A 69199-nucleotide genomic window follows, 5' to 3' on the forward strand; every position below is an offset into this window, starting at 1 on the left:
GGGGCAGGATCACCTCCCTCGACCTGCTGGTCATGCTTCTTGTGATGCAGCCCAGGACACGGTTGGCTTTCTGGGCTGCAAGCGCACATTGCCAGCTCATGTTGAGCTTCTCATCTATCAATACCCCCAAGTCTTTCTCTTCAGGGCTGCTTTCAATCCATTCCTCACCCAGCCTGTAGTCATGCTTGGGATTGCGCTGACCCACATGCAGGACCTTGCACTTGGCCCTGTTGAACTTCATGCGGTTTGCACGGGCCCACCTCTCCAGCCTGTCCAGGTCCCTCTGGATGGCATCCCTTCCCTCCAGTGTGTCGATCTCACCACACAGCTTGGTGTCATCGGCAAACTTGCTGGGGGATCTTTGGCAGGGGCATGTGGGCACTCACCGTGCAAATCACTTCAGCAAGGATTTTTGTGGGTGCCGTACTGGCAGCTCCACAGTAACAGAACTGAAAAACACAGGACAGAGAGTTAATGCCAAGACAAAAGAGAGGAGATGCTGCAAAGTGGAGAATGCTTTCGCACCTCCGGAAGCCCGTGGCAGCAGAAGGCACCCAAAAGTCACGGCTGTTCACTGCCACAAGCCACTTGCTAAGATGATGGGACTCCCTCTTCCACGGGGTAAAACAGATGGCAAAGCAGAGCGCACAGCGGTTCCAGGCCTCCTCGTAAAGGATGCTGATAATGTGCAAATAATGGATTTTCAAGGTGATATTGAATGATGTTCTTACTATTTGGCAACATTTTGTTTAATTTCATACCTATAATAGATCCTGAAGGTAAGCCTTGGATTGTGTCCTGTCACATGAGTAAACATAATGAATGTGCAATTAAATGAATTAACGAGTAAGGTGATACACCAATGCAGCACTCCTCTCTCATGGTAGACTGCATCCCATTGAAAGCAGTGGGGTTCTCCTAGCTTTCACAGCATAGAGAAGGCAAGCAGACCACCTGTGGTTTCAAGTCAAGGATAAGAGTCTTCTGCCTCTACCCATGGTGGACAAGCACTCTTCAGCAGAGGAGGAGGAGGCTGATCTGCTGAAACCTCTGCACATCTTCTGGCCAGACTGATTCACTGCTTCTCCACACCCCAGGGAATTCCTGTTGGTTTGGCTCATTTCTTCACTTTTCACTTTTATTATGACTCTAAGTTCTTCGAGCAGATCTTGTCTTTTTGCTCTGTGGTTCAACAGCATGCAGAGGAATAACCTCTGGGCATGAGAACAGGCCACGAAAATCCCCAAATGATAGCCTGGGAAAATCCAGAGCTGAAAATGCAGTGTATGCCTTTCTTCAAAGAGTCGGCCCATGGAAGAGATTGGTGCTGCAGATGTGTCTGCTGAAGTTGGTCCAAAACTGCTTCTCGGTGGAGTGGGACTTGTCCCGTGCAAGCTACCAAAAAGCAGTGCATCTTCTGCAGTAGCTCTTCTGCCAAGACCTCAGGGATTCCCCTCCCACTTCCAAAGAAGTGAGAAGTCCCTGCAGCATGACTGATTAACATCAGAGCGTGGAGAGATTTTACAACCCAAACCACCTGACTGAACAAAGCTCCTGTGGTAGGATCAGCCGATATAATATGTCCCAACCACCTGGACCCCGGGTCTGCCCTGAATGAGAAGTCTTTCTGTTCCCATAAACACATGTAGCTTCCCACAGAAGTGACCGGTATTCTTTTAGAGGCAGCTATCTGGACCCAGGGCATCACACAGTAAAAATTACTGGGTGCCTGAAGTACCTCTGAAGCCCTGCAGCGGTCACTAAGGAAGAACGGTACAGTTGTTTGTTCCATAGCACTGCAGCCTCCCTCCTCCGCACCCCTGGCCTTTCCCTGTTTCCCGTCTGGAAAGGTGGAAGGGGATTTCAGTGTATCTATTCAGTCATCAGCTGATGAGCTGCCAACAACTATGTTAATTTTCCCCTGTTGTAATAGGCCGTTTAGGGCCCCAGCCAATGACCAGGGAAGCTGCTGGAAAGAGTCCCGCTGATTTCAATGGCTGTCCAACAACATGCAGCCATATACGCCGAAAATTAAACACAGATCCTCCAAATTCGCTTCACGCAGGCCACAGGACTGTCCTCTGTTACTTGTAATTGTCATTATTATTGTCATTACTGGATTTGAATTAATGCCCGTGAGTGCAGATGGACAGAGATATTTATTGATCAGAAATTCTGTCATTTAACTATGACTTTCTCAGAACTTTACACAAAGGAGAGTGGTTCCAGATGCTGCTCTTTTCCTTTTGCATCCCCACAGCTGCTGACCAGCTATGGTGTCCACAGCGAAATCTGAATTTCTTTTAAGTGAATTGTAAAATCTGTCCAAAAATTCTTTACATACTGCAACAAGAAAATAAAAACCTTAAGCTGAACAGCAGAAACTGGTAAAGCTGCCAAAGGAATGTTAACAAGTTAGCTAAAGACAGGGATCATCAACACTTAAAAAAAAAAAAAGACTGCTCTGTACTTTAAAAAAGAACTCTAATTTCATCTTTTAGCTTTATAGATAACGGTGGGTTTGTGGGAAAGGAAATCATTCCGTCAGCTCTGCATGGATCCCATTAACACTTTTTTAATAAAAGGATCTCAGAATCTATCACCACTTTGATCTCAGTTCAGCAAAGCTAATCTTAGCGTTGGTTTTAACATGGACATTTAATTGTGTTTAATCACTTTCTGCAAAAATCAATTTAGTTGACATGATACTGACCAGGACTGGTCAGCAGAGATAAGGAAGAGCTATGTTCTAGCTACTCCATCCTATTACACTCACCTCTAAGTAGGCAACTAATTAATGTAGTTATCCTCATAACACCCTTGGGAGGAAGGGAAAACTCTACTCTCGGTGGTTGGGTTTTTTCAGATGAAGATCTCAAGAAACAGTAAAATCAAATGAATTCCTCAAGGTCATATAGTAAATCTCTGACAGTGCACAGAATGAACTTCTTGTTTCAAGCTGGCACCCTCACGCTTAAATCAGTTCTTTGCCTAAAATTAAGACATATGTCACTAACTGACCCGATGCTGATCGTGACCTATTTTGGTAGCTGGCTCTTCTTAAACTGCTGGTTTAAACACCGCTCAGTTTTGTATTGAACTTGTCCTACAGAGTATACACTTCATGCCGGTGTTCAATGAATACAAGGTTTTCCACCCAGAGCACAAAAATGAATTTCAGGCATATTTTTCCATGGAGCTTGCTTGGAAAGTTCTGGGATTGCCTTATGGCACTCTTTGTAATTCATGTCATAACTTAGATCTGCATTATTAACCATAACTTTTTATATTTACAGAGCATCCTCCAGCCAAGGATCTCAGTACACTTCCTATCTATTATTAAAACCTTTCAACATTTCTGCAAAGTGAATTTGACATAATTTAGGAGATGGAAAAACTGGGACATGGAGAGGAAAAAGGCCAAAAATTTAAAATGAAGCTATTTGAAGATTTTTCTGTTATTTTCCTTGGGGAAAAAAATCATTTGTATATATGTTTAAAAATTTTCAGACTTGACAAAAGTAATAAAATTGTTCAGCCAGTTGTGACCATCATAGATGTGCCTAGAGATGATACTGCCTGATACAGTCTACAGCAATTCTCAAAACAGCAATGAAAATATTACCTATTTCTTGTTTTATTAACATAGACTGTACGTGAAATTATCTGTGGCACACGCTTATTCTTACTCTAAAGAAAATCATACATATTTGATTTTCTTAATAGCCAACAAAACCTTGTCAAAGGTGAATTGTGCCAGTTCTCCTTTCTAGCTATGAAGTATGTTTGCTGTGTTTAATTGGCCATTAGTGCCTCCTTACTCCTGTCAAGAATAATCCGCAATTGGCTGAATAGCAGCAGAGAAGAACTGTACCAGAGTCACTTGAAGAGGTTCGTATCTTCAGGACAACGTTGCTTTCAGACCAGCTGTGTCAGCTGGAGTCACTGGCGGATTCCCTCGGAATGCTTCAGCATGGGTCTGCAGATCATCCAGTGAACACTGATCAACGTCCCAGGTACAGGTTGGAGGTTTGGTTGTTTCGGTTTGTAAGAAAATCGGATTTTTCCTACTTTGTGATTCAAGTTTGTGGTGTGGAGTGCAATAAAGGATGGTTTATTTTGCAGGCGCTCAAAGCTTTTTCAAGAAGAGAAAGAAAACTAGCATTCTTTACTTCCAAGTAAAATCAGAGAGACATTTAATATGCTTTATGTCATCTAAAATACAAAAAAATGTTGGGATATTCTCTGATAAGCACTCTGGTGTAAGTAAAAAAAATAAATCTGGCTTCAACTTTACTGCAAACATACTGAACTGCCAAACAGACTAAGCGTTGCAGATGAGTTGTGGCATTGCAATTACATGCTGCGTTTATGCCACCTACAGGCATTAATACCAGCTTTTCAAAAGGTTTGCCTGCCAGGCTTCCTGTCTACTTCATCTTTTTTGGACTGGTGTGAGAAGACTCGATAGCAGTCAGCCCTGACCCTCGACCCATAAAAACATCCTGTTCAGTTTATTAAAAATTAACACAAGTATTTAATTAATCTGATCCACTAACTGAACTCGCCTCTTTCCTATCACTTAGATACTGTGACTATGAAGCAGTGAGGATACTGAAATTAACTTTATCAAATGCCTTTTGTAATGAGTGGCAAGTGTTACAGCAAACCCAGAAACAGCCTACAGCCTCCACTGAAACCCAGGAGCTTTGGGGGTGATATACAGACAGACCTCCCAGCAGCATGTATTCCCATGCCCAAAATAAGCAATGCAATTATTTGGGGGGATTTAGGTAATGAGTTTTAGGAGCCTTTTTTAGGCAAAATAAAAAAAAAAAAAAAATCTCATGGATGCTTTTATGAAGGCAAGCAATGGGAATGGAAGTTTTCAGTAGGACGTCACATCTCCAGTACAGTCTCACGCTGTCTTGGGGAAGAGGCTGTTTTCAAAGCCGGGGGGCTGTGCCACCCAGAGAACCACTGTCCAGGTCCCCCCACAGCCAGGCTGTCTCACAGCTTTCCTGAGAATCGACTCCACTGGCGCTGTTCACATCCCCAGGCCACAGACGATCACAGGCCATGGTCATGCAACTGCCATCTCTAGCCTCCTTGGAGCTTAATTTCCTGAGAATTAAGTCAGAACACACACACGATAATTAAAATAAGTTCTCTCATCCTTCTTCCCTCACCCCAAGGGACATTTTAGAGTATATACTATTTACCAGATGCAGAAGAGTCTGTTTTTCAATAGAGACACTTGCTTCCACTTTAAATAACTCAGCAGATGTTACTGTTTTGCCATAATTTCTGTGCTTTTCCTACATTCAGCCTGCTATGGATAGTGCCAGGGGGATCCCTTTTTGCATTCAAGCCTCTTGGGCTGCCTGGAAGCTCTCAGTCCAGAAGGAGCTTGGGCAAGCCCTCGTGGTACTGTGCTAACAGCCAGTCTCAGGGTGGCAGGTCTGGTTTTTGGATGGCTGAGAGATGTGCCACAGACTGGGAGAGAAGGGGCAGCTCTGATGCTGTGAAGGTTTGGGCCACTGCTTTGTCAGCTGAGAAATAATACTACGAGGTTTCAGCAGAGTACCTGGCTAAATCAGAGGTGAGTTTGTTGCAGGGGGAGCATGGTGGGCTTGCTTGATGTAGGTGCCTGGAGATGTGCAGGACTCCAGTCAGACTGGGGCTGGATTTCTTTCCCGGAGGTGTGAAAGATTAAATTCTCCTGCATCCTGAATCCAGACAGCTGCTCGGATCACTGTTAGCCTCCTCAATCCTGCCTTTAACGAACAACAAGCATATTAAGGCTTTCACTCACCTACAGAACTGTCATAGCAAACAGGGCAACCTCTTCCACTTTTATTTACAAGTCGGATGTTCACCTCATCTCTCAGCTCATTCAAGCTCAGTGCAACCTCAGAGCTTCTCACTTGCTAAGGACACCACCCAAAAAGATAGGAAGGGCACAGACAGACAGGTCTTTCCACTCCTCAGCAAACACTGGCTGCCACAGACCCTTGCCAAGGCACTTCTTGCCTGCAGGTTTGCTTACACCTGGAAAGAGCACTAACTGCTTTGGTTAAGAGAAGGAGAAGTTCTGTGTGTCCATCCTGACGTGTTCATGACATCACAACAACTGGAAAATAACCGTGAATGCGCTTAGTTGTGTAGATGTTAGCAGTAAGGCCGCAAGAACTTGTTGAGGCACAGATTGCACATACTGGTCTGTTGTCATAAATGGTGCAACTGGTATTAGGATTTGGGGAAAAGCACAGGAAAACTGTTCTTGGATGGTTTTTGTACTAGGGGGATGTAGTGACAGGACAAGGGGGAATGGGTTTAAACTGAAGGAGGGGAGATTTAGATTGGATATTAGGAAGAAATTCTTCCCTGTGAGAGTGGTGAGGCACTGGCACAGGTTGCCCAGAGAAGCTGTGGATGCCCCTGGATCCCTGGAAGTGTTCAAGGCTGGGTTAGATGGGGCTTTGGGCAACCTGGTCTAGTGGAGGGTGTCCCTGCCCATGGCAGGGGTTGGAACTAGATGGGCTTTGAGGTCCCTTCCAACCCAAACCAGTCTGTGATTCTATGATTCTTCTCTTTTCATTTCTCCAGAGGAGGCAGAAAGGAGCTACAATTTGGACACATTTCAAAGCTATTGTTTTCCATTGTACAAGTTTCATCTTTATCAACACTGCGATCACTATCAGAGCACAGAGTGCTGGCAATTGGAGCTCCAGCCTTTGGTCAGACTTCGGCCAGCTCACTTACTGAAAGGAAGATTGTCCTGTGACTTAGGAAACGCAGGATCAGTGTTGGGACACAAAAATCCTTTTGAGACCCCAGGTAACTCCTTTCACCTCCATGTGATCTGGATTCATTCTTTTAACCCTTCAACATATATACAAAGCAAGGGTAAGGACAATCTTTACTTCAGAACGATGCAGTGAGATGGCACTGCATGGCATTTAGACTCGCGATGGAAATGAGGGGCAGCTCTGGCCAGGATGAAGTGAGTTCTATGTGAATTATGTTAAATTCCCCCAGGATTGATTAAAATAATTTCCCTTCCCCCCCCCCCCCGTGATAGTGTCAAGACGGATTTCTCCAACAGAAGTGCAACATAACGAGACACCGAGCTTTGCTTCGTCGTTGGTTATGCCTGGTGAGATTATGTAAAATCAGCACTTCAGCTTGACTGCCTAATAACTACAGCACTTGCATAAAAAAATATTTACACCGCCTCCATGTGCTTCATTGCCTGCAATTAAACCATGAGAAATGCCGCTGACATAAAACACACACGCCCCAGCACATGCGTGACGTAGATTCGTTCTCTTTTCTCCATTTAAATCTCTATTTTCTTAACAGCTGGGTCTTCTGGGGTTAATTAAACTCCAGCCCGCGCCTGACCAACTCCCCTCAGCGGCCGGCCACCGCCGGCCCGCCCGCGCCTCGCGCACCGACTCTGCTCTGTTACCATGCTTGATGACGTCCCTCTCTCGATTTTTCTCATTGGCTACCCCGCCGATGACGGCCATTCCAAGTGCTCCTCTCCGTGATTGGTTTGTGTGAGAGCGCCGCGAGGGTTCTGATTGGCGGCCGGGGAGAAGAGGGGAACGGGATTGGTCGGGGGGAGCGCAGTGCATTGTGGGGCGGCTGACGCGCGTGGAGCGGCAGGGGCTCATGGCGGCCATCGGTGTCCACCTGGGTGCTACCTGTGCCTGCGCCGCCGTCTATAAGGTGAGGGGCTGAGGGGCTGCTCTGCCCGCCGTGTTCGGGGCGGCCCTTGCCGGGAGGCGGAGGCAGGCGCGGGCCGGCCGGCCGGGGTCATCTCTGTTACTTCACTGCGCTGCGGGGTTACGCAGCGAGTGACGCCCTGAGGGGCGGCTGACGGGTGGTGCCTCTGTCTGCAGGATGGCCGCGCCGACGTGGTCGCTAACGACGCCGGGGACAGGGTCACTCCTGCGGTCGTCGCTTTCTCGGAAAGCGAGGAGGTGAGGCTTCCTTCTGCGGTGGCGGTTTGGAGAGGAGGGGGGCTCTGCTTGTTGCGCACTAATTATTTTTCTTGTTTTTCTTGACTTTCCGTTCAGGTTGTGGGGTTAGCTGCAAAGCAAAGTAGAATAAGGAATATCTCAAACACTGTAGTGAAAGTAAAGCAGATCCTTGGGCGAAGGTAAGAGAACAGGTGTGAAAGGGAAGGTGAGAAGTTCGGGTTTCCCCCTTAAAGCTGGACAGTGAAATGTAGTGTCAGCACTGATACCGAAGGCCCTTTAATCTAGTGTAAAGGTAACCTGGCATTGACAGGAAGATATGTCAGATCTTAAATTTCTTAACTAAAATGTCTTCTTGTTACCTTGATGTTTTCCTGTGGCTAAAATCCACTGTGGTTTTATTTGCATGAAACTTTGTATTGCGTTTATTACAACAGTGAAACACATTGACGTAATGCGTGTTGTGGCTTTTCAGTTAGACCTGTGTTGATTGGTGCTGGCAGTTACAGTGACGCTAGAACTAAACTTCCTGGTTTAGGTCTAACATCAGAGATGCGATGAAACTTTTCAGTGATGACCTAGCTGTGTGGTACAGCTGTTCCACCGAAAGGAGCTGACAAGATGATGTCTATTCTGATGTACTTATCAGCACTATTCAGATGTGTAACTTTACATAGTTAGTAGAGTATTAGGGGTAGTCAGCTTATTGCTGTCACCCTATTTCAGTCGATACAACAAAAGTGCTACTAAAATATTTTATAATGATTTTTTGGGATAGCAGGTTAAAACAGTGTGTTGGCTTTTGTTTTCCCTTTTCACTAACTGGTTGCTATTTTTTCTATGATTAGTGAAAGAGGATTGAAAGATACCAGCAGTCAGAACTGTTGGTTTTTCTTCTCCTCTGTGAATGTATCTGTAGAGTGGAAACAGGAATTTTAGTTGAAGTGTAGCTCCATATGCTGTGGACATTATAAGGAATATCAGCAGGATGAATTTGTGCAGTTACCCTTGAGCATATGATTTATTTTGTGATTTTCAATTTGTCTCCACAGCTCTGGTGACCCACAGGCAGAGAAATACATTGCAGAAAGCAAATGTTCGGTGAGTATGATCTCGGGGTTTTTGTTGTTCTGAGACTAATTTGTATCACTTTATACTGTTGTTCTTGGCATTGTTTGTACCACACCATGTTTATGTTCTGTAGCGATCAGCTCTCATTATATACGGTCCATTTGCTGCCATAGAGAATGTTTCTCATTTTGTAAAGTAGAGAACTTCACCGTGTTCTGAGATGTGCCATTGCAATATAGTCTAACAGAAAAGGGATGATTCTTACTTCTTTGGGTAATATCATTATTGTGTTTCTTAGTGCTGGTAGAAGATGCCAAGGTTACTGCACCTTGTGATAAAAATGCTTAACTACTTGTTTTAATCTCAGTATCTAATTTGGGTACTACTGTGCTTGTTACTAGAAACCTTTTTGCAAAACAATAGAAAAATTATCCTGGAAAGCACATTTATAAAGAAGGAACAAGAGGGTTTTTTGCTGATTTTTGACTGTTCATATTGACATGCTTATATAAATAGTTGTTACTCTTTCTTACAGAATGTAAACAGGCAAGTACTTTTCTTCTAAACATTGCTTTTGTACTAAGGAAAACTTGTTAAGTGAAAAAGAAAGTCTAGAGTCTTTAAGTTCGTCTGAATGTCACCGTCATGTCTGTTGGATAATACAAGGGGGTTTTGTGATATTTGATATGCATCATGGAAGTATTTATTCCCTTGTAATACTAACGCAGAAAGTATTTACACAGTCCAATGCTTTTTACTTTGAACAGAAACTAAATTAAACATTACTCTTTGTTAATAAACAAATTACATATGTAACAAGGATATGTTGACTTTGCTTACAGATAATTGAGAAGAATGGAAAACTTCAATATGAAATAGATAATAAACTTATTAACCCAGAAGATGTGGCAAAACTGATATTCAGTAAAATGAAAGGTATGTAATAAGTAAAATCATAACCTATTTTAGCTTTATAAGCTGTTCTCATATTTTTAAGATGTGGTATATTGATTTTTTTGCTTTTAATCAACATGTTCTGCCTATGTTTATAAACAGAAACTGCTCAGTCTGCATTGGGTTCAGATGTAAATGACGTTGTTATCACTGTACCATTTGATTTTGAAGAGAATCAGAAAAATGCCCTTGGGTAAGAGGATTAAGATTTTTCTGTTATTTAACGTGCCTAAAGCAGACCAGCTGGCAGGTCAGCAATGGGAGTTCTTCTGCTGGACTTCAGCTTGTGACTATCAGTCAAGACATTGAGATGTTATTTGAATTGGGAAAATAGGAAAGCAGGAGATTAAATCCTGACTTTAGCAACTTTTCATGGAATTCACTGTTGTAACAGAAATTAAATTCTGAACCAGTTGAAGGAATTTTGGTGTCACCAAGGATAGAATGTTGTTTCAGGTGTGTTACTTTTAGCAGATATTCAGTGTCCCCTCTGAAATGTAAATAGTTTCTCAGCCCTCTTCCGTAATTTCCCATCCCTTCGTACAACAGTACTCGCCAAAGCAAATGGCATTATATGACTTTATTGAGGACTGTTTTATCAGAGAGCAGATACAGAATACACAGTAGTATTCTACTTGGAAGTTCTTCTTGGAAGCGTAGCTGTAAAAGTTCCTCCATATGAAAACATAAATAGACTTAAAGCTGTACACAACTGGCAGCATCTATTTCTACTTTCTGGTATGCAGAAGCCCTTATGTTGAACTGTCATGAAATATGTAAAGCACACTTAAAGTTGGTCATTACATTAGTGAACTGGGTACTTGCAGTACATGTAATGAAACATTCTACTGCTTTGGCATACAAGTTTCAAAATAACTTCAAAGTGGAGGAGACGACTAGCAGGGTGGTCCTAGGGTTACTGAAGTAAAGAAAATGTTAGAAGTGAAGTGCAGTAACTTGATTTGGGAGTAAAATCGATTTTCCTAGCATGATACCTGGTGAGATAATGTACCAAGAACTTGCAGTGCCACGCCTGAAGAGAAATTACCAAGTTTGATTGAGGGTGGTATTTTTCATCTTGTAGCTAAGGCATTTTTTGCCAGTTTTTATGGGATACGTAGACTGTTATGTCAGTGTTTTCTTTGACAATAAGCACACAGCAGATCCAGCTACCTGAAGAACACAGTAGCAACTGAACTTCCTGATACCTTTCCTTTCCAGTCATTTTGCTTCGTTAGTACCATGCTGTAACCAAGTTCTGAATTGGTGGCATATGTGGTTCAGATGAAATCTTAATAGCGTGTGTGACTATAGTGAAATCATTGAAGTAAAATGAAATGCTGTTATGCCTTATCACAGGGAAGCAGCTGCAGCTGCTGGATTTAATGTTATGAGATTAATTCATGAGCCGTCTGCAGCTCTCCTGGCTTATGGAATTGGCCAAGATTCACCCACTGGGAAAAGGTAAAATCCTAATATTTTACTACTTAAATTTAAGCTGCTGTACTTAAGATTTCTCAGGATTTAAGTGCTGTGTTGCCTTAGCAGTCAATACAAAATTAATGATTTGAGGCTTGTTTTTCTTTTTTCTCTCAATAAAGCCAATAACAATTTAGAAGTTGTAAATCCATAGTTTTAAATCCCTTTGCTCTGTTTTTTATTTTTTTTTTAGAATTGTCTTTAAAGATTTGTCCCCGGCTTCTGTCTTGCTCTTTGAGTCGATTGGCTTGAGGAAGAATGCATCCCTTCTCAAACAGATTTTGGCGTAGCTGTTTAATTATGGGGGAGAGGTTCATTTTACATGTGCTAGAAGAACTAAAGCAGAGTTCTTGGGTTCAGTAGGTGCATTGGGTTTCCTTTATGAATATTCAGATAATTCACAAGATTTTCAAAATAGCAAAGATTGCTGTCAGGGCCAACAGATGTCTTGTCTTTTTTCTTCTTGGTTGGTATTTTTCAGCCTTCTCATGTAATTCTTGAGTGTGATGTTCAATTCTCAGTTGTGTTGTAGCAAAAATGTTGGCTACTCTCACTGTATGAAGTAGACCAATTTTTTCTTCAGGGAACATTGTCAGGTAGTCAGTGATACTAAGATGCATTAAATACAAATACCCAAATCAAAACCTCTTGACAAAACTGATTAAAACCTGCAATACATTATATAGTGATCATCTTTTTAGGAAGCGTGTCAAAGTAAACATAATTCTAGATACTTTCCTTTTTTTGGCAGCAATGTGTTGGTTTATAAACTTGGTGGAACATCGCTTTCTATCACAGTCATCGAAGTAAACAGTGGAATATATCGTGTACTTGCTACAAACACAGATGATAGCATTGGTGGAGTTTGCTTCACAGAAGCTCTGGCACAGCACCTAGCTTCTGAATTTCAGAGGTAGGTTTTAAATTCTAAGCATGTTGCTGTTAGGACAGGAACTTCATTATCTGATGCTTTTTTTAAAATAAAAAAATAAAAAAATTCATATTAGGTTGTCAGATCAGGCAGACTGTGAGTGAAATGGCTCAAATGAAGATATTAGAGGAAAGTCTGTTGTTGGGGGCCAAGGAGGAAGACTGGGAAATACTTGGATTTGAGTAGATGTTGCCTGAAGTCAGTGTTGAACTATAAGGGCTCAGCTATGAACTGTTCTGTGTTTTGAGTGATGTACTTGACTACAGGCTGCTTACATCTTTAAGCTTTTGGGGTGTCAGGGAATTCACCTGTGTGGGTTTTGTTTGTTTTTCTTGTTGGTATGAAGGACCATGGCAGGGTTTGGGTCATCAGACTGAAGTCTGTATGGCATGTCATCCTGTGATGAATGAAAATGAGCAAATGTATTACCTACCATTAGCTCTAGTGATCTTGAGGTGGTCAGTTGTGTGCTATTGCAGAAGGGGACTTTTTGAACGAAACGTACTATTTTGTTGGCGAGTCTCATGTTTGATTTTCTATTTCTTAATCTGTGGTTAAAATTGGTTAACTTGCAGACCTTTTTTTGCAGTCACTTACAGAATTTGTTCAGCTGAGAAACTGTTCAGAAAGACTTAAATCTGTATGATACACCCAAATGCCTGAGTTCAGGGTGCCTCTACACAGTGTTCTTTAGTTGAAATTGAAATAGGCACTTTTATTCTTCGAGTTTTCAATAGAGGCATTGTAGATAATACTAAAATGTCTACAGAAAAAAAAGTTCAATAGCTTTAACCTGGTTTTCCTCAATGCTTGCCTTTCTAAACTAATATTTCTTGTATTTTTTTAATGTAGGTTTTGTAAACATGATATTAGAGGAAATCCCAGAGCCATGATGAAGTTAATGAACAGTGCTGATGTTGCAAAGCACTCATTATCAACCCTGGGAAGTGCAAACTGTTTTGTTGATTCATTGTATGATGGATTGGATTTTGATTGTAATGTGTCCAGGTAAAGCAAATCTTGAAGCTACTGCTTTTATATAAAACTGTGCTTGAAATAACTCTAGCTGGTATTTAGGATGTTCGGTAAGCTTTGATTTTTGGTGGCATTAATTTTAGAAACGGAAGTAAGATAGACCAACTTGTTTTGTTTCATATTGCTGGTTCTGTTATGATGCCATCTGTAGTAGTTACAGTAGTAACACTAACAAAGTTGCCCTAATTGTTAGAAAATAAAGTGCAAAAAGGAACAGGGAGACCCATCTTTGGAATCAGGTTGTTGATGAAAGGGGAATAGATACTGTAATTGCTCAAGGTGGGAGGAGGTTTCTCTCTATTACTGTTTCTTGTTGGTGGCTTTTCCTTAAAGAAAAGGCAGCTTTTAGACTATTTCATCTAAATGAGCTCCAGAATGATAGGAGTCGTGGAAGTCTTGGTGTTGTCTCTATTTGATAGCTGAAATAAAGATGTTTTCTGTTTGTACTGCTGTGTCCCACTCTAAGTCTTTTCTCTCTTGGGACAATCTCTTACTGAGATGTTTAGCTAATTTTGATTGCTCTTCCAGGCAGCAGTAGCTGTAGCAAAATGAAATACTCTTCAATTCCAGAACTCTGCCTCCACTGCTGCAGCAGTTGGATCTGGTAAAATAAGGCACAGTATGTTTGCAAGTGTGAGAAGCAGTGCTTTATAACTTGTTTTGGACAAGGATGCTAGTCCTCTGGACTAATGTTGCAGAATTTGACTTGCTCTGTTTGTACAGAGTAACACTTCCTCTTCAGGCTTAAAGAGCCCAAAGCAAGCACAAATTTGTTTTTCAATTTGCTTAACCCACTCCCTGTGTGCAAATCAGGACGCAGCTTGATTTGCCTTTGAAAATTTGAGGCACATTTGAGTCTTTGTGTCTCCATTTTAAGGATGATGAAGCAGTTACAGGATTTTTGCTTTTTTTTTTTTTTTACACTTATGAGTCAGGACAACAATACTGTTTTTTCTCTAGAGTACACTGAAGAAGAACAAATGTGCATTCCCTGTAGATGTTAATGATGGAATCAACAGCACAGATATTTTCACCGCAACAAAAAAAATCACTTGAAGATTAATAACTGGGAAATAAGATTTTTATTTTTTTAACAAATCAGTTAGTACCAGGTATAGCTAGAGAACAAGTCTGTTCTAAAAATGATTGTTCTTCCATTTCAGGTATTGGTCTCTAATGGATGAGAACACTTCTTGAATTTTTATTTTGTTTTTTTATTTCTAGGGCCAGGTTTGAACTTATCTGTTCTTCGCTTTTTAGTAAATGTGTAGAAGCAATTAAAAAGCTCTTACAGCAAGTTGGATTTACAGCAGATGATATTAATAAGGTAATAATAGAAATCACTTGTACATAATATGCTTTATAATGCCATAAGAAGAATATTTGAGGCCTGTTTTCCTTGCTGAGATTATTTCATAATGTGTCCAAGCTTTTTTTGGCTCAGATCCAGCAATGTAGACTCAAGATCTTTAGAACTCCGATCTTTGCTTTTATTTCAGTTACTCGAAGGTAAGTATAAGCTATAGTCAGAGTCAACAATGTGTTTTTACTGCTACATATTGAGTAAATGGTAGAGGATTTGTCTCCGTTTGGTGTGTTTGTGTAACTCTTGGTAGAACCGAGGAGTACCTTCTTTTCAGTTTAGTATATAGACTTTCTTCTGCCCTCACTGATCTTTGTGTGGGGTTTGCTGATGCTTCTGGAAAAAAGCCTGAGTGTCATTTTGTCTTATGATTTGAACAAATCTACTTGCTGCCTGTGTTCCTCCTTGTTAGCTTAAAAAACTTAAAAACACATTAGATGCCAAAACAGAGTGTTTTAATGCCCAAGATGGTGAGTAAAGTAGCAAACATTCACTTCATTCAAATGTCTTGCTTTGGTATGAGAAAGTAACTTCATCTCAGCTCCTGTGCACCTGTGTGTGGCAAATAGCGCTGCATTTATTGCTGGTGGAATTGGCACATAAATTCTGCAGGAAAAGTTAGCTGATGCTTTTAATGATACTTGATGCTATTTCAGACTCTTCATTAGTGTTGCTGTGTCACACCTGAGTTTCACTGGTTGGGTAATGAAGTATCCTAGGCCATTGTTCAGAGAAAGTCTTGTTTTCTGTTGGCGGCACTTTTTAAGTGGCCCAATGTGTTGTCCTCTCAGGCCTTAATGCTTGGGGCAGATACAATTTAAATGTAAAAAAAAAAAATGAACCTAACTTAGAACTCAAAAGTTATGCTTTCCATGAAGAAAAGTGAGGATTAGCTTTGTTTGCAGATCTGGTTGACCTCAACAAAGTTACTGTAATAATAAAAGGGTTTTAAGGGTTTTTTTTTCTTGCAAAAGATACTGATCTAGTATCATTTAATGTCTCTGTTAACACGGATGATGGGGTAGCATGTGCTCTCAGCAAGTCTGCAGACAGTACCAAAACGAGGGGAGCAATCAATACCACTAGGTCTAGGCTGCTATTCGGAGGGTTGAAAAAGAACATTATGAAGATCAACGAAGGCAAATGCAGAGTCTGGCATCTAGGATGGAATAATTCAATGCAGCAGGATGGACTGGGGATTGCTAGAAAACAGCTTTGCAGGAAAAGATGTAGAGGTTGTAATAGATGGTGAGTTTAATAGCGGTCAGCAGTGTGCCTCTGCAGTGAAGGCAGCCAATCAGCTGTAATAGCGAGGGTGTAGCCACGGGTGTAGGAAAGCACTTGTTTCCCTCTGTATCTGGACACTCTGTCCAAGCGCCAAAATCTCTTAATTCTGGACTTCACAGGAGACAAAAGGTACTGACCTACTGGAGGCAGTCCTGTCGGAGAGCTACTCAGATGGTTTGGTTCTGGAGCAAATGGTGTACAGAGAGAGGCCAGGAGAGATGGGTTTGCTCCTCTGTAGGAAGAGAAGGCTCAAGGGTGACCAGTGCTGCCTGTAGTTACTGAATAGAAAGGCATACGTGAGACAAAACCTGACAATCCTTCCTGTAGGTGCGTGACAGAAGGTTGAGTGGCAAGCAGCACACGTTGCGACACGGAGAAATTTTAGATAGCAAGAAAAGAATTTGTAGCGTGAAAGTGATCAAACACTGAAACAAGGGCCCGCAGAGCTTGTGGAATCTGTATCCATGGAGATAAAGTCTGAGCAGCCTGTTGTAACTGGGCCTGTTCTGGTCAGGAGCTTGGACGAGATGTCCTCTGGAGGGCCCTTCCAACCTGATGTTATTTTACAATGAATTCCTCTATTTTTCAAATGTTACTTCATCTAGCTGATGCCTATTACAAAAACACTTTTTCAAGATACCATTTCAAACTTGGAAGCTACTTCCTTTAATTTCAAATACAAAAGTTAACAGAATTCAAGCAAAGATGGCATCAATTTTTATCATCTTAGTTGTTGAAATAAACTATTCCAGAGCAGTTTGAATTTCTGTATTTCAGGTGGTGACCTGTCTGTTTTATCTGTCAGAAGAAAGGTTTGAAATCATTAAGGCATGTTTTCCAGGTAGTTCTGTGCGGTGGGTCTGCTCGAATCCCAAAGCTACAGCAGCTGATCAAAGACATTTTCCCAACTGTGGAATTACTGAATTCGATTCCTCCAGATGAGGTTATTCCCATTGGTGCAGCCATAGAGGCAGGAATTCTGCTAGGGAAAGAGAATCCTTTGTTAGAAGAAGAAGCACTTCTTATTGAGTGTTCTGCCAAAGATATTCTTCTTAAGGTAAGGCTAAAATTATTTAACTTAGAAAATTTTAGTGCTGCAATGAACATACAGCAGTACCTCTGCATGATAGATGTTAAAGAAACAGTATTGTTTTATTGTTAGTTCTACAGATTGGGTATAGATCCACAGTAAGTGGTAACTTAGGTTTATTGACAAAAAAATTGACAGGAAAAACTGCTTGATTTTAAGGGGAGATAGATTGTGTCTTTGCGATGCTGTAATAGCTGGACTTTTCCATTTATTTATAGGAATGTCATGGTTTTTTACTTGTTGTGATGGTAAACGTGGCAGAGAGAATGAATCTTGGATTTCTTTTCTCATGGAGCACTGTTGTAACACTTCCAGCTCACTAAAGTACTTAGAGAAAGGCATGAACTCTTTTTTTTCTTTTTAAAGGGAGTAGACGAGTCAGGGGCTGACAAATTCACAGTGCTATTTCCATCAGGGACACCACTACCAGCTCGAAGGCAGCACACCCTGCATGCTCCAGGAAACACTTCTTCTGTATGCCTTGAACTATACGAGTCGTTGGGGCAAAGTCCCATGAATGAAGAAGGTAAATTTGCACAGGTGAGTATATACACATTTACGTGCACTTTTAATATCAACCACTTGGAAATCAAGTGGATCTGAAAAAAGAACTAAACCAATCACACCCCTACCAAAACTTCTTGTTACAAAATTAGAATGATGTGCATCTCTTTGGAAATGGTCTTTAAGCATTCTTCTAGAAATGTGTTATGAAGTATTGAAGCACTTTTTAAAGAAACTGACTTTTCCCTTTTGAATTTCTGAATGGCTGGCTGGGTCTGACATCTGGCACTGCTGTAGTAGGCTCACCTGGGATGAGAGATCGTTACTGGTCATTCCAGTAGTGCACAGATCTCCAGTGGTTTATAAATAAAACTGCTGGAGGTAATGATATAGCCGTTGTATGTACTGCTGATTACTTTTTGATCTTCCTAGACTGGCCAGGATCTTGGTATTAAATACCACGTTGGATTTTTCACAGTGGCAAGATGATGTAATTAAACCCTCACTGATATAAAGATACTATTCAGGAGTCAACCTGTTGAGAGAACACAGCTTGTTTGAAATGATGATAATGTGCTTACCTTGGCTTCAGTGCACTTAAAGCATCAGGGAGGGTGTAGATGTGGCTGAAATGGATGGAATACTTGAGAAAATCGTTATTCCACCTTGGTCCTGCCCAAAGATCTTTAAGGGGATAGGGAAAGGATGTTGCCTAATAATTACAGAACTGATCTGAAGTAAAGGAATGTGCTCAGCTCTTACTGTAGTCTTTGGGGATTGCAGGTACTCCAGCCATCTTGCTGAGAGATCCTGAAACAAAACCACTGAAATGTTAGTGCAAATAGCTAAAAATACACTGATTTGCACTACAGATGAATGAAGTCCATTAGGGTGTTAGGGCTTTGTTGTTGAATTATTAATATGATGCTAAACAGAATGAATCGCACACCTTCACTGTGGTGTCACTGCCATTAAACTGCTGTGCAAAGATTTAGAGAACTTTATAATTTAACATCTTTTTTTTAATAGATTGTACTCCAGGATTTAGATAAAAAGGAGGATGGCCTACATGATATACTAACTGTTCTCACTATGAAAAGGTACGCAAAATGTTTACTGTTCAGCTGTTTAACTTGCTATGTCACACTTCTGACAAGCAGTCTTTTTCTCCTGTTACAGAATGTTTGGTTTTGTATTGAGAAATTTCAGCATGTCATTGCTTACAGGGCTGTGTCCTAGCTGGGGTAAATTCTGTAGGAATGTGTTTTTTATGCAGTACCTTCTATGCTTTCATGCTTTGGTTCCTAAAGAAATAAGACTTAACACAGTTATAGATTATTTTAGCAACTTTTGAACTGTTAATCAGTTTAACCATACCTGAGAGCAGTCGGGATCTCAAATTTCCTGTGGAAGGGGACAGGGATTTCTGTTGAGTGCCCACACTTCTAGGAAAAACTGGAGTCTGTCTTTATGACTTGCTAAGGAACCCATGAAGGACTCCTCATATGCAACATTTGTGATGAAAAGCTGTCTAAATAGTTTATAAAGATACCAGAAGACAGAATTCAAAGTAGTCAAAGCATGTCTGTCTTCTGAGGACTGTCTTGAAGTTCATATTGCTTTTCTAAATATGAAAGTTGTCTAGATGTTGCTGAAAAACTAAATCTCTACTTGCTATTTGAGTTCAAAATACTTCATTTTCTTACGTTAACTATCAGGTGTATTAATGCTTGATTAACAGACTTCACCTGAAACATCTTGTTAGTCATACAGAGACTTGCACTTAGCATTGATAAGAAAAATATCTTAGGGATTATATGTGCAACTGTGTAGTGCAGAAAACCTGCATTATTTTAAAGGAATTTTTAGTGTATTTAGATGAAAAAGATTAGAGAAAGTTCAGTAGAACACATCTGTTTGTGTCTAAATATTATGTGACTTGTACGTCTAGAAGTAGGATTTATTATTTTCTTTAATTCTTGTATTTTGAAAATTAAGGAGATCCATGGTATTTAAAGACTACTACTACTTTCTAAAACTCAAGTTCTCGTGCTTTGAGAAGACATGCTTATCTGTTGGTTGCTGTTACTCAGAGTTCTCAAGACCAATATTTTAATAATATTACTTCATATTCTGTTTACAAACCTGTACTAAATAAACTTAGTTACAATATTTAAACATGTTCCTGAATCTTTTCTACTGTATGTAGAGAAGATCCATGTTTTAATCAGAGCAAGAAGTGCATATCTAAATACTTGAACTGAATTTAATTTCATAAATCCATTTAGTCTATGTTGAAGCATGTTCTTCCCAGGATACTTTGATGCTAATCTTTTTCATCTGCATAAAGAGTATTGCTTATCCTCTCTGGAACATGTAGTAAAATACGAAGTGTTGTGTTGAGATAGTCCTAAATGTACCTTTCTCTTTTATCTAGGGATGGGTCCTTGCATGTTACGTGCACAGATCAAGATACCGGGAAGTTTGAAATCATCACTGTTGAAGTGGCATCATAGTCTCTTTTGAGAGGCAACATTTTTCTAAGCTGATTTTTGTCTCTTATTGGCTTTTCTGCCAAATTGGTGACTCTCTGAGGTGTCTTCAATGATTCTTAGAGGACTGTAATAAACTGAAGTAAAATGTTAATTTGCCACCAAGTCTGTTTGGAGCAGAAAGTGTGGTGCAAAATGTTAATCAAGACATGCAGACAGCAGAGCATTGAATTATCAGCACCTGTTTTAAAAAATGTGAAGGGCAAATTCTCATTCCTGGGGTTCAGCAGCTAAGCGTATTGCATACTCTTAATGATTTTTTCCTTGGACTAATCAGGTTGTGTACCCATTCAACCAGTACATCTGTGGCCTCAGCAGCATAGCATTGGAACAGCGAGAGCTGAGCTGGTGAAAATCCACCAAATTGTACTGGAATCCTGTGTGGTCCTGATACTGCCTGAAACTGGGGGTGATGCCCACTTGTGCTGGCATCTTGAGCAGGACTTTTTTTTTTTCCAGAGTTACTATAAGATGGTTTTGTGGTGTTACCTGAAAAATGTGTGTAAGGGTTATATGTACTTATTTATGTGTTACCGTTAAAATAAATTTTTTTATGGAGATGCTGGCATCCTCCATTCTGTGTGGCACTGGATTTGAAGAGACCTGTGTGTAGTTACTTGTTTTTCTACAGGCTTCCCAAATAGCCTTGTGTTTGCAGAACATGTATTTCAATATTCTTCCCACCTCACAAAAGCAATAGATACTGTATAACATAGACATAAATCTTACTGCATCCCAAACAACTGTCTGTATAGTGTGGCTTACCAGCCTAGACGTAGGCTTTGGACTTGTGATGCTTCCTAGAGTGGATCAAAGTTCTGTCTCCCTTATCCCTGGGTCTTTTATCACTTAAAAATAAGTGAATAGCTTCCTATGGGAAAACCTCTAAAAGAGGTCATGGAAAATCCAAAGTCTGGTTCTTACAGGGCAGCTGAGTCCCATGGCCTTTATAAGCAAATAAAGAGACAATTAAGCACTGCTTAGTGGCCAGACATCTTTAAGGGTTTTTTTTTTTTTGTGTGTGTGTAATAGTGCCAGCTGGGGGGGGGGGGGGCTGGTGTGGGCCTTAGCCCTAACTTGAAACCTGTGTTAATAGGAAACACCTCTTCTGAGAAGTGTGCTGTGATTAGTTCGTAACTTTTTTTAAGTGTCTGAAACTTTTACTTGTGGTTCTTACTTTCAGCTCTGCAGCTGGCAGAGCGCGGTGGGGGGTCCGGTGGAATGCTGCCTGCTGCCTTGAGCCTGCCCCGTCCCAGGCACTGCCACCTTAGCAGCGCTATGAAAGAACAAAGAGAAAGCGTTCTAAGCTTCGCCTCCCTCCCTAACCTTTCTCGCCGCCCTGTTCCTCCCAGGGAGCCTGAGGCGGACCCCGCCTGAGGTAGGTCCCGCCGGCGGCCGTTGCCGCCAAAGCCCTTCGCGTGCCGGGGGAGGCGGAGCCGCCTGCTCGCGCCGGCGCCGCACTCGCCCCTCCGCCCCCTTCCGGAGGGGGGCGGAGCCGCGCGGGCCTCGACACGCGGCTGGCGCCTCGGGCCCCGAGCACCGCCCCCCTCCCCCCCCCCCCCCAAGATGGAGGGCTGGCGAGGAGGTGAGGTAGCGGCGGCAGTGACTCGGGCCGTGGCAGGGCTGGGGACGGGGCCGCCCGCAGCGCCTCGCTCAGGCTTCCCCTCCCTTCTCCTTACGCTGGGTGGGCCGAGAGGGAGGGCGCGGGGAGGCCTCCCGTCCGCTCTCGGCGGTGAGGAGCCGGTGTCCGACTCCTCGCCCGACTCCGCCCGGACCGCTGCCGCCGCCCCCCCCCCCCACCCCTCGCTCTCGGTCACCCGGCCGCAGCGGGGCCCGGCGGCGGGGCAGGGTGGGCTGGGGACCCTGCCCGCTCCTTTGGGGGGGTTCTGCCCGCTGCCCGGGACAGGCTGTGGGCGGGAGGCGGCTGAGGTAAATAGGGAGGTGGGGCGAGGGTAAGGAGCGGCGCTGGGGGGCCCGGGGCGGCCGCGGGAAAGGCGGCCGCCGCCCCCTCCCCGCCTCCCCAAACTTGTGGCGGTGCGCCCCGGAGGTGAGCGAACTCCTGCGGGGCGGCCCTTGCCCGGCCGGGGCGGGGGGGTCTCTGCGCGCTGCCGGCGGGGGCTGAGGCAGGAGAACCCTGCGGTGTCCCGGCCGGCGCCCGGGGGAGGGAGGCACGGCACGGCCCTCGCCGCTTCGCAACTGCCGGCTCCTGCCCCGAACTTCATCCCCCCCACCCCAGCCGTGTTTCCCGGGCTCTGGCAGGGAGCTGGCACTCTTGCCATGCCGCTCTGCGGAGTGTCGCGTCCCTTTAAATCCGCCTGGCTGACAATGCACCCGCGATCCTTCTGGAAGAGCGCCGTGGATCTTTCTTTCCTCGTCCAGTCACCATGGTTGCATCGCAAGTGCTCGATTCCACTTGACTAACTACAGATATTTGGCGGTCGTCTTAAAGAATGGAGGTTTCCTTGTCACCGTAGTTCAGTTATGGGATGCTTTAATTGTAGGAAAATTATTCGGTTCTTAGCATAGCTTTCACCTGTGGAAGTCACTGCCCTCCAAAATGTTTTCTGTTCTTTATAAATGTACATACTGTACAGAATAAAGGCACAGGAAGGGAATCATTGACGTGTTTCACTTTACCCATTAGAGCAGGGTTGAGTTTGAGAGAGACTGTAGTTGTACAAGAGACTCGTGGACTGCTATCGCAAATGATAATGTGGGGACTCTGGGATAAGGCATAATGATTTCAATTTAGCCAAGACATTAAATAGGATTCTTTACTAATTTTCTTATTGTAGCTTGGTATGTGCCATGTCTAGCTTCACTTGAGACCCTCCAAGAATTATGTAGGAAGGAAAATCTCAGCTGTAAATCCATTGGAATCACCAACAGGAATCTAAAGAGTTATGAGGTGGAATATTTGTGTGACTACAAGGTAGACGAGGTAAGAGAAACACAGACCAATTTGATCACTCTTTCAGCTGAAATTTGGAAGTGAGCCAAAAGGTAGTTTTGCTCATAATAAAAAGTGGCAAGCTGTGAGGACAAAGCTCTTGCTAATGTTGAATGAAATATCTTTTAAACTTTGAACTGTAAACAAAGTGGTGTAACGACTGCTTTTGGTATGTTGAAGGAAAGTCTGCTGAAATTACAGAGATGCTAGAATATGAAATGTTTTGCCTTTGCCTGTCTGGAAGTAAAGCAAAATGCTGATGCTTTTAGGTTGTAGCTTGGTATGTATTACAATGCTTCTCCTTTATTTGCAGGTAACAGTCTATATTTCTTCTAGACTGTTGTAGTCTGACAAGTTAGGGCCATGTGGTGCAACTGGATTCCTAACAGCTTGATCGTGCCAGTGAAATTCGGTCTCAGGATTTGGCCTTTTTACAGTTATTTGGCCTTTTTAAAATAAGCACAAAATGTATGCTTCTCGATTATAAATACAATATTATGTATTTTGAATGGAATACTCTCTTGGGACGATGGTTGATACGACAAATAGTAGGTTTTAGAGATTTTTTTCATTAAGTTTAAAATTATTTTTTTGTTCTGTGATACAACTACATTCTGCTTGTGCATACGAGTCATACAACTACTTAGTATAACTTACTTAACAGCCTTAACAAACTAGCCTTCTCCAGGTATAATGTTAGCAATTGGAGTTCATCCCAGCTGTTTATGTCTTTGCCCTTAGAGATGATATGTAAAGTATCCAAAGTTGTGCTATAAGTTAATTTGCAAACAGAAAACTTGATTTATTTTTTTTTCTTTCTCCCCAATTCTAATTGTTATGGGGACATCAAGACCTTCTGCTCTTTAGGCCATTTCTTAAGTCCAGAGCTCTTTTGTGTTTGTCTGTGTACTCTGTGATGTTGGGCTTCAGCAAAATGAAATGTGGCTAAATCTTGTATCTGTTTCTCTATTTCAAGGGTACAGAATACTATCTTGTGAAATGGAAAGGATGGCCAGAATCTTCAAATACTTGGGAGCCTCAGAAAAATCTGAAATGCCCATTGCTTCTTCAAAACTTTCTTAGTGACAAGAATGAATATTTGTCTCGGATGAGAGAAGGCAAAGCACTGAAAGTGAGAAACCATGTTAAAGCTTTGAAACCTGCGGTTGCAGATTACATTGTAAAGAAGGCTAAGCAAAGAATAGCTCTGCAGAGATGGAAAGAAGAACTCAACAGGAAAAAGAATCATAAAGCAATGATTCTGGTAGAAAACACTGTGGATCTTGAAGGCCCTCCTTTAGACTTCTACTACATTAATGAGTATAAACCTGCTCCGGGAATAAACGTAATAAATGGAATAACGACTGGCTGTGAATGCACTGACTGTCCTGCTGAGAAGTGCTGTCCAAAGGAGGCTGGATTTATTTTGGCTTACAATAAACGAAAGAAGTTGAAAATCCAGCCTGGCTTGCCCATCTATGAATGCAATTCATTTTGTAGGTGTGGGCCTGACTGCCCTAATAGGATAGTACAGAAAGGTACGCCGTATTCTCTTTGCATCTTCAGAACTAACAATGGCCGTGGTTGGGGAGTAAAAACCCTCCAGAAAATTAAAACCAACAGTTTTGTGATGGAGTATGTTGGAGAGGTACGTATTTATCTCATATAGATGAATTATTTACAATAAAGGAAATGCTGGAGAAAATCTTGATGAGCTTTGTCAGTTCTAACGCTTCTTGGCTTCTACTATATAATAGATAAGTCTACTTTTGAGTAGAGGAATATGATAAATAGACATTCTAGATGACAGAAAAAAATATGTTGTCCAGAATATTGTCCAATATATTGTCTATTTCAGAGTGATTGTAGAAGGTTGAATGTAAAGAGAATACTTACCCTGTGTGTCGCTAAACAATTATTTTAGTTATGTGCCCTAATAGTATTTCTAAAGACAAGTCCTTCTTTTCTTTCATGGCAGTCATATTCTTCATTCTTTCCTGATCATCTTTATTATTGTAGTTTTGATATTCCCCAGGCACAGTTGTTACCAGACTCCCCACCCAGTCTGTCAGCCCTTTCTGTTTTGTCTGAACTTCTAAGGTAGTATTTCCAAACATATTTATTACTTCTGATTGTCAAGAATAAGACTTGTGGTAGGGACTTCATCTGTTTACTCGATCTCATACTATTTCAAACAGAACTTTCATGTTATAAAATACAGACCTTGAGTACTCTTGAGACACTGTTGCCCTGTGATTGTCTGGTTCAGCCTCTGCTCCATGTCAGGGCTCTTTACACGAGTAGCTCCTGGCAGCCTCTCTGATCCAGTCTGTTGTATTTGTGCCACAAATCTGCCTTGCTACTGAGTTGACTCAAAATAATTCCTCCTGTCCCTTTGTACAAATGTTTATGGCCTTCATCGTATTTCCTCCATGCTTCCGGCCCCAAATCTTCTGACCTCTCACATTCATACTTTTCTTGTAAACGTACAAGAGGTCAGTCACTCAAAATATCTGTGTTGAAACATTAATGCAGGAACACGATTACATAATTTTGTTGCTTAAATGGAAGAGTATTTACCCTTTCACCTGAATGTACTTATTCCCTACTGCTAAGTTCTCAAATCTCATCTGTCAGAAAGATTTGTGAGGTTTTTTGCCCAATTACACTACATTTCATATCTGTCTTGCTGCCAAATTGTGATTTCTTTGCTGAGTCTGCACAACAGAATACATTTAACGTAACAGGCTGCAGATGAAGTTGTTTAAGCTGTTGCTCCTTGCAAAAGTGACTAGTTCTCCTATTCCTTTGGGGAGTTTCTGGATTTCTACCTTGTGCTAGTATGTGCTAGCCTAATTGCATAGATTCAGCTTTGTGAAGTGATGTATCTGTCTAAGTTGTCATGAATAGGATCTTTCATTGCAGTCAAAAATAGCAGGAAGAGATGCTTCTCGGGAACGCAGGAGATGCATGCTGGACTGTAAATGTGACTGCATTGTAAAGACTGATACCTGTTGATCTTCGCCTGGGCAAAGGGAGAAAGTTGCAACTTTATTTTATGTGAAGTAAACAAGGTTATCTGGGTCTAATGAAAAATTGTGGGTATAGAAACTTCAAGTAGAAACAGTTGATTGTCATCATCAAGACTTTCAATAGTGCTGATATTTTTTCCTGAGACAAGGTAGTGCCGTGCATCAGCTGTTGACAAATTGCATCCAGAAAAGCCTCAGTAACTAATTGGTTTAGCTATATGTATGTATTCTTTATTCATTAGAGACAGAATGCTATTTCAACATCAAAAAGCGAATGTAATTTTTTTTTTTACAAAGTAAAGTTCTTTTTCTAACTTGATTGTGATTTTTGTTTTAATTTAGTAGTAGTTAATAATATGATGCAGATTTCTTTTTTTTTTTTTCCCTCTTTTTTAGGTGATTACAAGTGAGGAAGCAGAGAGACGAGGCCAGCTCTATGACAACCAGGGAAATACATACTTGTTTGATTTGGACTATGACTCAGATGAATTTACAGTAGATGCAGCTCGATATGGAAATGTGTCCCACTTTGTGAATCACAGTGTAAGACCTTGTTTTGTATACTAAGAATTTGGAGAATTATCCTAATTGTGCCAGAAATATCTTCTCCTACTGTAAATATTTTCTTACTATATGTACAGTTTTCTGGAGTAGTTTGTTTCATGCCAGCACAGTCCAGTCAGTCAGATGACATAATAAATAGAACAGAATGCATAACTTAGCGTAGGACTACCTACAAAAATTTGGGACCAAGATGCTGCTTGCAGTGGGGGCATTTGGTAGGACTGGGGTTGTCACTGAATCTCTTGGTTCTAGACAACCAAAATAGGGTTGGTTTGGGTGTGTTTGTTTCCAAGTCACTAAAAGACCTAACACATGAGAAGTGCTTAATAAAATTAGTGAAGAATCAAAGACGATAGGAATTGATGCATTATTGTGTAGCAGGGCAGTGGGGTGTTATGCTGAATTTCATCTTTCAAACATTGTTAGAGGAAAAAATGAAATTTTCTGTGCTTTCTTTGGTATTTGTGCCGTGCAGATTACTTTTCCCCTCCTCATACCAAATCTAAACTTGCCAAAGAATTCAGAAGTAAATTTTAAACAGGAAGTTTTGTTAGTGTGTTATTTCCTGTTCAACCGAAGTACTTAAAGCAAGAAGGCTGAACTGCATTTGTAAAGGCTGCTGAACTAAAAGTTACTATTTCTTACTGATGTACTGTTTGTGAGGTATGCAGCCAGTGTTCTACAAATACAGTAAATTCATGTCTTCAGATTTGTGAGCTGATGACGTTTGTATTTCATGTGGGCTTGCGAGGCAGAAGGATGAAGGAAGAGTTTTAGATACAGCCAATTGCCCTTCACTTTCAGAAATGAGAGTGAAGTATTCTTACTCTTCAGTGTAAAGTTAAATGTCTGACTTCACTTCTGATTCTTTAACGTGAGATATATTTTACTGTTAAAGAGCAAAAAAGTGTGCAGAGTTTAACAAACTGTCTCAGTGACTACTGACTTCTGACAATTAATCCAGAAAAAAAAATAAAGTGTTTTCTAGTTCATGCGTAGTGTCCTTGACCCTCCCACTGCCACCCAGCCTGTAGCGGATAATTCAGAAGCTGAGCAGGATAGCAATTGAATATAGAAATTTATTCATAGTATGAAAATATTGTATCTGGCCTGGAAGCAATGCTTAAACCTGAATACAGAATAGTGGGTGTGTGTGACTTGAGATGCTAGGTTGTCTTTTCTTTCAACTGTAATTCTTTTTATGGGTTTTGTAGGTAAATACTAACTTCTGAATGTAGCTTTAATTGCTTTGTTTGTCATCTTTTTTGTTGTCGTCTTTTGAAGGTACCTTTTGTGGTTTTTAATAGGCTGTTGAATATTAGTGTAGTCTGCATACTCTGTAAAGGTTGCCTTCTTGAAAGGACTCGACTCTAAGCTATGAATATTCTCCTTTAATGCTGTTTCAAGAAGGTAATTTGCTGATTTTGGAAGATAACTTAATTTCAGACTTCTGTCACTGAGAGAAGAACCTTTCCTGTAACACTGGTTTACTTAAACACTTCAGTGAAACTTACTGTGTGATTTTTCTTAACAGAAGCTACATTAATTTTTGCCTTACAGTGTGATCCAAACCTTCAGGTCTTCAATGTGTTTATTGATAACCTCGACTTGCGTCTTCCTCGAATAGCGCTGTTTTCTACACGAACCATCAAGGCCGGAGAAGAGCTAACCTTTGACTATCAGATGAAAGGTCTGCAGAATTTTGCACTGTTCTTGTGGGAGGTTTGGGGCAGTGGCGGATCCTGTTGCAGTCTGACTGATGATAGCATCTTAGGTCGGGCACCGCATCTCCCTAACACAGCTCTGTGGATTCTAGAACAGACGGCACTCACTGACATGTAGCGCAGATAGAGCGCACCCAGAAACTTTTGCATGCACCTCTCATGCGTTACCTCCTTCAGTGCCCCTACGCACAGCTAGGGGTTGTGGTTGGAATGTCTGGCAAGGCAAATTATTTTGAAGATTTGTCACAAGAATGGTCAAAAGCTTTCCTTTTTCAAATTGGCATTCCAGGTAAACTACTTTCAAAGTTACCTACTAGTGATAGTTGTAAAGACAGTTGTAGCAGCTGAGTGGTCTAAGGCACTGTAGGTTTGTCTTTGGATTCTGATGTCTGTAGGCCTCAGTTGTGGATGTAGATGCATAGGACAGAAGAAGGCCAGTCCAGAGTTTTTACAGTGAGACCATTATTGACTGGAACAAGCTCTCCAGGGACGTGATGGAGTCCTCATCACTGGAGGTTTTCAAGATGTAGTTGGAGGAGAGGCTGGATAATCTCATCTAAGCTCACTTTCCCACGAAAGGTTGTACCAGGTGATCCTTTGAGATACCTTCCAACTTGGGCTGTTCCATGATTCTTTGATAATTGATCTTCCTTTCAGTGTTCAAGATCAGCTTGAATGGGGCTTTGAGCAACTTGATCTAGTGAAAGATGTCCCTGCCCATGGAAGGGAAGTTGGGCAGGTCTTTAAAAGTCCCTTCCAACCCAAACCATTCTATGACTACTTTGTTTGTTGGTTTTTTTTCCCGGTACAATAGAAAATTCTTGAGGTTTGCTGACAGGGGTGTTGCGTGTGTCAAACTGTGTGTGCAAACCATTTATCCACAACAGCGATGTATTGTTTGCTGCACTATTTAGTTTTCAAAGAAGCATCTCTACACTCCAGAACCGTACCTCATTCTTGTAGAAGCTCCCTTTTAGCACTGACAAATTGATCTTATTAAAATCCTTAAAACTCCTCTTCTTTTGTAGTGTCTGTGACACTAATGGTCAGGCAGGCTGCAGTCTCAGCTGACCGGTGGATGCAGACCTGTGGGTACAAGGCTGAGTTTGTTGAGCTTTGGATTCTGTATGTCTGCTAGGTGTTGTGTAAGTAGTTGTAATGTGGGTGTCAGTAAATTTCAGTATAGCTTCACATACAATTCTTTTAAGAACTGGGGTGTTAGAAGGCTTTTTGAAACCATTTGAATACCTAGCACAGTTTCAGTCTGTCTTTTAAAACTTCCTTATCTGTGTTTATCTGTGTCACAGGTTCCATAGATCTGACTGCAGACTCTGCTGATGGTCTCAGCCCTTCCAAAAAGAGGATCAGAACTGTCTGTAAATGTGGAGCTGTGTGTTGCAGAGGTTATCTCAACTGAGTTCGGGTATCCAAAGTCACAAATACTTTGTTCTCTTTTAAATGTGTTTTAAGAAGACTCTTCTTTCACACATCTATTCAAGTATTCTTACATCTAATGTAAATAAGTACAGTGCAAACAAGGCATTACATTTGTAATTGAAATGGCTTTGCCAAAGAAAGAGATGTAGTGTTTCAGGCAAATACAGAACTGATAATGGGGATTAAAAATCAATTTTTCTAGAACTGTTATTTAGGAAGCAGTAAAATGTACGCTAAGAAAACTCTTTAAAATGTACCTTGATTTGAATATTCGAGTGTGAGCTTGCAGCCATAGGCCTTTTAGGAACTGATTTCAGTGGGATGAAGGAACGTTACAGATTTTCTACTCCTTGAAAAGTCTGGAGGCTTTTGATTTGAATCCTAAATCATAGCTGACAGTTCTTTTGCCTTTTTTGCTGTATAAAGAAAAGCATCAAAAGATTAGCAATAACATTTATGGCACCGGCGTGAAGGATTAAGGACAGCCATCGGACTCTGTCTAAATGAAGGCTCATAGGAACGCAGATTGTAAAATGTCCACTGAACTCCACGCAAGTAAAGCAATTGGTTTTAGCAGATTCTAGATGTAAGATCAAGGTCTCAAATGTTTTTTAGCTGATGTTATGTTATTTAGAAGTTTTACATAGATAAGTTTGTTGTTGTTTTTTTTTTTTTCAATTGTTCTGATTTGTAGTTAGGATGCTATAGGAGGTCTGCAGTTCTACAGAGAATTTGTAAATAATCAGATTATTGGTAGTAACATACGCTGTTTGTTTTCATTGCAGAAATTTGGCAGTCATTGCTGAAACAAATTACTGGCTACAGTTTGGAAATAGATAACAAAAGAATAGGGAGAGCAGCCCATTGTCTAACAGAGCTGATGCATTATGGACATACTCTGTTATCTGTATCAGTTATCTCTTAGGTGCAAAAATACTGGGGGAATTGATTTGTATTCAACTGGTTTTGATTAAGTTTTTACATACTGTGACTTTTTTTATCTAGTGACAGACTCTTAAGATACTAGGCCTGTTTTTTCTTGTTGCAAAAATGTTAACTTCAGTGAAGTTAGACTAGGGGTGAATTTACCCATTTGCTGTAGACATTTGTAAGATGTTCTTGAATGTAAAGGCTGAGAAATGTACTGTTCTTCAGCTGCTTGAGTTGTCTTTTTTTATTTCTTTTTTCCTGATCATCTTAAAGTTGTCTCGATCTATTCGTAATGTATGCTAAGTTTTGCTTGGCTTCAGAAACACTGAAGAGCAGTTGAGGTAGGTTATGAGTGGAGTTACAGCCAAGGTCCATGCTCCAGGGATGATTTAAGTGCTTTATTCTCATGGATTAAAAGCTTGTAAAACTTGCATATTGCTTTACAAATCATGTAAATGTTGATAGGGTCAGGCAGAATAATGTTGCTCCATAAATGGATGCTTCATAAATGGATGCTATGTATCATAGGTCAGCTAGTTACCTTTATAAGGTGCACAGCTGTTGGCTCAGGTGAATGAAGTCGAGTACCCAGCATATAACCGTTTACTTCATTTGTTAGAAAATGCCTTAAATTTCATGTGGATTACTTGCACTCCAAAAAGAGTGTTTCAAAGGATAATACAGGTTGTTTTTTCATTAAGAAGCACAGTTGCATTTGCACTGAAGATCCGGCCCTTCGGCAGAAAGTGACATTTTATATGCTACTGGCCAAAATCAGTTTCATGGTTGGGGTGAAGAGTGTGGGCCATTGAAAGTGCTGTGTAAGTTTTGTAATCTGCAATACAAAGAGATACACGTTGAAATAGAGAGTTTGCTTAGATTAAAAAGTATTTGTCATTACCAGGCTCACCTGTATCCACACACTTGGATAAATGCTGAATCTAGTCAATTTTTATTACACCACATCTCTAATGATTCTTTTTTTAATATATATAAAGTTGAAGTGGAATGTGGAGCTTTAATGTTAGCAAACTCTAGATGATGTTCCATCATTTGGAGTCATTAGTGCTTTCTCTTGCATGTAGCCCGATTCAGCGATGCATTCCACGTGGATGGAATCTGCAATCTCCAGCTCCTTAATCCGCTGCTGTCTGCAGCCTTCCCTGTCGGTACAGGGTGGCGAGAGCAGCTTCAGCAAGAAATGGATTCCTTACCAAATCAGTTTCTCTGGCCTCTCCTGTACAAGATGATGCAGGGCTGGTTCGACACTTTTTGTCTATTTATGTCTATGCCCACTTTGATTTAAAAAGGGCAAGTAAATGCATTTGAAAAGATAAAAGTCTTGTTCAGTGTCTGCCTTTTTCCCAAGGCAGTATTTGTTACCAACAGCATTGGAATAACACTGCTGTTCTTTAAGGTTGTGTGTGTTACCTCTTGTGTGATAAATAAAGGACCGTTAATTTATGTTCTGGGAGGTAACAGTATTTTGTATTCATTTGAAGTAAACGCATGTTTCCAGTTCAGAGCCTTGAACAGTATTTAATATTCACCTATTCACAGTGCATTTGGATTGCAGTTGGTGAATTAGCTTAATGGGGCACTGTGTCACTTTTAAAACTCCTTTTGCTGTTTTTATGAGTTTGGAGGAAAATTGCCAAATTGGAAAAGGAGAAAAAGCTATTTTCAATTTCTTAAGGAGCCTAAACCAGCCCAGCTTCTGCCTTTGTTTTGCTTTGTCGTCTGTTAGCGTCATCACATCCACTGGTTCAGTTGTGTATACGCACTTCTTAGAGACTGGTAACCTGTGATCTATCCTCTAGCTGTTCTTTTTTTGTTGGGTTTAACTTGTTGGGGTTTTTTTGGTAGCAAAACTAAAGCTGCAAGATCACCTGTAAGAAAAGCTATTGTCTATTTAATCTCCAAGTCAATCTTTTGGTTATTTCTAATGTATGTTTTAGGACTGTATACATTAGAATATGCAGTTTGTAAGCTCAGGAACATTTTCTTTTCATGATGTGTGATCTCAAGTATTGCTATCTTCCTATAGTTTTTGATAAAATAAATTAAATTTAGTTTTTCTCTTGTTGTTGTCATTCTTAAAAAAAAAAAATAATCTTAGCCTGTCGCAATTAGCTGTAGCAGCAGAATTTGCCTTAAGGCTGTAACCTCTTAATGCCTGTCCTGTACCCAAATTTTCTAGCACTATAGGGACTGTAGTAGAGGAATCAAAGTCATGTGTTTCCTATTCAGTTTATGGCCAATAAGAACCAGTATAAATTTACACTATTGACTTGTCTGAAGCAGCACACTGTAAATAGAGCCCTGAACTTCAGTGTATAGTACCACTAAGGAGACAAGCCAACAGAAGAAATTCTGCTCTGTGTGACTTTATTTGCAGAGGTAGGTACAACAGCAGTTTCACTCACTCAGGCCTGCTTTAAAAAAAGCGTTGATAGACCACATTTGGAAATTATGTTAACAAATCCCAGGAAGAGAGTGGGCAAGGTGACAGGGCAGAAATACATAGACTTGAATATTCTTAAAACCATACATAGCTGATGATAGCAATTTTTCTTTTCTTTTTTTTTTTCTTCCCCTCCTGCCACTGTTCCTAATAGCAGAATACTGGCTGGTTTAATATTCCCATTTCACTAAAGACAGCAGAAAGACTTAAGACATACACAGGAGGGAGAGCTGTCATACTGAAAGTCTGTTTAATTCTTTCTGACTTAAGAGCACATGGATGGGAAATCTCACAGATTTTTAGATGACTTCTGCTGTTTAGGTATTTTTGTAGGCACTGCAATTTAACAAAAACCTGAATTACATTTCCATTTTAGAAGCTAAAGATTTTGGCAAAGATTTAGTTATGACAGCATATGTGCATGGAGACTATTGTCTTGATTTTAAAAAAGAAATCTAAACATGGCTGAAGTCAGTGTAGGTAATGGAATGTTGCAGGGGAGGTGAAATTTGGTAATACAAGAGCCTTGAGAAACAGAAGAACCTGTCTGGGATAACAGGTTACCTTCTGTTGCTGTGACAGCCTCCAGAGCAGGCTGCTGTGGTGGCTCTGGAACCACGTGCCACAGGACTTTACTTTTAAGTCATTCTGAAAAATAAGAACAGACCAAGCTATGGAGAAACTGATGACAAGTTAAAACCACAGACAATGGCATATAGCACCTCATTCAGGAGTTAAATTGGATAACAATACTTGCTCAGTGTGAAGAGAGACTGCTTGAAAAGAACAATTTGATTTTTAAAAAAAAAAAACCAAAACTTTTGCCAGTAATTCTCTAGTCTGTTCTGCAGTTGCTTTTAGAAATAACTGCAGTGAAAACTCAGGATTAAAGTCAAAGTGCCACTATTGCATTGTTTGCATAGTTGTTTCTGAAAGATGTCATGTTCCTCCCCACAGTTAAAAACATGGTATTTTTATTAAAACCTGAGATCATATATATACCAACAGCAAACTCTTAGAGCTCGTGATAAGGAGAAACACTAAGTTTCATCTAGTGTTCTATCCTTAGTTTTGGTCCATTTTTTGTCCTGGAGAAGTGAACCTCGGGAGGTGGAAGGCTTTTACAGTCCCTCCTACAAATACTTCCTTTTCAGTATTTCATGGAGGGAACAATAAAGTTACACAGGCTGCAGATTCCTAGATCTGACAGTAAGATATTTCTTATAAAAATTCAGGAATTAGCATAGCAGCAGATAGTAATCAGCACTTAAAAATAATTCAGGATTTAATAAACAAACTTCAGCCTTTGTTATGATGTAATCAGTTATGCCTGTCTTCAGGAGACTTTTTTCATACTCAGTATGTTTTCACCTGCCGCTAGCTTTTTATATAAACAGTGCAGTTTATCTGGCTGAGGTGCTTCAGCATCAGGAGTGGAGGGAATTTCGAAGTCGGAGGAGCTCTGCGAGTCCCTCCTCAGTTCCAGATCCGGAGTCCTGGAGTTGTCACTTCCTTCAGCCAGCACATCCTGAGCATGAGCAGTGCCAGCTTCTGCGTCTTTCGCACAACATCTGTTTTGACCCAGTGGCTTCCACCGACTGTTGTCAGGTTGACTGTCTTTGGTGGTCTCCTGCAATATGGAAACAGCTGCTCTGCTCCCACCTTTGCCAAAGCAGCTACAGTCCAAGGCGTTTCTCTCTTGGGAGGTGATGAGTACTGTGTCCATTTGGCTATCCCAGCCCTGGCTCCCCTGTTCCGATATGTGCGTAGACTGAGAAGAATTTTGCGAGGAGATGTGTGTTGAGTCGCTTACTCCATCTGAATCGCTGAAGAGTGACTGAGACCCACCAGCATCTGCTGAAGATGGGAAGTTCTCTTCATTTTCAGAGCTCTCTTCTGGTTTGTTACACTTAAAAAATGCATCCCAGCGAGGGATGTCGGCATTAGACTCCTGTTGGTCAGTAGTTGTTAGTCCATCAAAATTCGATGTGGAAGTGGCATCTGGCTCATGGGAAAGAACCTGAACTACATTTATTTCAGATTCTTCTTCTTCATCATCATCATCATCATCATTTGATTCCTCACAGTCCATGAAGTCTACCTTGGGGGAGATGTAAGTTGTGGTCGCTTTGCAACCTTCTGTGCTCTCAGACTGTCCTGTGTTGGAGAGCCTGCTCTCTTCTCCCTGCTGTTTTAGAATCTTAGGCCTTGCAGAAATTAATTCTGAGTCAAAGAGATCATCTTCATCTGTCAAGAAAAGAACAGAGGGAAAAAAAATACAACCCAACGCTAAGAAAAGTTCAGATCTCTGACAAAATTCTGTGAGAGCAAAGTTTTAATAAAAATCCATTTAGTATGAGGAGAGGAAAAAGTTCTTTAACCCAGATGGACACTTAGCAGGACATTATTGACAGCGTTTGCCTTGCCTCGTCCAGCACAGTGCCTTACAAGGAAAGCTGCTAGTTGTCACCCTCCATGTCAGATGCAGCAGATCAGATGTAGCGCTGGTAGTCACGTTTATTCATTTATTCGGCCTCTGACACGCTTTGCCAGGACTACCTCACGCTTGGCACTTCAGAAATAGCTGCAGAGAATGCAGCAGGCCCAAAGTTGTCTTCTAGTTCCCACGTGGCTTTCCAGAGGCTGTGCACAGCATCCACCTACCAGCAGAGCTTAAAAAAGCTGCTGGGCATTAAACAGCCAGCAGCATGAGATAATGAAGAGGAGCAATTCCACTGATACACCACTCTGCCCCGCACCACGCAGGAGGTGATAGAAGCAAAGTTCCGTTAGAAACAGCTTGACTAGGGATGGTCCAGGACTGCAAAGTGAAACTCTTCCAGAAACTTAAAGGGCTGTTAAGCATGAAGCACATTTTAAGATAATAAACAAGCGTGCTTTTACACAATTAGTGCTCTCTCACCCTCCTACAACCTAAGTTCATTTAATTTATATTTCTCCTTTCTAACCATTGCTTTGAGCACAGACAGATTGTGGTGACCCCCATGGCTTTTGGCACCTCTGCTTAGTCCCAGACTGTCATTTACGGCACAGCAGCACCAGCAGAACCTTTACCTGTGTCAGATGAGTCTCTCTTGTGGGCTCTCTTCAGTGTTCCTAAGGGCTTGTACCTGGGTTCCATGTTTCTCCTGTAAGACCTGCATAATGGCTTTAATCTGAAGTGAATGAGAAAAGCGATTCATATTTAGAACTCGGCAGATACTTTCAGGAGCTCATAACTTCATCTAAGTACACTGTGGTAAAATTGTTAAAGGCAGCAACAGCTAGGGAAAAGTTCTTAATTCATTGGTGAGTTTAGGCAGCTTAAAGGTAGAAATCTGTCATTTCTATATATTTACCTTAAAACATGTACGCCGTTTGGAAACTTTTAGTGCCTTGCTTAGAGAAGACAAGATGACAGGGTTCAAAACCTGACTGCAGTTTTATTCAATAATTGTAAAGTATCTCCTTTCTGATTAAGGAGGAAAAGAAAAAGGAACAAAGAAACAAGCCCGCATTTTATTCAGACCGAGTGACACCACTGCTCTGCTGCTTTCTAAGCTGCTAACATTTGTAGCAGCACAAAAGTACAGGCCTCTGATGCCATACAGAGGCTACGAGTTCAAGTCCCCAGAAAAATCCTATTTAAAAGAAACTTCTGACAAGTAGTAATGACAAATAGAAATAGGTCACAGAATAAAATGAGATGAATGTGTATTCAGATTCCACCCAGAGTTTAACAGCAGAAAAGCCTCTATACACAGATGTAAGTAACGTGTGGAATATAAACTCTCAGACTTGGCACAACATTCAGGTGATCTTCAGAAAGCTGAAGTCTGCAGGACTGATTATAGGGGAAAAAAAATCTGAATTATGAGACAAGTAAAGCAAAAGGCCATGGCCTGCTTGAGAGGCTGGGATTCAGGAGGGGGTTGTCCTACAAGAACAGAGATCAGATCACCTCCGTTCAGCAGCCACCGGTCACTTACATTTCCATAACTTTGTCTTCTGTCCTACCCACTGGCAGCACATTGGGATACACATTCACAGGGCGGATATAGCTCAGGAAATCCTTAATCTAAATTGAAAAGAAGCAGCAGGTTAATAAGTTACATCAACAGTTAATAATTTCACTTAATGGCAGCACTGATCAAAGCACACCCACAAGTACTACCAGTTGTCTTGTGCAAAGACCGGTATGACCCACGAGCCAAACTGTTATCAAAGCGGATAGCTCCGTAACAGAAAAACATCCCTGGAAGGATGCTGAGAACTCAGCCTCACCTAACCACCTCACGGCAGTTATCAACTACTACGCTGGCCATCACTATCTCTGAAAGAAAAGGCTAGACAAACCTCTTCCTACGGAACGTGATCCAGTGCTTCACTGTCCTTACTGCTGTAGGTCTTTTCAGACCTGCATTTTTCTTACCGGACTTCAAGTCCCTAGTCATGCAGATCAGGTATTTCCTTCCTCAAAGACTTTTCCTAAAGTCTCCCTTCAGTCCACTATAAAAGCCCGTTATGACAAAACACTACACTTTTTCCAGGCCTTACTCTGTTGACTTCTAGATGCTCTGCAGACAGTAAATTTCTGAAAGAATTGTGTCCAGTTTGGGGCACTCCACTCCAGCTGAGGCTTTATCAGTGCTGAGCACTGAAAACACTTGCAAGTTTGCAGATTACACTCCTATCTATGCAGACCAGTAGGATCCATCTATTTTTGCATGTGGAGGTACGAGTCTGTTACAATACACAACTCTCCATATTCTGCCAGCAAAGCTGCCACGTTGTACGTACTGCGCTAGTACCTCCATTTAAAATTCTGCATGGCAGAGAAAATTGAAACTTAACCAGGATCTTAACAACAGAACCGTCTTCCTAGGGCTCAGAATAATCTCCATTTTGTATGTGCGAGGCTTTGTGACAGGTTAATTGTTAGCACTGATCCCATTTCAGTTCAGTTTCTTAGGAGAGAGAAGTATTTTAAGAACTGGATTGAGTCATATTAAATGAAAGTGTGTGATGCTGGAGAAGAGCTACCATGACCAATTTCCTTTTAGTCTTTTACACAGAAAGAGGAGTAACAGCGGCAGCTACAATGTGGAAAAATTCTGTTTAGATGTGTGGGCAAGGAAAAGGCAGCAAACCCGCCCAAAACTGAGTCACAGCAGATAATGTACTGAAAACCAAAATGCCAAGCTTTAAGCATTGCATAGTTACACAGTAATCTAAAATAAAAAGGGAGTCAAAACAATTGTAGCAGTGACCAATACTTTGAGAAAACAAAAAATAATAGGTTTATAATCCTGCCCTACCTTGACATGTTCTTCTGCACCTATGTTAAAACAGACTTCTCTGTCTTCAGCATCCAGAACTTCCTATCCCCTTATGTCTTATTACTGAAAAGATTTTTTTTACTGTGACAAGTCATGTCATCCACTCCAAAATAATCAAAACTCCTTTATTTTTTTAATCAATGTATACTCAAGTACTACAAATATACAAACCTCACTGTATGAAGAGTGGAAAGAGAAGCAAGCTCTGTATGTACTCTCCCCAGTCCTAAAAAAAGAGGAGGTACAAATATTAGGTAACTGCTCTTCATCCTCCGTCAACAGGCAAGCATAACCTACTCTTAAAAAGTCCATTTTGAGATTCAGTTACACAACCATCAGGCAAGATATGCACCTGAAACAACGAGTTTCTGCATGGCCCAAATGCTCACCTCACTATTACATTGGTTTTCTTGATCCTTTCTCCAAACCACATAGTGGAGGGTTTGATGCTGATGATGTGCAAGGGAGCTCCATTTTGGCAAGTCATCCCACAGGGCAGTCTGTTCCCTCGAAAGCAGTCATCATCCTGCCAAACGCAGTATAAAATTAAGTGTAACCCTAACCTTTTTTCCCCAAAAATTGAGCAACATAATATCGAGCCAGACCAACTTTTCATCTCACTTCCAACTGCTTTGAAACACTTTGCTGCAGCATCCTGCTTCCATAGTGCACCTGACAAAGCAAATCAATCACAGAGACCAATGCCCCAGTGTGCCATCCCCTGTTCTACTGGCTCTCCTCCAAGTTGGAGCCTTCAGCTTGATAGACATCCTGGAAAGGGAAGGCCATACACTACAAGCACACTGTGCATGGCTGCAGGACAGACCATACAAGCTTGCTTTTTGTATTTAAGTGGATAATACCTGACACATCTAATCTGCTGCTTGTCTTCACTTAAAAAATACAATTTTAAAGTTTCAAATGCAATTAAGTTATTTCTAGCATATTTTTTCCTTTTTGTTCTTTAAAAAAACCCCAACAAACAACCCACAACTTCAGCCCACTAACTAAAGTTGTCACTCTTTCGCATTAAGCCACCATTTTGCCCAAGCCTTCATTAGCACAACAGAACCAAAACTTTAGCACCTATAACCCATCTGTCACAGCAAAGTTAGCAGAGGCTTTGCAAAATGCTACACACCCGAGGATGTCGGCAGGCATGAATCTGAGTGTGTCGGTCTCTAGTAACGTGGTAGAGGATTTCTGGCATGTTTCTGAACATATCAAGTTTGTTCACATGCACCTGGAGAAAAGCAGAGTTTACTCTTAATTAGCTCAACATCTTAGCTCCAGACTGCAGTTGGAGCAACTATACAGATGTGGTTCTGCTCACAACAAATGCTGGTAGGCATTTAAACAATTACTACCCACTAATAACATCCAAGTCGAGAAGTGTTAGCTGAAAGAAACCTGGACATCTAGAACAAGCAGACCATACCTCCTATGCTGAAGAGGGATGAATATTCATCAATGAAAGTCAGAATATATCTGCTAACTATTAATGTCATGTGTAAGTGAGAAGGCTTTTATCATTCACAAGTGTTTTGGGTTTGTGTGGCAGGATTTTGGTAGTGGGGGTGCTACAGGGGTGTCTTCTAAGAGAAGCTGCCAGAAGCTTCCCCCACGTCCAACAGAGCCAATGCCAGCCAGCTCCAAGACAGACCTGCCGCTGGCCAAGGCTGAGCCCATCAGCAATGGTGGCAGCTCCTAAGGGGAGCTAAGAAGGGGGGAAAAAACCCACGAGGAGCAATTGCAGGCAGAGAGAAGAGTTAGAAGATGTGACAGGAGCAACCCTGCAGACACCAAGGTCAATGCAGAAGGACGGGCAGGAGGTGCTCCAGGCACCAGAGCAGGAGCAGAGATTCCCCTGCAGCAGACCATGGTGAGGCAGGCTGTCCCCCTGCAGCCCATGGAGGATGATGGTGGAGCAGAGATTCCACCTTGCAGCCCATGGAGGACCCCACGCTGGAGCAGGTGGAGGCACCTGAAGGAGGCTGTGACCCCATGGGAAGCCCACGCTGGAGCAGGCTCCTGGCAGGACCTGTGGCCCCATGGAGAGAGGAGCCCACGCCAGAGCAGGTTTGCTGGCAGGACTTGTGACCCCATGGGGGACCCACGCTGCAGCAGTCTGCTCCTGAAGGTCTGCACCCCATGGAAGAGACCCATGCTGGAGCAGTTGGTGAAGAACTGCAGCCCATGGGAAGGACTCAGGTTGGAGCAGTTGGTGGAGGACTGTCTCCCATGGGAGGGGCCCCAGGCTGGAGCAGGGGCAGAGTGTGAGGAGTCCTCCCCCTGAGGAGGAAGGAACGGCAGAGACAAGGTGTGATGAACTGACCACAACCCCCATTGCCCGTCCCCCTGTGCTGCTGCAGCAAGGGAGAGAAATGGGGAGTGAAGTTGGGCCCAGGAAGATGGGAGGGGTGGGGGGAGGTGTGTTAAATTTTGGTTCTATTTCTCATTGCTCCACTCTGTTTTCTTGGTAATAAATTAGATTAATTTTTTCTAAGTTGAGTCTGTTTTGCCCGTGATGGTAATTAGTGAATGATCTCTCCCTGTCCTTATCTCGACCCACAAACTCTCCCCTGTCCACTTGAGCGGCTTTGGGGGGCACCTGGCCTCCAGCCAGGGTCAATGCACCACAAGATAAAAGGGAGAGAGGTAAACACTGGGGATTAACTTCTCCCTGGAGAGTCCAGATGTTCCAGACTGAAATCAACTAGTTAACTTATTTTGGGCACAACTATAGCTTTTTAAGTGTAGGTGATGAAAGCATGCACATCTTTCACATACAGCAGTCCTCTGTGCAGCCATTTCCAGCTCAGTGACTGGCCACAATCATTCCTGAGGATCAATTCTAAAGCAACAATTACAGAAACGTTACCTTGATTCCAAGTTCCTCACTGAGGTTTATGAATAAATATTCATATCCGTAAGCAGCTTTGCAATTCAGCCACACAACATGATAGCGAGTCAGCGAGGTCCAGCTTCGCACTAACTCTAAGATCCCTTTTAAACACTCCTCCTGAAAAGTTTAGAAAATACCATCTTTGAAGATACTTCCAAAGTACTGTGATTTGGTAATGCAAAATGGCATTGCCTTGCAAGACTTAACCCTAACAAAGGGCTGGTTAATTAATTAGCAGCTTTAAAGACCTTTCCTCTCACAGCTTATTTAGACTTACCCGGCTTGGTATATGATAAAATTTGGGATCACAAAAAGTGGTGTCCAAATACACGCTCTGGATGTCTTTTACTCTGAAAGAGAAATGTGATATCAGAGTGAGCAGCGCATCACAGTAGTAAGATACACCACTTCCTCTCTCTTCTAAAGGAGGCAATTCTTCCTCTTTATTACAAAGAGCAAGTCAAAAGGGGCTTGTAACTGCAATATTGCCTGACTGCAAATATATTTAATCCAGAATAAAAAAAGAGGAAAAAAGATGACATTATTCCTGAATTGTCGATGCCTGTGAGATCTTTTATTCTTTCTAAACGCCATGAACAGATGAAGTCTCACCTGGTCCCTGAATGCAAAAGCTCCATCCTGGCTGCTTCTCCTTTTGCAAGCCTGAAATCCCCTGTATACAGCACAGTGCCATTCTCACCTTCAAACAAAAACCTACAGACAGAAACACTGAGTCAAACTCAACAATATAAAGCATTAAATGCCCGGTGTCAATTTGTTACCTTCCTTAGAGCAGTCTGCATGACTAATGAATGATGTAATAGAAATACTGGGCTGAATTTGGTCCTAGAATAATTTCAGACAAACTAAATAATTCAGACTCAGTATGCCTGGCAAATAACCTGTGCCTAGGCTGGTCAGAGTTGAAGACAAAAGCTCACAGCTTGTGAGGGTAGCCCAGCTGTCTGTTGCAGCCAAAGGAATCTATGATGTATCTGTACCAGGAAGCTGGGCACCTTCTTTCTAATGTCATACTTAAGAAATGGAGGATTTATTTTTAATCACAGTTTTGTATGTAATTTTTAAGTAAAAAGCTGTTATTCATAGGCATTGGGAAAAGTAATCTGCCCCACCAAGGGAACAACTTCTGTCTGGGCAGATCCCAGACAGTACAGTGGTTTTCCAACCCTGACCAAAGCTGGTGGGCCCTGCCACAACACTATTATCTCCAAGTAAGAATTTTAAATTCACTAGCTTTTTCTAGTTAGAAAAACCACAGCACTTAGTGAGAACTCTGTAGGACAAATTTCTCAGCAGAGTCATTTAGAGTACTGAAAGGACGTACATGACTGATCCTGGACAGTGACCAGCTGGTAGAAGTGTCACCTCTATATCTTCTTTCTGGAAGAGATGGTTAACATTATTTTCACACTGTAATAAGTACTACCAGGACTTTCACTGACACAGTGAAAGCAATGCATAACTCCCCAGGGCCTCTTGCAGCATTCAGCATTGCTTTTGACAAAGAGAAAGTCTCTTCCCATTCCAAGAAGCCCTGAAGAGCAATGAGCACCCTGTCATGCCAGAAGAGATGACTGAATTTTGTATGGTGCTTATGAAAGCCATTCAGCCAGAAGACAGTCCTCCTTCCTTGGTTTTTGGTGAACAAGCATCACGGAAACATCTTGGAATACACTTTGCCTGGAGATGCTCTACCAGGCCTGTACTTGACTTTTAAGTCCTGCACTTAAAACTCGTTAAAATAAGCGAAGAAATATGGAGGTGAAAAAAATCACAAGAGAAAAAGGGAAGTTGGAGATCACTAATACAGTGGAAAAACTGTTAAAAAAGAACCCCAAACACTATGATAGTAAGAACAAAGTAGGGAAGAAGAATTCATGTGGCTACACATCTTGGAGAGAGGAAGGGGAACATACATTTTAAAAATAGCTTGTCCACTTTGGGTGTTACAGGCAAGATCCATTTCCCATGCTTATTTAAACGGTATTACTGCCCATTACAAATATATGAATCTTTTTTGTGTGACTTACCTCACCAGATGTTTCATCCACTAAAGAAATCTGAGTTGGAGTTTCAACTTCCAATGCAACCTGTAACAAAATGAATAAATGCTTTACAGGATTTACTGAACATTTTGTTTCGTGCTTATGGCTAAGTATTCATTATGTAGACATCTTTAGCACTGACTGCAGCTAATGCTAAGCCTGTAAAATTAAGCCCATTTTCCCATAGTAAGTCATGCATTTCTGTTTCCAGTGGAAAAAACAGGTTTCTAAAAGTTGTCTAAAAATTAAATGGAGATACCCCTATCAAGGTATGCATGCCTAAAAAAGTTAGAATGTTGCACTTCTAACAGCAGCAGCTCAGGTTTCTCTAGCTGGATCATATGCCTTACTTTTGGATGACTACAAAGCCCAAGACATCCCAGTCCCAGAGCACACTAGTGGATCTTGCTCGGACAGGTCTCTGCTGCAGCACAACTTCTCCTCACTGTTCCCTATGACCAGACACGGAGCCCACAAATCACGTGCAGCGGGTATTTCTGTGTTTGTGTAGGGGTGATTAATCTACAGACTGCAATTAATCCCCTGTTTTGCCATATCCTCTACTAAAAACAGAGTCCTGCAACATAAAAGCTCTGTGGCCATCTGCAAGGTTAGCACTGCTATGCAGGCTCCTCTCCCATCCTCCTGGTTTGTTCTTTCCTTTTGTTTTAAACAATATCTGTATATAATTTTCCTGCCCAAAAAAGCCAAAGTGAAAATAAAGTCTCCTGTTATTACCCTCCTTAGGTAGAACCTCCAGCTTCTCAGCTGAGTCGTCTCCTCAGCACATTGGGGTTCACAAGATACCGCATCAAAAATTCCTAGGCAGCGAGATCCATTCAGCCGGTACTCAGACAAAGAAGGTAACATTTGGCTTCTCTACCAAAACCCACTACACCAATCAAACTCGGAGCTTGCTCCAAAACACAAGTGCATGTGTCAAAAACTTATACTAAGAATCCAAGCCACTAGCAAGAGTTGATGTTTTTAAACTTCAATACTAATTTTATCATCTACAAATTCTGAAGCTGAATAAAGTCAGGAGGCTGATCTAAATTCTGCATGTTCAATATTTCTCAGTAATTCTCAAATTTCCTACTGCAGTGAAACAATTGTCAAGTTTAAGATCTAAACTGCCCGAAGAATTCTTCACTGACAGCCACAGTTTAACTTCATGAGCATAAATGATATCTCCAGCAGAGTTCTCCCCTCATCTTTGACAGTTTAAATGTTAAAGCCAGCAGCAGATTCAAGGAGCCTTTCATGCCGTATGAACAAATAAAGGTCAGACTGGAAATCATAAAAACATTTGTCTGGAAGCTGATATCATGATTGCTTCTTTCAGTCTGGTGAATATCAAATCAGCTGTTAATTCATTTCCCAGTCATGCTACAAGTAGAAAGCTTATTTATCATAAGACAAAGTTTGTGAACAAGACATCCAACAGCTACTATCTGATTTAGGGCCTGTGTAGCTCATGCCATTACCAGCAGTCACTCCTGGGAGCACCAGCTGCAAACACCTATGTATTTTTTTTTAATTGTGTTGATTTGTGTTAATTGTGCTTCATCTTAGACTGTACCATGGGTACCTCTGGCATCTCTTCCCAGATTAATACTTTCTCAAACAGGGATGTCAAGATCAGCATTGCCTACTTTCCTTTTATGGCTCATACAAACTCCTAATAGCTTACAGGTATCTCCCTGCAAGGGACCTCTTCCTCTAGGTTAAACTCAAGGGATACTGGAAGCAAAAGGACACAAGCTTCAAAATAAAATAAAAACCCCAACCAACATCAACAAAAAAAACCACCACAAACCCACTTCGTATTTTTGCTAGTCCAGGAAGATTACTGGCTTAGAAAAATTGTCACCTACGCACACTGTGCTCCTTCACAGATCAAACATGCCTAAGGGACGTTCTGAGTCTTTTTTACAGAGTTCTGAATCATGTTCATGCTCCAAACCATTAAATGTTTCCATTTCTCAAGGCTTCAATATAAAGCTAGTTATCTTCTCCCTCAGCTTCGCAATTAAACTAGATCCCAGAACAGAAAAGTTCCCTACTTCTCTTTTTTCTCTTAGCCAGACTTACCTCCCAGGTCCCACTCGTACGAGTTTCTTTGGATACGGAGCTTAAGACCCACACTTACAACCTACTTAAGGAAACTCTAAGCCATAACTCCCCCAAGGAAACAAGCTTCAGCTTGCCTGAGATCCTTCTTGACCTTCCACTTGCCTAGAAAACTCTCCTGTCCTTGCTTGGGGGATACAGCAAAATCCTTATGCTGTGTGATGAAGTATGTACGTATAGTAAGATGTGAAAAGAAACATGTTCAATTTCAAAGCCTGCATCTGCAAAAGGAAGGAAATAAGTAACTACAAGTCATACCCATACGTGACCACTGATCACTTGAATTCTGGCTCCAAATAGTGGAAATCAAGTAAACTAATTAAGTTCTTTGGTGATCTTACATCACTAAAATGTTTTCATGTTAGAAATAGTCCATTTTACAAAAAGTAAAAGGAAAATAATATAACTAAAAGATTATACATACTCCAAGCAATACAAGACTTTAAATGAAGCAAAAGGGAAATGAAATAAGGACAGGAGCAAAGAGACACGAGCATGATAAGGAAACGAAGGAGCAAGACAAATGATCAATGTACAGATGGATAACATTTAAAGCTGAAGTTGAGAGAAAAGGATAAATTTTCTGGAGGGAAAAATAACATTAAACAGTAAACAACAATAAACCGATCCCACATAGCAAGCAGCAAGGAAAGGCATACTGATGTAGGTACTTAAGCCCTGAAACACTGTATCAACACCAATATTTCAACATTTCTGAGGAGGGAAAGCTTCTTCTTCCCTAGAGTCACTGCTTGGAAAGTGATAATTTAAAAAAAAACAAAAACTCACAATGTGATTCTCCCAAAACTTGTATTTCCGGCTAGTCAGCAGCAGTTCCTTAGTTACCGGTGAGCAGTATAATTTAACTTTCAAGCTGTGAGGACACAAAAAACACAGACGAGTGTTTTATAAAGTAGAGGCATGGAACAATCTAACGACGCATCAGCACCTGGCACCTAGTACATAAAACACATGCTCAGACCCATCTCTCATCTGAAGAGACTGCAGAGCAGCAAGCCTGCAAGAGCAGTTTTGCCCCAACCTGAAGCAGGATCAAGGTGAATTACTCCACCTTGTTGAGAAGGATTTTCTTCAACACCGCAAACGCAAAGACTTACCTATGAGTGCCCACGCATGTGTATTTTGTGCAGAAATAAATAAAGCGTGTGGTACATGGTCACACGTACACATATATTTGCTTGTTTCTATACCCATCAAGGTCTGTTTCAGATGTGCATGCTTTCCCTGGAACAGGCATTTGGGACAGTTAGCATTCAGCAGAACACAGAATAGTTCCTTGTTGTGGTTTAACCCCAGCCGGCAGCTGAGCACCACACAGCCGCTTGCTCACTGTCCCCCAGTGGGATGGGAGAGAGAATCAGAAGAGTGAAAGTGAGAAAACTTGTGCGTTGAGATAAAGACAGCTTAATAGGTAAAGCAAAAGTCATATGCGCAAGCAAAGCAAAACAAGGAATTCATTCCCCACTTCCCATGGGCAGGCAGGTGTTCAGCCATCTCCAGGAAAGCAGGGCTCCATCACGTGTAACGGTGACTTGGGAAGACAAACGCCATCACTCCAAACGCCGCCATCCCTGCCCTTCCTCTTCCCCAAGTCCCTTATAAGCTGAGCATGACATCATATGGTATGAAACACCCCTTTGGTCAACTGGGGTCAGCTGTCCCGGCTGTGTCCCCTCCCAGTTTCTGTGCACCCCCAGCTTACTCAATGGCGGGGTGGTATGAGAAGCAAAAAAGGCCTTGACTCTGTGTAAGCACTGCTCAGCAGTAACTAAAACATCTGTATATAACAAAACCATCTCTATATTATCAACACTGATTCCAGCACAAATCCAACACACAGCCCCATACCAGCTACTATGAAGAAAAGTAACTCTGCCTCAGCTGAAACCAGGACGTTCCTATAAAGCTCCAGCTTTTGCACAGCGCACATAGAGACCTGATGAGCAGAGAGAGATTCTCTGCTCACATTTGAGGACATGCAACATCTACTCTAATAAATTAAACAGTCCCTGGGAACTGGCCCACAACCTCTCTGGGCCCATGTTTGACCATTTGCATAGCGAAAAAGAAAAGATGTCCATTGCCCTTTTGTTATGCACCTCCAAGAAGAGTCTACCCCCACTTGCAAACAGTGATACACAGTTGTTTCCTACTCTTAAGGCTGAAGACACCCAACTCTCAGCCTCTCCTCACACATCATGTGCTCCAGCCCCAGACCAGCTCAGCAGTCCTGCTCCAAAACACTGATGATGTTTTTTGTCCAGGGGAGCCCAGGACTGGACTCAGTACTCCAGACAAAGTCTTAAAAGTGCTGACCAGAGGGAAATAAGTCTCCCTCAAAGTGCTGGCTACCTGCTTGCTCATACACTTCAGAGCGCAGCCGGGCTCCTTCGCAGCACAGGCACAGCGCTGTCTCCACACACTGACACACTCCCAGGGAGCAATAGCAGCAAGGATCCTCATGAAATTCATAGACTGCATGAAGTTCAACAAGGCCAAGGGCACCTGAGTTGGAGCAGTCCTCAATATCAATACAGACCGCGGGATGAAGGGATTGAGAGAGGGACTTGGGGGTACGGGTGGATGAAAAATTCACGTGACCCAACGTGCACTCGCAGCCCAGAAAGCCAGCTGTGTCCTGGGCTGTATCAAAAGAAGTGTGACCAGCAGGTTGAGGGAGGTGATCCTGCCTCTCTACACCACTCTTGTGAGACCCCACCTGGAGTACTGCGTCCAGCTCTGGGGTTCCCAGTACAGGAGAGACATGGAGCTGTTGGAGAGAGTGCAGAGGAGGCCACAAAGCTGATCAGAGGGATGGAGCACCTCTCCTATGAGGACAGGCTGAGAGAGTTGGGATTGTTCAGCCTGGAGAGGAGAAGGCTCTGGGGAGACCTTAGAGCACCTTCCAGTCCCTAAAGGGGCTACAGGAAAAATAAGGAGGGACTGTTTACAAGGGCATGGAGTGACAGGACAAGGTTTTAAACTGGAAGAGGGTAGGTTTAGATTAAAGAAGAAGTTTTTTTTAGGATGAGGGTGGTGAGGCACTGGAACAAGTTGCCCAGAGAAGCTGTGGATGCCCCATCCCTGGAAGAGTTCAAGGCCAGGTTGGATGGGGCTTTGGGCAACCTGGTCTAGTGGAAGATGCCCCGGCTCACTGCAGGGGGCTGAACTAGATGAACTTTAAAGGTCCCTTCCCACCCAAACCCTTGGGTGACTCTACGATCCATAGCAGTTTCCATACCCTACTTTGCTCACGCTTTGCTTTGAACCAGCCGCCTCCTCAGCGTTCCTGGCTCGGCGCTGCTGCGTCCCAGGCCGGGCAAGCAGCCACTGAGGCCGGGCCGCACCGGGGCGGCCTCCAGCAGGGCGGGGCGGCCTCGCCCGTCCCCTCTCCCCCCTCAGGCAACCCCGCCGCCAGCCCGTACCTGCCCTCCAGCCTCCTCTTCAGGGCAGGCGCCCGCAGCCCCTTCATGTGATCTGGGGAGACAGGGCACGGCCATCACTGGGGGGGCGGGAGGGAAGGGGGGGGTTGCCATGGGGACGGGCGGGGGGCGAGGCTCACCCTTGTGGCAGTGCGAGAGGAAGTAGGCGCGCGCGCGCAGGTTGTCGTGGTCGAAGCGGTCGATGGACACGCTGGGATACTCGCGCACGCGACCCCCGAACCGGCTCATGGCGGCGAATGGTGTGCCGCTTCCGCCAGCCTCCCCGCGGCCCCGCCCCCCAGCTCTCAGCCAATCGCGAGGCGGCTCCGCCTCCTAACAGCCTATCAGACGCGCGGAGGTAGAGGCGGGAACGGCGTCTTAAAGAGGCGATGGAAGGCGGTTACCTAGCAACCGCTGGGCGGCGGTGACCGTTGGTACCGTGAGGAACGACGCCATCGCGCTTCGGCGGCCTCTTCGCGGCTGTTTCGCGCAGCCCGGCCCCGCTTTGCAGCCCTCTTACAGAGGTGGGTTGTCTGAGGGCTGGGCGGCTGCATCGTGGCTGTGGCAGCGGGAGCAGGGTGGGGTTACAGCGGTCACTGGGGCCAGGGCCGAGACGCTTGTCTCAACGTCTTGGCAAATAGAAGCTCTCATGTACAGTCTGTGCAGCTCACTGGAAATCTCTTATTGACTGTGCTAGGATTCCAGACAGGTCCTGTGAATGCTGACTTGTGTTAGCGATGTAAGAAGGGAGGTCACTTCTAGCTGCTCTGGCCCGGGCCCTCCCCTGCCTGGCTGCTGTGAGCCCTGCCTGGGGCCTCTGCCCGGGGTGGGGGGTGCGACTGCTGCTTTCCCATTTGCAGGCTCAACCAGTAACAAAGCTGAGCATGTGTCACAGATATACCTGGTCAGACAGACTGCCACAGACAAGGTGCTGCCTTCAACAGCACCTACATACAGGACTCACATAAAACAAACACAGACTAGTCTCCCTCTGCTTTGGCTCGTAGCAGTAAAAGTTCACTAGTGCAGGCATGCGTGCACCACTCTCTAGGTTCACAAGCACACATACATTTGCAGATCCCTCAACCACCAGCATGGTCCCTCTGTCTGCCTAGCACCCCTGCACAGATCCCAGGTCTCCTTAACTGCTTCATGGATTCCCTACTTGCCCACTAGTCTAGCTTGATGCTTACTAGCAAATGCGCATTCACACACTTGTCCCTCATGCACTCCATGTTCAGAAGTCCCCTTGGGTGTACCAGCATGGACCCCCCTGCCTGCTTCATACCCTGACCTGGACCCGAGGTCCCTCCACTCACCAGCTAGGCCAGTAGCTGACACCACAGGTCACGGGTGCCCACACCCCTGGTCTGACTCTAGCAGCTGACACCCAAATCCACTCAGTTTCCCCCAGCTGACATTCCGGGCACAAAGTCCGTAGGACCCTCCCTAGATCCAGAGGGCCTGGACCCTTCCAGCTGCTGATGCTGGGACCTCCATCTACTCCAGTAGCTGACAGCACAGGCGGCAGGGTGTCCATATCCAGTCTGACTCCGGGAGCTGGTACTGGTTTTCTCTTACACACACAGGTCCCGCTAGTAGCTGGCACTTAGTCCTTGCAGCATGCATGCACACAGGTTAGAAAGTGAGATTACACAGAGAGATAGTTAAGATTTAATAAGAAGATATAAGAAGGTAAGACAGCCTGTGATCTGGCACAGGGCTCAGCCAGGCAAGCATACTGACTGGCCTTGTTTTACACATGACCAGCCTCTTTTATAGTCCTTTCTCTCTATTCTCATCTTTATTCCTCCTTGCTCCTGTTCCCCTGCACATCCCTCACGGGTTTGTACAGCTCTATTGATTCCTGCACCCCTCCAAGTCTGAGGTTGTGTCCATGTTGTGTGTGTGTCCGTTTCCCCAACCCCCCGGCTGGGCCCCGGTTTATGGTCTTACAGTTGCAAAGTCCTGGTTGATCTTCCTGAAAGTAGTGCCTGTAGTTTCTTGATAGCCCATCAATTAGTGTGAGTGGTGAGGTTTGTTTCTTGTCATGGTCTCTATGTTTGTGTGGTGGGTTGACCCTGGCTGGGGGCCAGGTGCCCACCAGAGCCATTCTATCACACCCCTCGTTCACTAGACGGGAGAAAAAGTACAACGAAAAGCTTATGGGTCGAGATAAGGACAGGGAGAGATCATTCACTAATTATCGTCATGAGCAAAACAGACCAAACTTAGAGAGGGAATTCATCTAATTTATTACTAAGCAAAACAGAGTAGAGGAATGAGAAATAAAATCAACTCTTAAAACACCTCCCCCCACCCCTCCCATCTTCCCGGGCTCAACTTCACTCCCGGCTTCAATCTCCGCTCCCCCTCAGCGGCACAGGGGGACAGAAAATGGGGGTTACGGTCAGTTCAGCACACGTCATTTCTACTGCTTCTTCATCCTCAGGGGGAGGACTCCTCTCATCGTTCCCCTGCTCCAGCGTGGGGTCCCTCTCACGGGAGACAGTCCTTCACGAACTGCTCCAGCGTGGGTCTCTCCCACAGGGTGCAGACCTTCAGGAGCAGACTGCTCCAGCATGGGGTCCCCCACGGGGTCACAAGTCCTGCCAGCAAACCTGCTCTGGCGTGGGCTCCTCTCCCCACGGGTCCACAGGTCCTGCCAGGAGCCTACTCCAGCGTGGGCTTCCCATGGGGTCACAGCCTCCTTCAGGTGCCTCCACCTGCTCCAGCGTGGGGTCCTCCATGGGCTGCAGGTGGAATCTCTACACGCCCTCGTCCTTCCTCCATGGGCTGCAGGGGGACAGCCTGCTTCACCATGGTCTTCACCACGGGCTGCAGGGGGATCTCTGCTCCGGCGCCTGGAGCTCCTCCTGCCCCTCCTTGTTCACTGACCTTGGTGTCTGCAGAGTTTCTTACATCTCACTCCTCTCTCCAGCTGCAAAAGCTCTCTCTAACTGGTTTTTTTTTCCTTCTTAAACATGTTATCACAGAGGCGCTGATTGGCTTGGCCTTGGCCAGCAGCGAGTCCGTCTTGGAGCCGGCTGGCATTGGCTCTGTCAGACACAGGGGAAGCTTCTAGCAACTTCTCACAGAAGCCACCCCTGTAGCCCCCCCCCCGCTACCAAAACCTTGCCACACAAACCCAACAGTTTGTTTTGTCAGATCTGTGTCTCTGTGTGTTTTCCTTCTGGTTTTCCCTGTCTCCCTTAGTTTCCCAATTGACAAGTTCCCGGATCAAATAACCTTGCTGGAATAAACATTCTCAGACTCCCACATGCCCCATCAATTAACGTGACAGACCAGGTTTGGTTCTCATTACCGCCTCCCTCATAATTTACTGGTCAGGTTTGTGTCTCCATATGTTCTTGTTTTATGGCTTCCTCCCTTTCTTATTATCCCTTGTTGCACTGGGAAAGGTCCTCGACCAGATACCCTTAAATGAGCAGATGCTGTTTTCCCAAAGCCAAAACAGAGGTATAAGAAATCTCACTGTTTCCCCTAAATTAAAAGTAGGCAAACGCTGTCATCTTAGCAAAGTCCACTTCACTGTTCAACGATTCCCTTTAAATAAAAAGTGTTAGTATTATGCTGAATATTTTCTAACCGTTGTCTTGCATTCTTTCATTTGCCTACATCTATCTGCTGTCTTTTCTGTTTTCCCTGACTTGCAGGCTGCCTGGAGTACAGCTCATCTCCTGCTCCTGTACAATGCAACCAGCTCTACGCCTGGAACTCCGAGGCACTACAGTAGACAAAGAGTACAATTTTTAAAAAGCTTAAATAGCAGCCTAAAAATATCAGGATGATGCTTTTATTATTTGAAGTCACCAAGCTGGCACTTTAAATAGGGGACCTTTATATATATTTTTGAGCAGGAACGCCTGTGGACAGGCCATCTGAAGTAATGGTGACTCAGGAGGTGCCACACATACCTAGATGTCTTGAAGAGGCAGACTCATTAGATGAATTCAGTACATCCTATAAAGACGTACTTAATACTAGTAACATGTAAGTTATCCTAAATCACTTAAATTCATAATAGTTTAGCATTTATTAAGATCCAAAGTTACTACTAATAATATTGACTGTCTGAAGTCCAAGACTGACAACAGTTCTCATCAAACTTTGATGAGCATATACAGGGCATGAAAAATTCTGTAATGGCTACAAAAGGGCCCTTTGCAGGAAAGGAGGAAAAAAAAATATGCTGAGATAAATATATCAAAAGATTTATAATAAGGATATATGTTTACCATGTTAATTTGTATGTGACATGTCATAACTGGGTGGGAAAATTACTTTTTTAATTTTTTTATTAAACGGCTGCCTTCAATTACAAAATGCTGCAGAGCCTGGTAAAAGAATGTTTGGAGTGCTGAACTGCAAGAAATAGTTTAGTGTTGCCAGAAAAGAGCCCTTGTGCATATTTTTATTGATCTTTAATGAAGTGTATACAGTAAGAGATGAAAGGCCCTTTCTTTGTTTGATAATGGCTCTTGTATAGTTAGACGACAGAGATGCAGACTTCTACCATTTCCACATTATGTAACAATAATTCTTGATATCATTTTCCCAAAGATTTGTATGTTGCGGTGCAATTTTTTTTTCTAACATGGCATTTGTGATTTTTATAAGACATCAGAATTCAACTTTTCAAGCTCTCAGTTGATATAGGAACTTGCTAAGTGAGGAAATCTGACTGTGCACAGGATTTGGTGGCAGCATACTACCCATAGGGAATAAGACTATGCTCATCCTCTGACTACAAAACCCAGAAGCTTTTTCTCCTTCCTTGACAATACCTTCCTAATTATGAAGCTGAAGCTTGGTGACATTACAAAACTGGGAAGGGACTAATTTCTGATAATACCTGCTAGGCATGACAGTGTGCTGTCTGTTTTGCCTGCAGAAGCAAAATAAAGTTCTATTTTACTAGCAAAATAAGATACATTCAAGAAAGCAAATGCAGTGAAATTCAGACATAAGGTAGAAGTAAAATAATTAATTTATTTTTTTTGAATATAGTTCAAATCCATCCCTAGTAGTTTCCATGGTATTTGCAATTGGGGTTTTTTATTGCCTTTTTTTTTTTTAACAGTTTGAGTTTCATCTTTTCCCAGTTCTGCTCTGTTCAGGTTTAGCAGTTCATTGACCTATTTACTGTTTCTCAGCAGATTGATCAAATGGGTTTTGTGTGAGGAGGAAGTCAATGTCAGTCAATGCAGATTTTGATGGGGCAAGGGTAGAATAGGATGAATTTTGGTAGGTTGTTTGCCTTGCCTCCTTATCCCATCCAATTTATTTCTTAAGACCTCTTCTTTGTCATCGCCACTGTGGCCGTGTGTCTGGTGGTGCATTTCTCCTTTGCCCTCCTCTCCCTTCCTGAACATTTGCTCTTCTTCAGTAACAGCCCAGCTCTTCATTTTGTGGTTCCCACTTTGGTGTCCTTTCAGTAGGAAGAAAGAAAAACATAAAAAACTCCCTGCCCCAAAGGGATAGCAACTGTGAAGATGTGAAATTAAAAGAAAATTAATGGAGTTTTGTTTGGTTTGGTTTGGTTTAATGCATCAATATGCACAAATAAATTTTAGGTAATTTAAGTCGAGGTGTAGAGGTATATATAGAAGTATAGGTGAGTTGGATTTGTTTCAGGTCAAGTAGTACCTTTAATCTGATTCCAACTGCTTCTAACATTTTTCTATTTTAACCTCAGACTTTGAGGGGAAGATAATATTGTACTGTCTGTAATTTCTTTATTTTAAAATTTTATTCTACCCATTTTTATATGTCCCTAACAAAATTGCTTGCTTCTGTCTTCTGTATTTCATTTTCAAAAATCTAATTTCAGGAAAACGTCTGAAGTTTCTGCAGTCATGGCTAAAGCTGACATCAAACCAAAATCTATACATCATGCCAAAAAATGGTCAGATGATGTTGAGAACTTATACAGATTTCAGCAAGCTGGATACAGAGATGAGATTGAATATAAACAAGTAAAACAAGTTGATATGGTAAGATTTAGAACTCTGCAAGGGTTATTACTTTAAACTTCTGTTTCATGTTAAACGATGTAATAAAACTGGAGGTGCTGCTTATTTCCTTTCATTTAGGCTAGTTTCTGATACAGTTTTAATCTCCCAGGTTTGACTTGAATTCCTGAGCCATTATAAAATGCGCAGAATTACTTATTCACAGAAGTGAAACAGAAACACTACCCAGCCTGTGGTTTCTTTCCTCTTCTCTTATGCATTTAGAGCATTATAGATTTCTTTAAATAGATGTAGCTGCTATCTAAAAGAATAACTCAGTTTTGAGGAAAGAGATACATCAAAGTGAGTTTTCTGTGAAGTTTCCCCGTTACTCTGCCAATAGACCTGACAGGAAACTTGTTCATTGTCCGGGGAGTCAGTCCTGTGTCATTGCTACCAACTTCAGTTTTACAGTTGAATTGTGTGGTAGCATAATCAGACTTCGTGCACACTCAAAACTTGGCATCTATTGAAACTGTCCACAATAGAAATATTTGATGCCAATTGTGGTAAAGGGAGTCGTGACACAGGCTTTTATCAAACTGAGAACATCAAGGACTTAGTGCTCTGCTCACTAAGGTTGATGGTGATGCTCCCTAGCATGTCAAATGAGCTAATGAATAACAGCCAGATATTCAGCGGCTACTTGAGATTCAAAATAGCAACCAAGAGGTTTATACAGCAAGCAACATATTATCTCTATTAGAGCTCGGTGATTTATCTTCCAAAGCAACGTATCTAGTATGAAAAATCCGCTTTTAAAAGATCTTAACCTCTTGTGCAGAATGATCCTAAAAGTCACGCCTCATCCGGTTAAAACATAGCAAAATGTTGATGTGCATAATAAGATGCAGTTTATTCTTTTGTTGTGGGCTCAGATACCACTGTAAAGGCTGCAGTGTAAATTCCTTTAACCGTGAAAAAGGAAATCCTGCAATTAGTGTGGTGGGATCAGTCTCTGTAAGATTTATGACAGTGTAAAACCATAAACAATTAAACCCTGATAAATACACCACTTGGTCAATGTGAAATGACCGTGCATTCTGTTCAAAGTTGCCAGGATCTGGCAGTGGTTCTCTTTTAACTTAAGCGTTTTGAAATGTCTTGTTTACTCCATATTATGTTTCCATAAAGTAATATTAAAGCTGTTATGTTTAGGCAGAGAATGCAAATAACTCAGCTGTATGTCTATAAAGTAATAAGGTCAGTGACGAAACTACCACTTCTGAGACTCTCCAGTTAGAGAACACTCTAGTTTGACATCCCATTGTCAACCCTGCCTGGAAGAGAAATAAGATTCATATTACCTGATTTTTAAGGTTCAGTTTGATCAGAAGTAGTCGTAGATGTTCGAGCTGCAAATAGTCACTGAAGCCATACAGCTGTTGAACACACAAGTGCTCAAGCCTTTAGAGCTTCATATTGTGGAACACTGAACAGCACCAGGATGGTGCTGGTTTCCTGCAGGGCTCATACTGCTGTCTTTCAGACTATGGTACATATAGCTCACTTTATTTTTATGACATTGCTAATGAAAAGCACGTTTTTCATGGTCAGAAGGATCCCAAAGAAACCTTTAAGTGTGTGTCAGTCTTACAGAAGCTGAATCTTTCAGCCTCTTAGATTACTGAATAACTGAACAGCATCAATGTTTTATTCCTAAACGAGGTACTTTAAAAGTTTTGACTAGTTCACTTTTTAAATTACTCTTGTTCTTAATAATTTTTTTAAAAGTTAAGCAAATTAATAGCAAAGTAGTGTTTAGATGCGAGCGAGGTTTTCCCATGGAAGTATACCCTGTATTCTTTGCAATATAATGCACAAACATCATTTAATGTGAGCATGTTCACGTGAATGTATATCCTTTTTATTCTATTCCTAGGTAGAGTGTTGGCCAGAAACTGGATTTGTTAAGAAGCTTCAGAGAAGGGACAATACATTCTATTATTACGATAAGCAAAGAGAATGTGAAGACAAAGAAGTCCATAAAGTGAAAGTTTATGTGTATTAGTTTTGTTATTGTTCTAATTTGTTTGTATTTTTTTATAAATCTGTTAGAATCTGTAAGTAAATGAGATTGTGTAATCTGACTTACTGTAAGTATCAATGTCATTCTTGGATAGAAGGGGGAATATAGGAAATGTAGAGAAGCCTGGAACTACAGACGTAGGAATTTCATTTTTTCCTGCTATAAACAAAAGTTTTATTACCCCTCATTTTCCTAGTTACAAATGTTTTGGCATAAAGATAAAAATCTGGTAAATGGTCATCATATATTTGGTTTAACTGTGTTTGAAGTCTATTATACATACAGGCATCAATCTTTATTCAAAACAATATAATCTTGTTGGCACACTGGCTAATGTCAGCCACAGTCTCTTGGTCTAGCTAAGGGTTGTGGGACTACGAAGGGCCAAAATAAGGCCAAAAGGCTGAAGTTCCCTTGGAGAAAACCAAGAATAACAACCTCAGGATTTAGTAAGGATACCAAACAAACAGGTAGTAGGGACCAGTGCTAAGGTGCAGACGTAAGAACTCGTTATTGCGATAGAAACAGTCACAACAAAAATTTCTTTCTGTGCAATAGGTAAGGTATCCCCAAAGTAAGTATTAATTACTTGAGGAGGAGTATTAATTGACTTGGTGTCATATGCCTTTTTATGGAGGGGGAAAAAAATAATTGTGGATTTACGTATGGTGGGATGAGGGAGTGTAAAACTGCAGGGAGAACATGGAATCCATACTATGGAATATTTGAGGTTAGGTAATTTAGTGTGGTGGGCTGACCCAGGGTGGACACCAGGTGCCCCCAAAGCCGCTCTGTCACTGCCTTCCTCAGCTGGGCAGGGGAGAGGAAATAAAACGAAAGGTTTGTGGGTGGAGATAAGGACAGGGACATCACTCAGCAATTCCTGTCATGAGCAAAATGGACTCAACTTAAAAAAAAAATTCATCTAATTTATTACCAAGCAAAACAGAGTAGAGCAATGAGAAATAAACCCAAATCTTAACACACCTCCCCCCACCCCTCCCATCATCCCAGGCCCAACACCTTGTCTCTGCTGCTCCTTCCTCCTCAGGGGGAGGACTCCTCACACTCTGCCTCTGCTCCAGCCTGGGGTCCCTCCCATGGGAGACAGTCCTCCACCAACTTCTCCAACCTGAGTCCTTCCCACGGGCTGCAGTTCTTCACGAACTGCTCCAGCATGGGTCTCTCCCACAGGGTGCAGACCTTCAGGAGCAGACTGCTCCAGCATGGGTCCCCCATGGGGTCACAAGTCCTGCCAGCAAACCTGCTCTGGCGTGGGCTCCTCTCTCCATGGGGCCACAGGTCCTGCCAGGAGCCTGCTCCAGCGTGGGCTTCCCATGGGGTCACAGCCTCCTTCAGGTGCCTCCACCTGCTCCAGCGTGGGGTCCTCCATGGGCTGCAAGGTGGAATCTCTACACCCCCTCATCCTTCCTCCATGGGCTGCAGGGGGACAGCCTGCCTCACCATGGTCTGCTGCAGGGGAATCTCTGCTCCTGCTCTGGTGCCTGGAGCACCTCCTGCCCGTCCTTCTGCATTGACCTTGATGTCTGCAGGGTTGCTCCTGTCACATCTTCTAACTCTTCTCTCTGCCTGCAATTGCTCCCGGTGGTTTTTTTCCCCCTTCTCAACTCTGTTTTCCCAGAGGTGCTACCACCGTCACTGATGGGCTCGGCCTTGGCCAGCAGCAGGTCTGTCTTGGAGTCGGCTGGCATTGGCTCTGTCAGACATGGGGGAAGCTTCTGGCAGCTTCTCACAGGAGCCACCCCTGTAAGCCCTCCCCTACAAAAACCTTGCCACGTGAACACAGTACACTTATGCAGATGATATGTTGGATTTCTGGGCAGAATTCATCTCCACTAAGTTCAAAGGTCACATTGTCAGCATCTACCCTTGATCCTGTCATTGGGACGCCCTCTGTTCAGAATGGAGAGAAGCTGGATCTTCTGGGCACAATTAATTTCTTCTGAATGTAGATATGTAACATTTTCTTGGAACCTGTTGCTGTGACATCAGCTCTGCAGAAGCTGTCCATATGTGTGCTCCTACTCTGAGACACCTGGTAAAGGCGAGGTATCATACTTGCCTTCACTCATTAAGGAATTCAAGTAAAATACTTTAAGACGCCAAAACTCTTTAGAGAATTGACCCATAGAAGAGGTTATTAACTAAACCAGTAGGTGTGTTCATGGTAGTTACACAAAACTGTTACTAATATCTCCTGTCTGTAGAGTGTAAAGCAAAGGGATATCTAAACTGAGTTTTAGGCATGGATTAGCAGTGTAGGCTTGACCATCTGTCTGATGGATATTCTTCCCTCATTTGAACCTAAGATGGTGGCCCACTCAAGATGGGAAATAGAGGACTTACAGCTCCAAGATGAAATAAGCAGTATAGGTGCAATGCTCAGAAGATCTCATTGACAATAGGTGATGATGATCTAGTCATCTTATTTAGAATACTTGGAAATTTTTAGCTTAAATCTGTATGAGCTCTGTTAGAGAAATGACCAAAAGGTACCTTCTTATGCAACTGTGAAGCTTTTTTTATTTCAGGAAGGTTTTAATGGCGTATAAATAGAGAGTTATTGCAACTATAGAAATAAAGTATTGCTACAGGAAATTTCACTTCAGATTTTCATTATGATTTCTTTTTTTAATTTTTTTCTTTGATTGCTCTGGATGTACTTTCTAAGAGACAACTTTTTGCATACTTTGCCATCGAATAGTGTGAACAGGACAATTATCAGGATAATCCATCTTATTTTGTCACTTGAAGATAGTGGACCTCACTTTGCTAACTTCATAGATTCCTAAAAAAAGAAATCTTCCGGTGGATATAAAAAGAGCCTTTAAAATTCACAAAAAACAGATGTGTTGTATAGCCAGCTCAAATTTATTGGCAGAAATTGTTGCTATCAGTACACGCAGAATAAGTAAGAATATTTGGTATAGCCATTTTCTCAATCTGTAAACATGACATAGTTGGGTGTTCAAGAACAGGAATTAAAACTGCAGGTAACTTTTTAGAGCTTACCTTTTTTTTTTTTAAAGACAGACATTTAAAAATTGAAAAAACTGTAAAGGATTATTCTGGGCTTCCCTCATTTTACCTGATTACACCTCAATTTTTTTGCAATACTGCTGGATGCTTTCTCTCTTGTATTATGTTTTAAAACAATGAGTGTGCATTTCATACAGCCCGCTGGGGTTTATTTCATTTTAAACAAGCGGCGAGGGAACTCATGTTCCACTTCTGAAATGCTGATTCTGTATGTTGGCAGATTCTTCTTGCTTTGAGAGAGTGAATTACCCAGATTTTATTACTAACATTTGTCAGTATTGCCAGTGTGCTAAAAGGTTGAATCTCACTGTAATATTTAAAGAAATAATGGGCTGAAAAGGAAAGAAAAGTCATATAATTAGTGCTGGAGACCACTTTTAGACAGCTTTTGTCAACCCTAATGGTGTGTTTGGGAGTTCACTCACTTCACTAGCCAAACAGCAGTGACAGTTTCAGTTATAATTGTCCTTTGATGCTCAGTTCATATCCATATTTCATTCCAGTTCATGCTAAACTTAAGGTTACTTAAAACCACTCTCTTTTTTAAAAGACCGTAGCTGTGTGATGGCATTAGCTATGAAGCTAAAGGAGTTCCTGTCTTTAAAAAGAAACAGGTACAGGGGTTCTTGCCTGAGTTCAAGTTTGTCTGTGATCACAAGATAACGCTAATCTAGTGTAAGGACGTTTGATTGAGTTAATTCTTAGAATCACAGACTGGTTTAGGTTGGAAGGGACCTCAAAGCCCATCTAGTTCCAACCCCCCTGCCATGGGCAGGACACCCTCCACTAGACCAGGTTGCCCAAAGCCCCATCCAGCCTGGCCTTCAACAATTCCAGGGAGGGAACCTCCACAGCTTCTCTGGGCAACCTGTTCCAGTGCCTCACCACCCTCACAGGGAAGAATTTCTTCCTAACATCTAATCTAAATTGACCCTCCTTCAGTTTAAGGCCATTACCCATTGTCCTAACACTCCATGCCCTTGTAAACAGTCCCTCTCCAGCTTTCCTGTAGCCCCTTTAGGTACTAGAAGGCTGCTCTAAGTTCTGCCTGAAGCCTTTTCTTCTCCAGGCTGAACAACCCCAACTCTCTCAGCCTGTCCTCACAGGAAAGGTGCTCCAGCCCTCTGATCAACTTCGTGGTCTCCTCTGGACTCGCTCCAACAGGTCCATGTCTGTCTTGTACTGGGGCCCCCAGAGCTGGATGCAGTACTCCAGGTGGGGTCTCACAAGAGCAGAGTAGAGGGGCAGGATCACCTCCCTTGACCTGCTGGTCACACCTCTTTTGATGCAGCCCAGGACACGGTTGGCTTTCTGGGTTGCAAGCACACATTGCTGGGTCATGTCCAATTATTCACCCACCAGTACCCCCAAGTTCTTCTCCACAGGGCTGCTCTCAGTGCATTCATCCCCCATGCTGCATTGATACTGGGGATTGCCCCAACCCACGTGCAGGACTTTGCACTTGGCCTTGTTGAACTTCATGAGGCTCACATAGACCAGCTCCTCCAGCCTGTCAAAGTTCTTCCTGAAGCGTGTTTGGTATTCAGCTGTGCTTGTTGAGCACGAAGCTGATACTTGCGTACTAACAAGTTTTCATTTGCTACCGCTATGCTGGATGTACCTCCTTCAGTCAAAAAAGATGTCTACAGAATTTAATGTGTCAGTATTTTCTCTTATTTGATAAATCTGTAACTGAAAGGTCTTGTCTGCAACCTCAGTTTTAAGCGCGTTGAGAACTGTTAGCTTACTTGTGTCTTAATTTAAGGTCACTAAGTTGTGAAAAAGTCTCGGAAGTAAGTAATCTGGGGAAGCTATGCTTCACTTTAGGGGTGACAAACAGTTCATATCAAGATAAATAACATTTCCGAAAGCCATTAGAAAAAATTTTTTTTACGGAACCTTAGTAACTTACAAGAGATAGAGATAAAATCACATCTCTCCATTTTATTGCCTAGAGATGAAAATATGTGCTATTTTGCTGATTTAAGTTGCAATAAAAAGTAATTCTGTGAAAATACTTCCCAAGGTACTTATCTGTTGGTATTCCTCTTATCAGGGGATACAGTAATGCTTTCAGTGACCATCTGCAGCAGCTCGACAAATGGATGATGGCAAGTCTCCCTGTTAGCAAGTGCGTACCGGCTGCCCAAGCCTGATGTACTTAGTCTAATTCACTTCATGGCTTTGTACAAGACAAGAATAAATGCTTTCTGTGCCTGTTGAAGCTCATAAAAGGAGGTAAAATGAACTTTTCCAAGACTTTTCAGGCTTTGTGGTTGACGGCTACAAGCGAAATGGCAAAGGTGCAACCATTCTGAATTCAACCAGTTACAATGGGGAAATAAAGGCTGCATTTATGTGTTCTAGGCTGGTTTTCTATGTTTTCAGCCTTTACTTGAATTCATTATGGAGCAGTGTTGTCTGAAAGTGGTACTACAGTTATTTGATTGCGTTACCGTCACAGCAGCTCAAAGCACCACACAAAAAGAATGGTATAAGCATTTTAATTTTCACTCCGATACCTGAGTGGACAGTTGTCTTTCCAGTTCTGAAAACACTTGAACCTCAACCTTTTGATTTTGAAACATGGTTCCCTTGTTTCAAGGTGTTGAAAATGATTGACCGGCTTCAAACTGTTTGAAGACAACTTTGTAACTCAACAGCTGTTGATGCCATTGTTCCTCACATTGCCTGATACAAGAGAAGTCTGTCTGAAAGCAGCTTGAACAGGGTTGCCTTATGGTCTTCCTTGGTAGCCTGTGCTGAGCACCTGCTGGCAAGTTGTGATTACTTAATAAAACACATTTTCTTTCAAAGCTGAGACTTTGCATTTACTGTTTATCAGGGAGCGTAGTGACAGGACAAGGGGGAATGGGTTTAAGCTGAAGGAGAGGAGATTTAGATTAGATATTAGGAAGAAATTCTTTACTGTGAGGGTGGTGAGGCACTGGCACAGGTTGCCCAGAGAAGCTGTGGATGCCCCATCCCTGGAAGTGTTCAAGGCCAGGCTGGATGGGGCTTAGGGCAACCTGGTCTAGTGGAGGGTGTCCCTGCCCATGGCAGGGGGGTTGGAACTAGATGGGCTTTGAGGTCCCTTCCAACCCAAACCATTCTGTGATTCGATGATTCTGTGCAAGTCTGCAGCTCAGAGCACTCACGAACAGCATTTGGGAGGGTGACTGGTGAGTATGTGCCAGGGGCTGGCCCACAGGATGGACAGTGAGATGACATAGAAAAGGTCATTAACAACGGGATTTAATAAGAATGCAGGCCAGGCTGCAGGGGTCAGGGGCAGGGCTTGGTCAGGTGAACGTCCTGCCCGACAGCCTGCTCACACGTGTCCAACCCCTCCATCCTTCCTCCTCACCACCTTCCCATACTTGTTTCACCCCGATCCTTCCCTTTCTGTGTCTGTGGTCCTTCCCCATAACATCTCATAGTAAGTTTTGTGCAGTCCCCCAAATCCCCTCAAATATCCCTTAATAGTCATGCTAACCATGTTTCCTTCTCATCAGTTACAAAACCGAGGCTGACCCTCTCCAAAGCTGGAGTATTTCTTCTAATGGCCCATCAGTCAGTGCCTGACAGGCCCTGGCCTCCATTCTCTCTCTCATCACCTGCTCATTAAAGTTTGTGTGTCTGTGTGTTTAATTTAGCATTTTCCTGGTTATTTGTTATTTCTATGATATGGAATAGTCCTGAACCAAATGACTTACCGAACCAGATGCTCTCATATTTCACATGTCCTTGTGCCAGCCTCCCTGAGGCACACAGCTTAGCTGCAGCGGGAAGGATGATGCTGTGGCACCTACTCAGCAGGACCTCTGTCCTGCTGCTGCAGATGTCCAGGCAGCATGTAGGCAGGTTGCAGCTCTAAGGACGTGGAGACAAAGGGAAGGGAATGCCTAAAAACAGGGGGAGGAGGAGGATGGGGAAAATAGGAGGGAGGGGAAAAAGGGCACATGAGTTCAGGGAAGGACGAGCATGTGTAGGCAGTCAACCACGCAGATGCGTCAGAGCATTTTGCCAGTGATCCTGTACCCGCAGAAACCTCCTCCCTCGCTGGCAGTAGCTCAGTTCTTGCTGGCTGGGGAAGCAGGATGTGGTCCCAGCTCCTCGCTGCAGATGTTCGTCCTGCCTTGGCAGCAGTGCCCGAATGCCTCAGCCAAGGGGAAGGTTTTCTGCTTGGGTGGATAAGCTGCTGGCAGCCGCTTGGTATTGCAAGGGTGATGGAGCAAAAAGCAGGTAGACAGGACACGTGGCAGGTTCTTAATTTTTACCCAGGGTGTCTAAGGGACGTCAGCCGCGCTGCGCTGCCCTAGGATACACGCTTGTGCCAAATACACAGTGTTTTTGAGGAACAGCCAATGCTGGGATGCGAGTGGGGAAGAGCCAGCAGGTGGGATGTGGGCGCTGGGAGATGGGTACCAGGATGCTGTGAAGGGAGAGATGGGCCGGAGCCAGGCACGCTCGATACAGGGACGTGTTCCTGAATCAAAGCACACGGTGGCCCTGCAGATCTGCCTCTTTCCTTGGCTCTGGTCTCCTGAAGCTATAGACAGTGGAGCTCTTGCTCTGTAACCATTCTGTGGCTGTGGTGGATGGTGCCTGCCAACTCCTATCCTAACCTCCCTGACAGATCCATCTTCATCTTGTTCAGAGGGAACTTGAGTCACAGCCCAGAGGGACCCTGTTTCTCTCCATCAACTCTTCAAAAAGGAGGAGGTCTATATACCAAGGGCTGAAAGATCACTGTTCTGAGGAGACGCTCATTAGAAACATGAAATATCTCTTTGATGATCTATCACTTACAACTTTGGTTTCAACAAGTGAGAAAGATCACTACACTTGCAACTACAAAGAGATTTATATAAATGTCATTGGATTAACATTTTGTCAGACCAGAACAATATTTCAGGAGAGAAGAAATATTTATGTATCTGAAGGATGAGTTCAGAAGAGGTGTTTAAAAGAGACATTCATTGGTAGTACGTATATTGCAAGCAGATTGTTGAGAATGCAAGGCAAAAAGAAACAGAAGAAATATAAAGGCTTAAGTATGTGACAGACAGTAAGAAGACATTAAAATGTCATACAGGAATCTTAGTTCAGGAATAGCTTCTCTGTTATTTACAGTTTTACCATTTGCATCCATCAGATGGAAAGAAACTCACCAAATATTCACAATTCCTGCTGTACCGTATCAGAGCAAAGTAGGAGGCTCCAGCCACACCAGATGAAGTAATTTACCATCAGTAACCAAGGAGGATGGGAGGCATCACCTGCTAAATATAAACACTGTCAGTTAAGAAGTTCAGGGTCTTAAGGCCAGTAGCTCAGGACTCTCTAATTTACTAATTGTTAGATCTTAACAAACTTTGGAAAATTGGAGAGGTGCCAGAGGACTGCTAGAGGGTCAACATGATCTGCTAGTTAAACGGAAAAGGAATGATACTAGGCTGGGTGAACAGGCTCTAATCAGGGATAAATTAATGAAGTGGTTACACTAGGAATCTGTCAAGAAAGAACAAGGGGCTATAAAGTATTTTCCCCTCTTCTCAGATGCATCTTGTCTGGTTTGAAGTATCAGCAACGAACCACAGGAAGGATGAAGAAACAGGCGCTTCAGAGGTACTGTTTCTGGGCCATCTTATTTTACTGCCTGAGGACTAACAGTTTCTAACCGCTATCATCAGTCTCAGCCCAGAGTTACCTAAATAAAAGCTGTGGCTGGTGCTGTGTGAGACCCCGAGATGTAGAGGTTCACACCTCTCACCTGGGATGGAGCCCTCCATCCTCAGCCTCTGTGAAATCCGTAAACTTTAAGTAAGAGAAGAGCTCCTCTGGGCAAATAGGACTTAAATGACTCGCTTTTCAATTCAGAAGTTGTAGCTGCCACAGATTCTGAATTTCATAGCCCACGGAGAGGAAAAAAACCCGTGGTTGTTGTCAGTGCCAGCTGGAAATATTTCAGCGCAGGAGGCAGCAGTCTGGATTTCAGGCAGGTGTTTTAGTCATCCCGTGGCTAACCATCATGTAATGGAGTGTGTGCCTCAGGGACACCGAGTTTGGGGCAGGAAACCTCCTTCTCCTGGATGCACTGGGCTGCCAGGTAGCCTTGAGGTGACTTGGGAAGAGGCAGGAGTCACACAGACCCTCGCTGCTGGTGGGATGACCTCTCCTGGCATGGCAAAGCATGCTTGCTGCGGGCAAGGAAGGTTTTGCATCTCACCTCTCTGCAGAGAGCATCACAAAATCCTGTATTTCAAGGACAGTGCCAAGGGGACCATATGCACATAAGGAGGAAGGACAAGAAGGGGGAGATTTTTCTTTTCTGTTCGTCCTGCTGTGGAAAGCTTAAACGACAAGATAGAAAATCTGCAAAATCGGGAGGTGCTATTGTTCCATGTCCTTCTGTGACTTATTAAAAGTAGCATTTTTTTCCTCTCGAAAATGCAGTAACAGTCCTGTGATGTTACTGCCACCGTCCCTGGGCTGACAAGTGATGTCTAATTTGCAAACGCAGCAGACGAGAGGGCTGGCTTCCCCGTTCAGCCGGTGCACGGGCTCCACACACGGAAACAGCTGGTGCCGTTCGAGCGCCTTTCCTCTGCTCTTCAAAGGGATGTTCAGAAGCCGTTTCACAGGTGCTGCCCCACTTAACGTCAGCCACCAACCTGAAGAGAAGGGCTGGAAGTTGCTAAATTGCTTATACATGTATCAAGGCTCAGAAGGGAAATGTTCATGATATATATGCATAAATATATATATATTTTAATGAAACATTTCTCTTTTTGAAGACATTTTTTCTCAGGAAAAAAACCCAGCCTTGAAGATATTTTTTCTCTAAATCTTCTATCAAAAGTTGTGACTCTCTCAGCTGAGGTTTTGGGGCATGAAGGAGCAGATGGGAAAGCTTCTGTGATACATTAAATAAGATAATGTAAAAGAGGGAAAATCCACAATCCTCATGAAACTCAAATTGCTGGAAAATCCGAAGGAGAGGGAAAATTACAATGAATAATTTGGACAACGCATCCCTGACTCTGAATGTTTCAGCTTCTTACTCTGTTCAATCTCACATCTGATCTCCAAGAGCTAAACATAAACGCGGGAAAAGTAAAATGAAATCGGTTTTGCCGTACGATTTAAAACCTGCTGCCTGTATTTCCCAGCTCGGAGGGATGCCACGGACTGAGGCTCGCACCGAATCTGTGAGCTCATGCCTCCCTCTGCTGACTGCCTCCCCCAGATAAAAGCCCGTGATTTTTTTTATTTCCCCCCTTTCCCCCCCTCCTGTAGAGCTAACGTTCCTCCCCACGTCCCGAGCGATGCCACGTCCAGGGAGCTGGAGGATACGGGCTGCTCCGGTCAGCCCCAGCCCCGCGGTGCCGGTGCCTGGCGCTCCAGCAGCGCCCTGTTCCCCTGCGTGGCACCTGCCCCTGGGGTCCCACTGCCACCGGGCTTCTCCGTGGCACCGAAATAATGCGTGAATCCCTGCTTAAGGGACGGTCTCCGAAAGCTGTAAGGAAAGGACTCCAAGAAAGCTGCTGTAAGCCAAGAGAAGCAAGCAAGGAGCTTTGGCTCGATCACTAGATTACAGATAGAGTACGCTAGAAATTATTTTGCTAAATTTTGTTGGGTTTTTTTTTAAATTTCTCAGTTTGATTATGTCTGCAACACCACTTGGTATCAGTTTAAAAACCTCTTGGTCCTTAAAGGCAGCCACTAAGTAAAACTGACCATTGGAAACTCCAAAACATGAAGGTTTTGGTGTCCCTTCTCTTTTCACAAGCCACCTTCAGAAACCCTGCGTCTTGCAGCAGACGTGTCCCCCTGGCACGTGCAAAGGCAAGAAATGAACAATCTCAGCACTGTGGGATTACTTGGAAAAAATCACGCCCCTTGCTCTGGGGTGGAGGGGCAATGCTGGAAGTCCTTGAGCTGTTTCCCCCACAATGATCTGCCAGGGTCTGGTGGCCCTTTCCATAGAGGGAGACAAACACAACTCTTCTGGGATGATGGAGAGGGATCTTAGTGCCGTAAACGTGTTGTCCATTATTCCCTCTTCCAGAGCACCTCCTCCAGTTGGGGGGCGGTTGGATGATTTGTTAGGACAGAGATGAGTTTAAAGTCCATTGTAATGAAGCAAGTTAGTTAATCAGGTTCACTTTGGGCTTAAAAACTCAGGTGAAAACAGCTCCTGGGTCCTCCAGGAATTTGGGGCTGTGGAAGCTTTGTTAAAAAGCTCCAAAGAAAATCAAACTAAAGCATGCCAAATAGAACAGCCAAAGGGCCACTGTACTGGGAGCTGAGGGCTGATTTAATGGTGCAAAACCCAATTATGAGGCTGTAATCACTAACGGCTGTGTCAGGAAGCTGAAATTGCTATGGGGAAGGAGACAGGACAGCAGTGGCTGCTGTTGCTGGAGCTGTGACTAAGACAAATTGCAGCAGAAAGCCAGTGTTAACAAAGAGTTACAGGATAAATTGATGCATTATAAAGCCCAGCACATTAGATCACTTGAAAGGACACGCAGAGCATCAGAGAGCTGGGTTGGTGAAGAGCTAAAGACAGCATTGCCTGCACAGATGAGTTACTGACCTCCACCCTGGGACTCAAACAGCCAGCTGGTGAGTTACAGAGGCAGCAGCATCAATGACAGTGATATATAATTAGCCTTGGGATATAATAAAATTTTCATATATGTGCTGAATTAAATCTTTGCCCAGAGTACAGGAAAAACCACATGATGGCCTTTAGAATAAATAAAATATTAGACAGGAGAGAGCATATATTTTTTTACGAGTCTATGGTGCTGATGTTCTGAAGA

The 69199-nt window shown here is 42.9% G+C and overlaps 4 protein-coding genes across 18 annotated transcripts; 3 read left to right on the forward strand and 1 right to left on the reverse strand.

Annotated features, from left to right (window-relative positions):
* The first annotated feature begins 7646 nt into the window (after window positions 1-7646).
* HSPA14 (heat shock protein family A (Hsp70) member 14) lies at window positions 7647-20814 on the forward strand. Of its 4 annotated transcripts, none has more exons than XM_054813562.1 (14): window positions 7651-7737; window positions 7911-7991; window positions 8088-8170; window positions 9041-9089; window positions 9902-9995; window positions 10116-10206; window positions 11373-11477; window positions 12244-12405; window positions 13276-13431; window positions 14683-14785; window positions 16950-17165; window positions 17565-17738; window positions 18732-18802; window positions 20140-20814. In XM_054813562.1, exons 1-14 carry the CDS (start codon window positions 7681-7683, stop codon window positions 20216-20218), a joined length of 1521 nt encoding a protein of 506 aa, XP_054669537.1. In that variant the 5' UTR covers window positions 7651-7680; the 3' UTR covers window positions 20219-20814. The 4 variants fall into 4 exon arrangements, 3 of the variants coding, with proteins under 3 accessions (XP_054669539.1, XP_054669537.1, XP_054669540.1); XR_008575496.1 differs by having other exon boundaries at window positions 7660-7737; window positions 17614-17738; window positions 20140-20206; XM_054813564.1 differs by lacking the exon at window positions 8088-8170 and having other exon boundaries at window positions 7647-7737.
* Window positions 20815-21779: 965 nt separating this feature from the next.
* Window positions 21780-32968, forward strand: SUV39H2 (SUV39H2 histone lysine methyltransferase). 8 transcript variants are annotated; one of them, XM_054813568.1, is made up of 7 exons: window positions 21780-21839; window positions 23050-23195; window positions 24181-24852; window positions 26633-26779; window positions 28361-28490; window positions 29832-29947; window positions 30747-32968. In XM_054813568.1, the coding sequence occupies exons 1-6, from the start codon at window positions 21821-21823 to the stop codon at window positions 29939-29941; spliced, it is 1224 nt and encodes a 407-aa protein (XP_054669543.1). In that variant the 5' UTR covers window positions 21780-21820; the 3' UTR covers window positions 29942-29947; window positions 30747-32968. The 8 variants fall into 8 exon arrangements, 7 of the variants coding, with proteins under 7 accessions (XP_054669543.1, XP_054669544.1, XP_054669542.1 ...); XM_054813569.1 differs by having other exon boundaries at window positions 31977-32968; XR_008575497.1 differs by having other exon boundaries at window positions 28361-29947; window positions 31977-31987.
* A 311-nt stretch (window positions 32969-33279) lies between these two features.
* Window positions 33280-49507, reverse strand: DCLRE1C (DNA cross-link repair 1C). Of its 3 annotated transcripts, none has more exons than XM_054813559.1 (14): window positions 49382-49507; window positions 49245-49296; window positions 46588-46672; window positions 43651-43710; window positions 42945-43000; window positions 42212-42313; window positions 41877-41949; window positions 41576-41716; window positions 39836-39937; window positions 39084-39220; window positions 38866-38920; window positions 37345-37433; window positions 36431-36531; window positions 33280-35602 (listed from the first exon to the last, which is right to left on the reverse strand). In XM_054813559.1, the coding sequence occupies exons 1-14, from the start codon at window positions 49488-49490 to the stop codon at window positions 34692-34694; spliced, it is 2073 nt and encodes a 690-aa protein (XP_054669534.1). In that variant the 5' UTR covers window positions 49491-49507; the 3' UTR covers window positions 33280-34691. The 3 variants fall into 3 exon arrangements, with proteins under 3 accessions (XP_054669534.1, XP_054669536.1, XP_054669535.1); XM_054813561.1 differs by having other exon boundaries at window positions 49066-49296; window positions 49382-49474; XM_054813560.1 differs by having other exon boundaries at window positions 46588-47350; window positions 49382-49447.
* A 152-nt stretch (window positions 49508-49659) lies between these two features.
* On the forward strand, window positions 49660-57451 carry MEIG1 (meiosis/spermiogenesis associated 1). 3 transcript variants are annotated; one of them, XM_054847762.1, is made up of 5 exons: window positions 49660-49765; window positions 52919-53005; window positions 53123-53255; window positions 55096-55258; window positions 57159-57451. In XM_054847762.1, the coding sequence occupies exons 3-5, from the start codon at window positions 53152-53154 to the stop codon at window positions 57285-57287; spliced, it is 396 nt and encodes a 131-aa protein (XP_054703737.1). In that variant the 5' UTR covers window positions 49660-49765; window positions 52919-53005; window positions 53123-53151; the 3' UTR covers window positions 57288-57451. The 3 variants fall into 3 exon arrangements, with proteins under 3 accessions (XP_054703737.1, XP_054703752.1, XP_054703742.1); XM_054847767.1 differs by lacking the exon at window positions 52919-53005 and having other exon boundaries at window positions 49681-49765; XM_054847777.1 differs by lacking the exons at window positions 52919-53005; window positions 53123-53255 and having other exon boundaries at window positions 49666-49765.
* The last annotated feature ends 11748 nt before the right edge of the window (window positions 57452-69199 follow it).

This window comes from Grus americana, chromosome 1, assembly GCF_028858705.1.
Source record: "Grus americana isolate bGruAme1 chromosome 1, bGruAme1.mat, whole genome shotgun sequence".
In the NCBI taxonomy this organism is placed as follows: Eukaryota; Metazoa; Chordata; class Aves; order Gruiformes; family Gruidae; genus Grus; species Grus americana.

Coding starts and splice junctions, on each gene's coding strand:
- HSPA14 (XM_054813562.1), top strand. CDS start 7,681: ATGGCGGCCATCGGTGTCCACCTGGGTGCTACCTGTGCCTGCGCCGCC. Junction 12,406..13,275: donor CTAGCTTCTGAATTTCAGAG/GTAGGTTTTAAA, acceptor TTTTTAATGTAG/GTTTTGTAAACATGATATTA. Junction 18,803..20,139: donor ACTGTTCTCACTATGAAAAG/GTACGCAAAATG, acceptor TCTTTTATCTAG/GGATGGGTCCTTGCATGTTA.
- DCLRE1C (XM_054813559.1), bottom strand. CDS start 49,490: ATGAGCCGGTTCGGGGGTCGCGTGCGCGAGTATCCCAGCGTGTCCATC. Junction 37,434..38,865: donor TCCACTCTTCATACAGTGAG/GTTTGTATATTT, acceptor TTTTCAATTTAG/ATTAAGGATTTCCTGAGCTA. Junction 35,603..36,430: donor GAGAGACTCATCTGACACAG/GTAAAGGTTCTG, acceptor TTTTCTTGACAG/ATGAAGATGATCTCTTTGAC.
- MEIG1 (XM_054847762.1), top strand. CDS start 53,152: ATGGTGACTCAGGAGGTGCCACACATACCTAGATGTCTTGAAGAGGCA. Junction 53,256..55,095: donor GTACTTAATACTAGTAACAT/GTAAGTTATCCT, acceptor ATCTAATTTCAG/GAAAACGTCTGAAGTTTCTG. Junction 55,259..57,158: donor AAGTAAAACAAGTTGATATG/GTAAGATTTAGA, acceptor TTCTATTCCTAG/GTAGAGTGTTGGCCAGAAAC.
- SUV39H2 (XM_054813566.1), top strand. Junction 23,196..24,180: donor GTGACTACAAGGTAGACGAG/GTAAGAGAAACA, acceptor CTCTATTTCAAG/GGTACAGAATACTATCTTGT. Junction 24,853..26,632: donor TGATGGAGTATGTTGGAGAG/GTACGTATTTAT, acceptor CCTCTTTTTTAG/GTGATTACAAGTGAGGAAGC.